The sequence below is a fragment of the Macrobrachium rosenbergii genome, chromosome 13, assembly GCF_040412425.1.
Source record: "Macrobrachium rosenbergii isolate ZJJX-2024 chromosome 13, ASM4041242v1, whole genome shotgun sequence".
NCBI classification, from domain to species: Eukaryota; Metazoa; Arthropoda; class Malacostraca; order Decapoda; family Palaemonidae; genus Macrobrachium; species Macrobrachium rosenbergii.
The window spans coordinates 46,513,283-46,581,928 of NC_089753.1; the positions used below are offsets into that span (position 1 = coordinate 46,513,283).

Below are 68,646 nucleotides of genomic sequence, written 5' to 3' on the forward strand. Positions count from 1 at the left end.
TCATAGCTCTTAAAAATCGAATCATTTGGTTTTAATATTACTGCATGGTTAAAATTTTTATGAATAATTCCTTAATACTTTTTGTAATTTATGTCCAAATGTAACATTTATGATTAAAATGAAAATTATGAAGATTCCAGCAAGTCGTCTACAATACATACTTTAAAATTTACGTTAGGTATTGAATAATGGTGCCCTAGAAAATTTTTCAAGAATATTAAGTATTGGATATTGTACCTTTAAAACATCTTAGTGGAAAAACTGCATCCTCAAAATAAAGAAGTACTGTACAGTATATGGTCTACCAGTTTACAACCCTAAAACTGATGATATACAACATACAACGGAGATAATGTAGTATCATTTATTCAATGTCAGCTTCTACATACCTACCCTTCATTTACTAACCATTGCTTTAAGTCTTTCAAAGGTCAATGAGAGAGAGAGAGAGAGAGAGAGAGAGAGAGCAAAATGTACAAAGTTTCCTAAAACTTAATAGACCAGACACAAAGTTCTCAACAAATTCTGAAGCTACAGATTCTTGCCAGTATTACTGATAAATAATTGTGTAGGGCAAAGTAACTTCAATGTTTTCATTTCTTGTATTTCCAATGTCTTAATTTCTTGTTTAGCTTGACTGCCAATGACCAGCAAAAAAAAAAAAAACCTTATGAAGCACCAACTGGTTTGAACATAAATTGTCTCAATATCAACAATTTTTTTAATGACCCTGACCTTATCACAATTCAGTATTTGCAAAAGCAACTTCAAAAATTACCATATATCAGTAGTTTCTCCTAACACTAAAACTGATGTATGGAAATTTAAAAAGGGACCAATCACACATGAAACAATAACAGAAATTTTATAACAATCTTCTTCAAGACCAAATTTAGCTCCGGTGACTGGCAACTGAAAAATCCCAGCAGATGCATCCACCTTACATAAACACCATCCATCATACAAATCTCATTTCAGTACCAAATTCATGAATAAAACTCCATTGACCAATAAAAGAATCATATTTAAAATTAAAAGTCTACACTGCTACAGTGCATGAATAAAACTGTAGAAAACAGCAAAAGCATACCTTAAGATATGAGATACATGAACATGTAAGGGGATGAAAAATAATGTCAAAAACTCAAGTGATAAGGTGTATGATCCACAAAGCATAAATAAAAAAAGGGCAGTCCATAAACTGCAGAGAACATAATGACTTCCTTATCCTAAGGAGAATAAGATACAACAAATGAGTCTTAAGGAGAACATAGTTACAACAAAAGAGGGGGGTAAATTAATGACAAACGCCTCTCTCTTCTGAGCCTCTCAAATGCCAGTATGTATGTATGTAATGTTTGCAAAACAAGCCTAAGGTCCAAAGACAGAGAACAGGAAGACATCTACATTTAGGCACTTCACTGGTCAAGTTTGTTGTTCACCTCTGTCCCAGAGTCAACAAATTGCTGTACGAAGCAGTAAGTATGAAATAACTCCAATTAAATTTAGCTCAAAATACATGACTAACAGGTTCATGCTTCTTCATACCTGTATTTTGTGCTTAATGAAAATTGGTCAAATAACACACAAATCTAAAAGAAGTGAGTAGCAACAATAGGAAATTCATTCACATCAGTATATATATGAACCAAGACCGTCTCGGTTATATATTACTAGCTTAGTTGAATATTGTTGCCAATAACGTGCACATGTGCTGTTTAAGGAATACAGGCTGAGAAAGCATTAGTTTGGCATGTCTTTGGGAATGGTATATTAAATACACAGTAAATGTTAATATTATTACACAAGCTCAGAACATTGAAATATGCCCATGAACAACTTACAATTTAAGACACAAACTGTTACAAATAAAATAAAAATAGGATAAACAGATCTTCACAGAAGCTCTTCAGGTATCATAGGCAGTTCTTTTAGTCTATTTCATTCTGTGTGGTCAAATTTTACATCAAACCACACCACTAATCATTACTACTATTGTTCTGCAGGATAGCTTAAGAGTGAAAGACAATCTCTCTCACACATCTGAGCTATGTATCAAAGAGGCACGAAAAAAATGCCTATAAATAACAGTACACACTGTCGGTGGGTATTGCAAGATCACTGGACTAGGCATCACTTGAGACAGTCATGTTTCTCTGTCAAACATATTGGCTCAGATGTGCCACTAGCGATGATGTTGTATCAGTCAATGAGGCCTACTCAGCCACTTAGCACCATGATACACTTTTTCATTATTAAAAGTCTGACTGCTGCACTAGTACGGTACAAGTTCACTAAAATCCCTTTCCTAATGAGACAACATCTTAAATGTCATCATAATCAGGAAATTCTGATAAGGATTCGTCGTCTGAAGACGAAGGCGTGGGAGATCTCTCCTCCTTCATTTGTCGCATTCTTTCTATTTCCTCTGGGGTTCTTGCTTTTGCAAACGATTGTACTTTAGGGTATATATGCTCTATGGCATACTGCACATTACTTACACTAGGAGCTGAAACAGAAATTGTAGGAATTATGTATAAGTGGTACATTCAAGTATAAAGCTCTAGGAGCTGCAATATTCATATGAATAGGAGGAACTATTAAAATACAGTCGTTATAATCAAGTACTTAATCCTAAAATGTCTGAGAACACCAAACTGTAAGAGAGGGAGAGAGAGAGATCCTACAAATGGTTCCACCACTGTCAGGTGAGGACTATCTAGTTGAGGCCATCTCATTTTGATAAAATAGTTTTGATAAAGCTATAAACAAAAACACCTAATTTTCTCTCATATTCTCTCTCTCTCTCTTCCCCACCCTAGTTGTGACCCACAACAGTCAATTAATAACTAAGTACATAATTCACTGCTATTCAAGTTAACAGACACACTGTTTAGAGAGAGAGAGAGAGAGAGAGAGAGAGAGAGAGAGAGAGAGAGAGAGAGAGAGAGAGAGAGAAACCAACACTTAATACTAACCTGTAACTGTAATACTTCCAGTTGAAAATATCTTTAGTGTAGCTTTTGGATGGTCAATTTTATAGGTAACTCCAGGATGCAATTCTGGCTCATAACTGAAAACAAAAACAAGAGGAGGAAAGTCCTTTATATCAGTGAACTGTACAGTCTGCATTACCCTGAGAACATCTACATCTCTTAGATGGACATAAACACCTTCAGTGGAAAATTTGGAAAAACATCTCTTACATGGACATAAAACACCTTCAGTGGAAAATTTAGAAAAACTTGAGTGTCCAAATTAGTTTGAGCAAAAAAAAAATTAATTTTCATCATAAAATTCATTATTTGGATACTTACTGTTAAAGATAGCTTTTATCTCCTCACCTATTGGCACGGAGCTATAAGCTATCTTTAACAGTAGGTAAGATTCATCCCAAATAAAAAGGATTCCTACCAGTGTTCAAAGATTTTCAGTAGAAAGTTTGGAAAAATCAATGAACACCTAATAAGTTTTGGTGCAAAAAAAAAAAAAAAAAAAAAAAAAAAAAAAAAATCTTACCAGTTTCAAGATTTTCAACTAATCACAGAATCCACATTTGCAACTCATATTAAAATACAGAAAGAGAATGTAAAATGGATTTCCTGTATGTAACTAAACCAAATATCTAACATACTACCAATAAGTAATTGTTTCGTTGCATCCTTCAAAACATTATCAAACACTTACCCTGGGTATAAAATTCATGGATATACATTTTTCAGAGGCCAATGATATAAAATTCCAAGACCATTCTGAGCTTTATTTGTAAATGCATATAGTTTAATGAGTAAAATTTACATTACCATATAGAATGAGCACAATTTCCTAATGTCACTCTACTATCAACCATTATTTCAAAAAATACCCATAGTAGCAGGAGTCTCGAAAAGGAGAAACAAATCCACAATTACGTATGGGTAGTAGATTTAAAAATAAATTTCTACAGAGCTTTCTGGAATCTGTTCGATTTCCCTTCTCAATCTCAAAGTGGATCAAACAGATCCCCAAAGGCTCTCTGTAGTGATTTACTTTTAAATATATGTACCTATACATAACTGTGGATTTATTTCTCCAATCATAATTTTGCCAGTACAAACCAACAGAAATAATCAATACTACAATTATTTCTAAGAGATACACACCTTGCAGCTTCACGATATGTTTGACTAAACGGCGTAATTTTTATGTTGAATGGCATCGTACACGTACCAAGAACATTTACAATTCGAAAATTTCTGAACTTAGCTGGGTACTCTAACTTTTGTATTACTCTTGCTATCCTTCTAGCTGCTCTTCTTGCTTCATCTTCTGATGTTGATCCTGAGGGAAAAGAAAAACTCAGTTTTGTCTCTGTGATGAAGTTCTGTTTCTCCATGTCTTGGTCAAGATGTGAAATTTTTGGTGTAAGTGAGAAATTCAATTTGTACTACCCCATCATTTTACGTGCATGGTAACATTTAAAAATTCATAGGAAAGGATTTTATATGTATATACAATTTTTACTGCACATCATAACAGCCTGCAAAATAGTACAAGGCAGAACAAATGTCAATCTTCAAAAATTTACTAAAACATTTTCTTATGACACTTATATCTGGCAGAGAGGATAGAGTTTCAAACCAATTGGGGGTGGCACCCTCTCACCTACCAAGTTCTACTGGTAAAAAGGTAACATCTAGAGGGGCAAAAAAAAATTATGTTGGGTAAATAATTTTCTGTTAAGGAAGCAGCTTCTGAAGCCAAATTATAAATTTTTAAAAGATCACACAATTTTCATCCATAAATATACATGGAGTTTCAAGTTACTAGGCTACTATATGGAATCATATAATATACCTCAAAAACTGAACTGACCCACGTAGCAGTTTATTTTTATGCTTGGCAAACACAAGTATCTATTTACTTTGCCATGTATTTCAACATGACAGCAATTAACTCTAATGATTATGACAATACAAATGACAATCTTCAATTTTGAATTTATTGCAAACAGTTCTACGGAAATAAAAGCATTGTTACAAGGAGAGAATTTTGTTGTCTTAGATAAGGCAGTAAATCCTACCAATTGATGCAGATTTTGAGCCATCAGTAATAACTGTAGCATGATCCTTGGCACCTTGTATGTTGTGTTGTGTGCTGTTTATTCGTAGCTAAATACTAAGCTAAAAAAATAGTGTCTGTCCATTTACATAAAAAATCTGCATCTAGATCGATACATTTTAACAGCAAAAATTAACTACTACACTATTGTCTTCGTAATCAAAAATAAAACCCACACCCCCAAATCTCAATTCTGTTTATGATAATCTAAAGTTTTCTTTCTCTTACATCCCCATGGGAGAAAAATTACAGGAAATTTGGTAATCACTCAATAATACCAAAAAATATGACACCCACTTGTACCTGGAATGGTCTATTCTGAATAGCTTTTATAAAATGTGGCCGTTTTCCTCATAAATTAGTCATATAGGTCTTGTAAAATGCAATGCCTCAAAATGGTAAAAAAGTTTCAAACATACTGAAAAACACTAATTTGGCTTTGCCCTGAGGTAAGGATTCTCATTTCAAGGGCTTCATGCAAAACATCACACACCACATTAAGAGATCACTTACCATTCTCCAATACTTGGCAACTACAGTTGAGTTTAACTATGAGCCAATAGCTGGCTACTAAAAAGTATCTTTCTGATTTAGCAAATGGCAATACCCATGCTAACTTCCTGACCAATGGAGGATGCATTCTTTGTATATTCTGGTTAATGATACCATGAATAACTATTCTGTAACTCTCAGGGACAAGTCTAATCACCGTCCTTGTGACATAAACTGGATTCTTTAGTGGTTGCCACAGATTTGACCATCATCACTCTACCCTAGTAATCTCTGGATATGTACTTCTAAAGTATTTCCATTAGTATCTGACACCACCTGAGTTCACCCACATCATTACTTTTTTCAATACAAGTAGTTTGCAACGAACATGCTTGTCAGCCTTGGGACGTTAAGTGACTACTGCAAAAACTACAATTTTTAAAGCAATTTGTATTTTTCCTAACATACAAACCTGAGGGTCTTTACATACTGATATTACCTGCAGCACGAGCTGGGAATGGCCATTTAACTTTTAAACAAGGTGGTTAACTAACGACAGTAGGGGTGGGAGTCCCACCCACCCAGTCGGTACGTATTCACTTGGCCTTTCAGCCCAGGTAGCAGAATGAGGGGTGGCATGAGGTGAGCCATTAATATAAAGACCTTCAGGTTTGTATGTTAAGAAAAATACAAATTACTTAAAAAATTTGTAGTTTGTTCCTACATGAATACAAACCTTCGGTCTTTACATATGGAAACTTACTTCTTGGTGGGAGGATTCTGAGTAAATCTCTGAACCAACTGGTAGTTCAATTCACCTGGGCCTCTCTTCCTGTTCATGTAGACCAAAGGAAGGAGTCCCATGCCTCTGAACTGTTGACCACATGTGGTGTCCAACTGTCAGATTTCTGGGCCTTTTGAATTAATTCACAGAGTTAAAGTTAAGTATACCTTAGTTTTACCAGACCACTGAGCTGATTAACAGCTCTCCTAGGGCTGACCCAAAGGATTAGACTTATTTTACGTGGCTAAGAACCAATTGGTTACTTGGCAACGGGACCTACAGCTTATTGCGGAATCCGAACCACATTATAGCGAGAAATGAATTTCTATCACCAGAAATAAATTCCTCTAACTCTTCATCAGGCCGGCCGGGGAATCGAACTCCGGCCCAGTGAGTGTCAGTCCACAGCTCTACCAACTCACCCAACGAAGAGCTCAAGGGCTTGGATGAACCCATAGTGTCAGAAACAATAAAAAGCTAATAAAACCAACATATTTGTTTTATTGTCAGCCTCTCTCTCCAGGACTTACATCTATTAATCTACAGTATACTAGATTATAGACTGGGTACTCAGTCATCTAACTCACCTGCATTGCATGCCTGTCCAGCACATGATGGCCTGCCAACCGTTCCTCTGCCCTAAGGGAGAGGAGGGGTATAAAACAAGAAAAAGGAGGAGGCCAGACACACACACACACACACACACACACACACTCTCTTTCGCAACCATACACCTTAGGCAAGATGCTACCTGTCCCTCTAAGGGAGCTGGGTGAGCTACACAATTTGTCGAGCAGCCACCACAGGACCCAAGGAAAAAGTGTCCAAGGACCTATGGGCAACGTCCCAAAGTAAAGGGAGGTGAATGTGGTCTGGCACGAATGTGGTTGCACTCTTAGTACCTGTTGAACCAACAGGTTCTTCCTGAATGCAAAGGGCAGACCAATGCCCCTAACTTTGTGAGCTCTCACCCAGTATTTACTCCCGTCCACCTCGTCAGACATAGAGTATGCTCATTTGATTGTATCACAGAGCCAAAAAGAAATGGTATTCTTGGACATCTTTCTTGGTCAAGCCAGTTCTAACAAAGAGTTGTTGACACTCAGGCCAGTGGGGTCGAGTCCTCTTAAGATAGTACTGCAGCACCCAAACTGGACACAGCAGCATCTCATCCGGATCACTACCGACAAAGTCCTCAGTGAAGGGGATTGTAAATGACTCAAATCTGGCATCAGGGACCAATGGATTCTGAGTCTTTGCTATGAATTCCATGGCAAATTTGAGCAGGACATAACCCCAATCCCCTTGAGGAAGTCCATAAAGTTCGCCAACTCTTTTTGCCGATGCCAGGGCAAGCAAGAACACAGTCTTGAGGGTCAGATCCGTCTGACAACTTGTAAAGGCTTGTACGGCATACGAGTCAGGCTCCATAGAATGAGAGCCACATCCCACTCAGGGGACCTGAGTTCTCTGGGAGGGCAAGACTGTACAAAGCTTCTTATCAGCATAGAGATCTCCTGCGAGGAAGAGAGATCGATGACTTTCGGGCGAAGGACTTGGCCCAGGGCAGACCAGTAGCCCTTAACAGCTGAGATAGAGAGAAGCTTCTCATAGAGAAGGAATACGAGAAAGTCCGCTGCTTGCTGAAGAGTAGCTCCAACCAGAGAGATACCCCCGTCTACTGCACCAACCACAAAAGACAGCCCATTTCCCCTGGTACAAAGCTGCTGAGAATTACCAAAGGTATCCAGACATCTCTGTCGCTGTGCAGCAGGAAAAGCTCCTCACTCGCAATAGATGCTGGAGAGTATCCAGCTGTGAAGTGACAGCGACTCCACGGACTGGTGGTACCTCTCTGCAGCTGGCATAGGAGGTTGTGCCAAGGGGAAATCTCTCTTGGTGCCTCAGCAAGCAGAGCTAGCAGGTCCAGATACCATGTGGCATGTGGCCACTTGGGAGCCACCAGGGTCACCCTGAATCTCAGACAGAATGGAGAGAAAGAGTAAGCCTCAAGATTGTCCCATGGGTGGTGAAAAGCTGCCTTTCCAAAACATTAATGTGGAGGTGTCTGTCATTCTGGTTCCACACAACTGAAACCAGCAACTCTTTCAGATGTGCGCCCCACCCCTTGGTTGATCCATCCAAGAACAGAAGCATAATGACAGAAGATGTGTGTAGTGACACTCCTATTGCAAGGTTCCTGTCATCCAGCCACCAGGCTAAGTCCTGTCTCACTTCCTCTTCAAGAGGAGTGGGAAGGAACGGGGAGTCCTTTGCCGGAGACCAGAACTCTTTCATCCTCCACTGATGAGAACGAAGGTGAAGCCGCACAAGGGACTAGCTTCTCCAAGGACGACAGGTGACTGAGAACAACTTTCCACTGCTGAGCTGGTTGCTCCCGCTGAGACAGGAACAACTGCTGCGCTGCCTCTCTAAACCTGCTGATACACGAGTTGGAGGGGTAGACTCTCACTGCTGCCATATCTATCAGCATGGTCAGATACTTTATACTCTACTTGGGTATGAGATCAGACTTCTCAAAATTTATCACTAACCCAAGGCCGTGACAAAATTCAAGAAGTCAATGTCTGTCGTGGAGCAACTGCAAATGGGGGCTCACCAGAACTAGCCAGTCATCATGATACCTCAGAAGACGTATCCCGTGCGAGTGGGCCCAAGTCGACACAAGGGTGAACACTTGTGTTAACACCTGGGGAGCGGCTGAGAGTCCGAAACAGAGAGTCTGAACTGGTACACTCTCCCCAAGGATAATGTGGAGGTATCTGCAGGAGGACTGATAGATGGGTATTTGAAAATACGCATCTTCAAGTCCACCGAAAGCATGAAGTCAGACTCCCTCACAGCCGCGAGCACTGAACGTGTCGTTTCCATTTTGAACCGAGTCTGGCAAACAAATCAGTCTTCATCCACCCGTCTCTTTCTCCATGGGAAAGAGACAGCTGTAAAACCCTGTAGACTGGTCCACCACGACTTCTACAGCACCTTTCTTCAACACAGCTTTCACCTAGCCCTATAGGGCGAGATCCTTCAGTGAGCTGGGAACATACGTGCAGAGATGGACCAAAATAGTTGGCAAGGGGTGGTAAGAACTTGAAGGGAAGTTGATAACCTACCCGAATGACATCCACTACCCAGGTTTCTGCTCCATATCATTGCCATGTTGACCTATAGCTCGACAGGCACCGCCTCCACCAATGGCAGCACGTGGGGAGGAATGCCGCCCTTAGCGTCCTCCTCCCTTCTTACCCCTGCCTCCTCTCCCAGGTTGGGGAGGGGGCTGAAAGGGGCACTGCTGCGCACCTTTCCTGATGGGGGCAGAAGACTGGGTGTTCCTATGAGGGTCCTTGGAAGTCTGGGACTTCCAAGGACTCTTAGAAGTGCCAGTCTGACCCGAAGGTCGGGCTGCAGTGGCACACATAGACTCGGAGGCCTTGGCCATTGCCTGCTGAACGAGACGGTCATTGTCCTATGTCCTCTCTCTCTGTCTGTCCACCACGGCATCCACTTCTCTAGGGAACAGGGAAGTGAAACCCAGTATTGTTCCGTTCCGTTAAGCCAAGGCCAACTCAGAACCGACGAACCTGATGATCTAATTCAAGACAGCATATCTCCTCTTCAACACCAGGTTAGCCCACAGAGTTAGCTGTCTGGTGGGGTAGGTAGGAGATGGCCCTACCTCCAGACAGCATCAGTCTCTTGAATGTTTCTTCCTCTTCAGGGTTCACAGCACTTGAAGTGGAGGAGGAAGCAATCTTGGCCACTGAAAGGGACCACAGATCAATCCAAGAGACTGTCTGGAATGCTGCCATGGTAGTCATTCCAGTGCCGTTGCCTCCTGCTGCGAGGGGGAGACCTCCTCTGAATGGAGCTGGTCCAGCAACAGACCCAGGTCAACCTGTTTAGTCAGCAAAGGCTTCTCTGATTGCACGTAGTCTTTTCTGGCGAGTGAGAGGAGGAGGAAGCATCTTACATGAGCAGCTGGACCGAAGTGAATTTTCCTGCCCAGACACAATAGAATTCACCTGGTCCAAGACCCCTTCAGCAAGATTAGACCAAGGCAGGCCCACCAAAGCTTTGGGTTCCTTGTGGGACCCCTAAAAGGATTAGAGGGTTGAAGGGCGATCCATGGAAGTAGCCAGGGTCTCTTCCTCTAGACCGTTGTACTGACAAGTCAATCGAACGATCTCAGTGAAGGTCCTCTGTAACTCAGGGGTGTCCGCAACCTGGGGAAAAGGACCCTCGAACCCTTCCAGGTCATGGTCTTCCCAGGATACTCTCTCTTAAGGGGAGAGGCACTTGTCAGAACCCCTTGGCAACCTCTCCGCCACTCGAGCATATGACCGGTCCGGTCCAAAGCCTGCACCCAGAGCATAAGCTTTCATGACGGTCTGGGATGGGAAGGCGAATGTAACCAGTCCAAACCCTAGTCCCATCCTTCTCCTGGTAAACCCCCATGAGGTGAAGGGGACAGGTGAGGAAGGCCATGGGAGGTCGTTAACCCGCGATGACATTGGCCGCATGGGTCAGGGAGAGCAATCCCATTCACGCAAACTTGGATGGGGCTGTCCCAAAGGCATGCTATTGTCTTCTTCGAGGCTGGGGCCTCTACAGGCGAAGAAGACTGGACAGGGGACCTCCTCTTTGCTTTTCCCAGTGAGCAGACCTGTGGGCCAGCATCACCTTTCTGGGACCCTGGCAGTGTTCCTATGCAGGAACATGCAGGGGGTGAGGCAGCGCCTGCATGTAGAGCGCTCATTCTCTCTCGTTGTGCTGGGCCCGGGTCTGTGTATGCCGTAGAACCACCTTTACCAGCCCGGTAAAGTGACTTCCCGGGACCGGTACCAGTGACACAGGAGTCTGTGGGACCCTATGCACCTGTAGCTCCCGTGATACAGGGGTTTGTGGAGCCTTATACAATAGTTGCTTCCGATGCACGGGGGTCCCTGGAACCCCATGCAGTGGTAGAAGGTTCTTTACCGGCCCGGGGAGGTGACTTTCCAGGACCGGTATCGGTGACACAGGATTCTATGGAACCTCAGGCACCTGATGCTCCAGTGGCATGAGCGTCCACAGAACCCTGTGCAACAGTTCCTGTGCCTGATGACAGAAAGGGAGAGCATATGAGAGATCCCTTAGCCTCTTCCGTGGATGAAGGCTGACCATTAAGAGGTCCTAAGGGCATTCTTAAGGCAGGGAGAAGCAACCTCCTCCTTCCTCCGCTTGGAAGCTTTGTAAGAAGGGGAGGCATCTGCACACAACAAAGACGTACAACGACTCTTTTTCTTCAACCTCTTCTTGCATTCGCGGCAGGTCTTCTTGAACGAGGCTTGGAAGATGACAAGTCCCCAAGGGGAGGATGTTGGAGGGGAAACTGCAGGGCACATAGCAGGATGCATGATTGTAGGAACCACTGCCATAGTGGTGGTCCTAAATCTGGTTGACATCGTAACCGCTGCCATAGTAATGGTCACGGAAGCAGCAGTCACAGGAGGGGTATTAGATGCCCTCAAGTGAGAAATCAAGTCCTGCACAGAAGGCTCCCCCAGGAGGCCTGGGGGGAGCCTATCTCCCAAAGCCCCTCAGGCTTCACCAAACCTAAAAGTACTGAGGGGGAGTCCTCCCTCACTGAACAAACGGAGACTGCCAGCGAGGAGTCGGCCTGGGTCATCGCCCCCCTACGCCAACTCTCTCCTGATGAAGCAGAAGGAGATGGCTAAGGGGAGCCGACTCCCTTAGGAGTGGTAACAATGAAAGGCAGCTTGGCTGGGGGGTAGGAAGGAGCCAGATGGAAATTCTGGGCATCACCAGAGGCATGTCGCCCTCCGATGATGTCAAGGAAACTTTCTCTCTCTCTTTTCCTTTTCCGGCTGAACTGCATCCACTTTCTGACGGCCAGACACGACACTCAGGACATATGTGGCTTAATCTCAATAGAGGAGAGGAAGCGATTGCAGGGTTTGTTCGTGTCTGGGTAGTGCCTCATGACACAAGGCTTCCTCTCCTTTGGCTCTGATAAGTTGTGGGTTTGCATCATGAAAACACAAGTACTGTATAAACAATATACACAAGTACTCAACAAACAAAAACAAGGTTTAGTTAAATGGTCCTGTCGAGCAGAGATGTCTAAATGTGATGGCGGCCGAAAGCAAAGTGTTTGCGTACTGACTGGGTGGGCGGGGCTCCCACCCCTAAGAACGGTAGTTAACCACCTTGTTTAAAAGTTAAACGGCCATTCCCAGCTTACAGTGCAAGTAATATCCATATGTAAAGACCAAAGGTTTGTATTCGTTTAGGAACAGCTGAATGTTTAGAACAAAAACAAACATATAGAAGCTTACCAGTGCACGTTATTTTTCCCGATGACCATATCGATGCAGTCGTAGGAGGATTTCTGATTTTCAGGGTAACCATCTAAGAATAATAAAAGGATATATCAGAACTCTGTCTGAAAACACTACATGAAAATTTGACTATCTTAAATGCCTTTGCAGAAAAAGTTACAAGAAACAGATATTATCAAAGGGATTAATGAGTCACTTAACATTAAATCTATAAAATCAAAGGGACTAGTGTGAGGTACATGAAATAAAACTATCTTCACAGGGATTAATGTGACGCACATGAAATTAAAACTATAATCACAGGGATGAATGTGAGGCCATGAAATTAAAACTATAATCAAAGGGATTAATGTGGGGCACATGAAATTAAAACTAATATAACCACAGGGATGAATGTGAGGCACATAAAATTAAAACTATAATCAAAGGGATGAATGTAAGGCACATGAAATTGAGTATATAATTAAATGGATGAATTTCAGGTACATGAAACTAAAACTATAATCAAAGGAATTAATGTGAGGCACATGAAATTAAAACTATAAAGGAATTAATGTGAGGCACGTATAATTAAAACTATAATAAAAGGAATGAATATATACAATGATGACTAAAAATCATATAATAATCTTACCCCACTCTCTCTTCGATATTCTACATTATGTGCACAGCGAGCTATTTGTCGTAATTCAAGGTGGCATCCAACGGAAAAAGAAGACACAACGTTATTTATTATGATATCGATAACAGGGGCCTCATCTATCACCTCTGCAGGATTGCTTGCTGTACCATCATTAACTTCCGGAAGCTCCGGCACATTTTGAGCTTCAGGCATCATGCCGTTTGCCAAGCCAACTACCTGGAGAAAGAAATACAGTATAATTTTACATTAAAAACTAACGTAAGACTACTGTTGGAAACAGGCTTCCTTCTGCCTGCATTTGATCTTGAAGATTTAGTGATTCTTTCCCTCCATTCATCATATACTTTACAAATAATTTCATCCTTGTTTATGTGACTAAGACTTGCACATACTACCAAGCTTTAACCTAGCAATACAAACAGTGTAATACAGTATATAAATTATACAGTAATCAAGTATGCAGACTGTTTGTCAATACTTCTGCACCGATCCTAGAAAACAACTTGGAATGTACAGTACTTTTCACCTTGTATTAAACAAAAAAGATATGTACATACACAATACATGTATTTGAAGTTACAACAATCAGAACATGATTTTAATGATAAAATAAAGTTTGTTCATACTTACCTGGCAGATATATATACAGCTGTATTTCTCGAAATCCGACAGAATTTCAAATTTCGCGACACACGCAGTGTGGTCAGGTGGTTAGTACTCATTCCGCGGCTGGGGTGGGTATCAGGAACCATTCCCATTTTCTATTCAGATTTTCTAGTGCCACTGTCTCCTGAGGGGAGGTGGGTGGGCACTATAAATATATATATCTGCCAGGTAAGTATGAACAAACTTTATTTTATCATTAAAATATCATTTTGTTCATGAAACTTACCTGTCAGATATATATATAGCTGAATCCCACCATTGGAGGGGGTAGAGACAGAATAAGATTTAGGAAAAAACAAATAAATGTAAAATTATTTTGGTTCCTTACCTGTTAGCATAGCTGACTGAGTGGTTACTGTCACTCTAGCCTGCTTCTGCTTTACTAGATTCTCCAGCAAGGTAGGGACCTATAAAGCTGGTGAGATCTAGATGATCTGTCCACGGGGCGTGACCACAATGGGACTAGATCATATGACCATACTGAGAGGAAAAAGAGCAACAACCAACCACCTAACCAGCCTATCTAAGCCAATGAACCTAATTTAGGCAAAGATTGGGAAGACTGCCCACATCGGTGGCCACCCAACAACCAGAAAAAAAACAAGATTAAAAATACCACCTAACCCTAAAGGATAGGATCAGAGTTGCCCTCTTCTCCCAACATTGTGTCTGAAGAAACGTATGGTCCCAGCGAAGAACAGTCTTCAAAGTTGACTTCACATCTTGCCAAGAGTGTGAGGCAAACACTGAATTACTTCGCCAAAAGGTGGTACCCAGAAGATGTTAAGAGACATATTTCTTCTTGAAAGCCATGGAGAGGTCGCAATGGCTCTCACCCGTGAGCTTTCACCTCAACAACCTCATGTCACCTTCTTGGCAGGAAGAATGAGCCTCTTTGATGGTACTTCTTAAAAAGAATGCCAGTGCATTCTTGGACATTGGTTTAAGTCAGGTTTCTAACAGAACACCACAAATTGTCCAATGGACCTCGAGTTTCTTTGTTCCTTTAAGGTAGAACTTGAGAGCCCTGACACTGCACAAGACTCTCTCTGATTCTTGTCCAAGAATCTCAAATCAAACCTTTGATTTCAAAAGTCTTGGGCCAAGGGGTTTGAAAGATTTTCATTTTTGGCAAGAAAAAATGGACTAAAGAGCAAACAGCATTAGGACCCCTAAAGCCAAGCCTTACATAGCCTGAACTTCACTAACCCTCTTATGTCGCCAGAAGTTAGGAAGTTAGAAAATCGCCTTTCTAGTCATGTTCTTGAGAGATGCAGAAGACATAGGTTCAAAAGGACTTGACATCAGAAATTTCAGGACCACATCCAGGTTCCAAGGAGGGTCATGGGCTGAGGAACCTTAACAGTTTCAAAGGATCTCAAGATCGTGGAGATCCTTGTTGTCAGGCAAAGTCTAGGCCTCTGTGTCGGAAGACTGCCGACAGCATACTTTTATAACACTTTAATAGTAGAGACTGCCAGTTTTCTTTCTCCCTGAGATAAAGAAGAAAGTCTGCTATTTGGCACACAGTGATAGAGGAAGAGGAATCCCCCTGCTCTTGCACCATCTCCTAAGGTTGCCCACTTCGATTGATATATCCTTTAGATGAAGGTCTTCTGGCACTAGCGATAGCCTTTGCCACTGGCTCAGAAAAACCCCTCGCTCTTGACCAATTTTTGAGATAGTCTGAAAGCAGTTAGACTCAGAGCGGGGAGGTTTTGTGGAATCTTTGAAGTGGGGCTGCCTGAGAAGACCTGCTCTCAGGAAGTGTCCTTGGGAAGTCCAACCAGAAAGAAACTCTGAGAACCAGTGCTGCTGGCCAAAAGGGGGATAAGGTCATCCTTGTTCCTTGTGATGCTGAGAATTTTCTGATCACTTCTCCCAGGATCTTGAAGGGGAAAAGGCGTAAAAGATCTAGGCCTTTCCAGTCCCAGAGGAGGGCATCTCTGCTAAGGCCCCAGGATCTAAGACAGGAGAGCAGTAAAGAGGAAGCCTCTTTGTTCTTGGAGGTCGCAAAGAGGTCTACAAGGGGGCGTCCCCATAACCTCCAAAATCCAGACACACCTCCTGTGAAGGGTCCATTCCGTCGGCAGGAGTTGATGCTGCTGCTAACTGAGAAGGTCTGCTCGGATATTCTCCACGCCTGCGACAAACCTTGTGAGAATTGAAATGATCCCCGAGCATGAGGCCAAAGCAGGATCTCTTTGCCAGGTTGAACAGGGAACAAGTATTGCTTCTTGAGGTAAGCTAAGGCTGTGGTGTTGTAGAATTCACCTGAACAACTTCGGCCTGACACTTGGATCCTCGAAGAATTGAAGGGCTAAATGGATAGCTCCTAATTCTTTGAGATTGATGTGCCAGGACACCTGTTCCTCTCCAGGTGCCTGACACTTCTTCCCCTCCTAGTGTTGCTCCCCATCCTCCCTGGACCCGTCGGAAAAACAACACTAGGTGGGGTTCTCTGAAGGCTGAGAGAAACCCTTCTGCCAGTAACAAGGGGTCGAGCCACCACCTCAGGTGAGTCTTGACAGGCGGAAGAGATCTTCAAAGTCTCTTCCAGGTCCTCCTTGTTCATCCAGTTCTCCAACAGGAAAAACTGAAGAGGCCTGAGATGAAGTCTTCCCAGGAAACAAACTTCTCCAGCGAGGAAATGGTCCCCAGCAAACTCATCCATTCCCTCACCGAGCATGTTTCCTTCCCCAGGAGAGATGAAACTTTTTCCAAGCAATGTTGTTGGCGTTCTTGGGATGGAAAAGCTCGAAAAGCCACTGAATCCATCTGAATCCCCAGATAGACGATGGACTGAGTCGGGATCAGATGGGACTTTTCTTTGTTGACTAGAAGTCCCAGGGACCGTCAACTCCAATGTAAATTTAGGTCCTCCAGACACTGAGCTTGGGAAGAAGCTCGAATGAGTTGTCGTCAGGTAAAGCAAATGTGCGAACGGATCCCCGCCAAGTGAAGCCACCTCGCCACATTTCTCATGATCACTGTGAAAATCATGGGAGCTGTGCTGAGACCAAAGCAAAGAGCTCTGGGTGGAAGACTCTTCCCCCAGTACAAACCTCAGGTACTGTCTTGACTGAGGATGTATGGGAACATGGAAATCTTAGCGTCTTGTAAGTCCAGAGAGACCATCCAATCTCCTGGTCTTAAGGGCTCCGAGAACAGACTGGGAAGTTTCCATCTTGAACTTCTCTTTGACAATGAAGCGGTTCAGTCTGCTGACGTCAGTACAGGTCTCCAACCTCCCGACTGTTTCGGGACTAAGAACAGTCAGTTGTAGAACCCGGAGAGGCTAGATCCTGAACTGGCTCCACAGCTCTTTCTGAGCATCTGCTCCAAAAGATCTAAAAAGGATCTGTTGTTTTTCCCAATGGTAGGAGGCGACAGATCCTTGGGTGGCGTACAAAAGGGGTGGAGTCGAGAAAGGGGATCTTGTAGCCTTTCTCTAGAACTAGGAGGGACCAGGTGTCCGCCCCTCTTGCTCTCCAGGCTCCCGCAAAATGAAGCCTGGCTCCCACAGGTGTCTGGAGGAGATGAAAATCACTTTCTGCCCAAAGAAGGCTTGATGGGGCTGCTCCTCTGGAAAAACCTCTCCCCTCGTGGAGTCGATTTCGAGGAAGAAGCTCCTCCACGAAAGGGCTGTTTCTTCTTGGAGAACAGAACTGACAACGAACAGAAGGGACTGAAGGGCGTCTAGGAAGAATGGGCCAGAGAAGATCTCGTGGCCTTCTCCTTAAGACTGGAAGCGAGGTCCTTGATTAAAGGCGACGGAGAAACTGGGAAGAGATGGCTCGACAAAGGGGCAAACAATAATTCAGCCCTTTGAGGCAGAAACTGACTTGGAGGTGAAATTGCAGTACAAGGCCCTCTTCTTCAAAGACCTGTACAAAAATGAGAAGCCAGTTCCTCTGAGCCATCCCTGACTGCCTTATCCATGCAATTCAAAACACTGGATAGCTCCCCCAGGCTGATCGAGTCGGGGCTTCTAAGCTTGAGGTCCAAAGCACCCAAACACCAGTCTAAGAAGTTAAAGACTTCCAAAGATCGAAAGAGTCCCTTCAGATGATGGTCGGTCTCGGACATTTGTCCACGAAACCTTAGCAGTCGACAGTTGGGACCTCCTGGAAAAGTCGACAAGGCTGGCGAAATCTCCTTGAGGCAAGGCGGAACTTGAGAACCGGCGTCCTCACCTGTCTCATACCACATACCCGCCTTACCGACAAAGCTTAGAAGGAGGAAGGGCAAAAGAAGTCTTGCCTTGGGTCTTCCGCTCCTCCATCCAGGCGTTAACCTTAAGAAAAAGGCCTTCTTCGTAGCCAGAGAAGAAGTCATCTTCAAACAAGCGTTCTCCTCGCTTTGGAAGAGGCAAGTTCGAAGGAGGAGAGAGAGGCCGAGGGTTTAAACTTATCGCCAAATAAGTCCTTAAGAAGACCGGTTAACACCTGGTAGTCGGAGGCGAGGAAGCAGAAGGTTGATCAAAACCGCAGGCTCTGAATCGCCAGAGACTTCTCCTTCATGAAAGCCAGTGCTAACATGAGATTCACGACAGCTTTGATTGGTGAAGGCCTTGAGGTCCGAGCAACGGAAGAGGATCTACTTTTCCCTGCAGGATCAGAATGCTCTGGGGCGTCCCTGGCGAGCTGAGGCGTCCTGGGAGGCGTCCAACAGGCGCCCTGAAGCAGCCGATCGGAGCCCAACCTGGCGTCATGCTGAGCGTCCTGCGAGCGTCCTGCGCGGAAGAGAAGCAGCCCTGACGAGCAGCTAAAGAAGAGTCCTGGATAGCTGCTTGCGGCGTCGTGATGATGGCGAGAATCACGAAGGAACTCGTGAGCTGAGAGGGCGACAAGAGGCGAGAAGCAGGAGATCAGTGGGAAGAAAAGGAAGCAGGAGGCGGGGACTTCCTGGACTTGATTAATTCCAGCCTCAAGTCCTTGCGACATTCCAGCAGAGGAGTTCTGATTCCTTCTCGGCAAGAAGAGGCCAACTGTTCGCTGCATATCCAACAAAATAGTCTTGGAAGGAGAGGTCTCATATCCAGGAGGAGGAGAACCTTGGGAAGAAAGAGGGCGAGGGGGCGCCTTCTTCCTTCTAACAGGAGCAAGAACAGCTCTCTCCTTAGGCGACTGGGGCAATAAAGCGTCCTCCTCTGGCGACGTCCGGGTCCTCTTCTGTGCAGAGGAAAGCTTCAAAATCCCGCACAGGCGGAAGAAAACTGGCGTGAAGCGTCATCTCTAAAGCTCCTCTTCAGCGGGTGAGAGTCCTTACGAGAATTCCACCCCTACGGGGGAGGGCGCCTCGGAGGGCGAGAAGCAGTCCCAGGATACGAGCGGCACGATCTGGCAGCCTGGGAAGTGACAACAGGACCTGCGAAGGGGCGTCAGATCGGTGGGAAGCCCCGTAACCCTCTTACGACTTTCGAAACCTTCTCCCTGAGTCCTGGGAGTCTGACAGAGGTCAGGCCTAGAAGCATTATGGGGCGATCTGGCGCCCCCTCCCACGACACTAGAACACTACACTGCACAGCACTTTAATAAGCGAAGACACTTTGTTTTCTGTAGCACGGATGGTGTTCATGATCTCGTCAGGGCCAAACCCCCCCAGACACAACCTCAGGGCCCGAAGGCAAAACCACAGGGACAGGTACAACAACGTCTACATTGGGGTTATCAGGTGAAGAAAAAGAACCTGACTTGCACACACTCCTGGAGGAAGACCTCCTGATAGCCATCTGTCACGCTCTAACTTACGAACATAGGAATCATACAATTTCCAGCTCGCATCAGACAAAGGCTCACACTCATTGCAGCGATCATTGATCAAACATACATGCCCCTACACTTCATGCAAACAGAGTGAGGGTCTGCGAAGCTTTGGTAGCTTCACCTTGCACTCACTCACAACATACTCTGAAAGCTAGCAGAACTAGTACCAGACATCATTCAAAGAGCAGTCAAAAGCAAAATCATAAACAGTCCAAAAAAAAGCGTATGCCAATCCACAATCCAAAGTCAAAAAACCAAAAGTCAATAGAATACTCAGGTGGAAAAATGAAGTTTTATGATAAAACAAAGTTTTATGAATACTTAAAACAGCAGTTATATATATATAGCTTAATCCCTGTCGAACCGGCAGATTTTTCAAAACTCGCCGGCAACCGCCGAATGGTAGGTGTCCGATAGGTGGTTAACAACCCTTATCGGGTGGTAGCTGGAATCATTCCGTTTTCAGTTCCTCAGATCATCTCTTGCCCGACCTGTCTCCTGAGGGGAGGAGGGTGGGATTTAAAATATATATATAACTGCCAGGTAAGTATTCATAAAACTTTGTTTTATCATAAAAACTTCATTTTTACGAATAGAACTTACCTGGCAGTTATATATATATAGCTGATTCACACATTTGGAGGAGGGTGAAAGACAGCCAACATTGTTGGGAAACAACTAAAAGTTGTAGGTAAACACCTTGATTCCTTACCTGCTAAGGTAGCTGACTTCAAAGGTTCCTGCCTCTTGAGCCGCTTTCCCTTAGGAGCGCCAGTCAGGTGAAGACCTGTTATACTGAAACAACTCAATCGAGTCTGTCAAACGGGGTGAGACCAACAACGTGACTAGACTTCTGTACTTCCTATTCCCCTTCTATTACCTGTAACCTTACTCAATCTAACCACCTAACCTTGCAGACTAGATATACACCTATCTAGTTAGACTGAAGGTTGCTTTTCCCACAAGGAAGCTTCCTCAGACAACCATAAAAACACCAACCCAATTACAGGTATCCCAAACAAAAGTTAAGGTTGAGGGAGGCAGTCACTCCTTTACCCAATACCGAAGCTGTAGCTACATATGGGCCCAAGGCATAACATTTCTCATAATCCACTCTTACCTCTCTGAGGTAATGAGAAGCGAAAACAAGTCACTTCTCCAAAAAGTGGCCTCCATAATTTGTTTAACTGACATATTCTTTCTATAAGCCAGAGAAGTTGCAATGGCTCTTATTTCGTGAGCCTTCACCTTCAACAAACCAAAGTTCTCCTCTTCACATAAAAGGTGAGCTTCTCTTATTGTCTCCCTCAAAAAGAATGATAGCATTCTTCGAGAGGGCTTTTGAGATCCTTCACTGAACACCACAAGGAACTGGAAGAACCTCTTACGTCCTTTGTCCTGGAAATATAAGCCTTGAGGGCTCTAACTGGACAGAGTAGTCTCTCCTCCTCTTGGCCCACTAAATCAGTGAGGTTAGGAACCTCAAACGTCCCCGGCCAGGGTTTGGAAGGGTTCTCATTCTTAGCAAGGAAGTCAAGCCTTAATGCGCATATTGCTCCATTACGATTGAAGCCTACTTGTTTCTGAATAGCATGAATCTCGCTAACCCTTTTCGCTGTAGCAAGAGCGAGAAGGAAAAGAGTTTTCTTTGTTCGTCTCTCAGGGTTGCTTGAGAGATGGGTTGAACTTCCTGCTGCACAAGAACTTCAAAACCACATCCAAATTCCAGGACGGGGTCTCAAAGTCTGCTTCGTTGTTTGAAAGACTTTAAAAAGGTCTCTCAAGTCTCTATCTTGAGACAAATCAATGCCTCTGTGCCTAAAGACGGTGAGACAACAAGCTTCTGTATCCTTTTATGGTGGATACGGCCAGCTTAGAATCTTGCCTGAGGGACAAGAGAAAATCAGCTATTTGGCTCACAGAGGTAGTGGTTGAGAAACCTTATGCTGCTTACACCAAGATCTAAAGGTTTCCCACTTTGATTGGTAAACTCTCTGTGAAGAGACCCTCCTCGCTCTGGCGATAGCTCTTGCAGCTTGAGCTGAAAATCCTCTCGCTCTGACAAGCTCTCGATAGTCTGAATGCAGTCAGTTGAAGAGCGAGGGGTTTTGATGATACCTCTCGAAGTGGGGCTGTCTGAGAAGCCTTGGACTTGGGGAAGACTTCTCGGAAAGTCCACTAACATCTCCACTACCTCTGTGAACCACTCTCTTGCTGGCCAAAGGGGCTACCAGGGTCATTCTTCCTGAATCTAGGAGGCGAATTTCTTGACTACTAGATTGATTATTTTGAACGGAGGGAACGCATAAGTGTCCATCCCCGTCCAGTCCATCAAGAAGGCGTCTACTGCTATTGCTTCTCTGTCCGGGACTAGAGAGCAGTAGTTCGGGATCCTCTTGTTCTGGCTGGAGGCGAAAGAGGTCTATTGAAGGCCTCCCCATAAACTCCACAGTTTCTGGCAAACTTGAAGATTGAGAGTCCATTCCGTGGCAGAACTTGCCCTCTTCTGCTGAGCATGTCTGCTCTTACATTCTTCTGCCCCTGCACGAATCTCGTCAAAAGCTCCACCCTGTGGTCTTTTGTCCACAGAAGGAGCTCTCTTGCAGTTTCGTAAAGAGGTAAAGAACGAGTCCCTCCTTGTTTGCTGATATACGCAAGAGCCGTGGTGTTGTCGGAATTCACTTCTACTACTTTCCCCGTGACAGATTCTTTGAAGGCTTTTAAACCTAACCAGATGGCCATCAACTCTTTCCTGTTGATGTGCCATCCGATTTGTCCCTCTTCCCAAGAGCCTGAAACTTCCTTGTTCCCCAGTGTTGCTCCCCATCCCGACTCGAAGCATCTGAGAACAACACTAGGTCTGGGTTCTTTCTGCGTAGGGGAGATTCCTTCCCCTAAGATCGACGGGTTCAGCCACCAACTCAGATGTTTCTTGATCTCTGCTGGAATGTCGAAGGAAAATGAGTCCTCCTGATTCTTCCTGTCCCAGATTCTTGAAAGGAAGTGTTGAAGAGGCCTGAGGTGCAACCTTCCCAGAGAGACAAATTTCTCGAGGAGGAGAGGGTGCCCAACAAACTCATCCACTCCCTCGAGCACTTCTGCCTCCCCAGGAAATACTGAACCTTCTCGAGGCACTTGATTTGTCTTTCTTGTGAGGGAGAAGCCCGAAAACGAGCTGAGTCCAGAACTATCCCCAAATAAAGAATCGTCTGACTCGGTTCGATCTGAGACTTCTCTTTGTTGATAATGAGACCCAGATCCTGAGCAATCATAAACGTCTTGTGTAAGTCCTCCAGACACCTGTTCTTCGACTGGGACCTTATCAGCCAGTCGTCTAGGTACAGGGATACTCTTATCCCTTCTTGATGAAGCCATCCTGCCACATTTGACATTACTCTGGTGAACACTTGAGGAGCTGTGCTGAGGCCGAAACAAAGAGCTTTGAACTGGAAGCATTTGTCCTGGATCACAAACCTCAAAAACTTCCTTGAAGTCGGGTGGATGGGAATATGAAAGTAAGCGTCCTGCAGGTCCAGGGATACCATCCAGTCCCTGGACGGACTGCTGCCAGCACAGACTGAGTCGTCTCCATGGTAAACTTGGTCTTCTCCACAAAACCGTTCAATGCGCTGACATCCAGGACCGGTCTCCATCCCCCCGAACTCTTGGGCACTAAAAACAGACGATTGTAGAACCCTGGGGATCCTAGTTCCAAAACTGGTTCTATCGCTCCTTTCTCCAACATCTGGTCTACTAGATTCAGGAGTGCCCTTCGTTTCAATGCGTTCGAGTATTGAGCCACTAGGGCTAGTGGCTTTGTTGAAAGTGGCGGTTTCCTCGAGAAGGGGATCTTGTATCCTTCCTTGATGACTGAGAGAGACCAGTTGTCCGCCCCTCTTGCTTCCCAAGCCTGCCAAAAAAGAGACAGCCTTGCTCCTACTGTTGTCTGGAGGACTTGTGTTTCAATTTCTACAGCGTGTTCTAAACGTCCTTCTGCTAGTTCTACCCCTGTTTCTTGTCTTTTCCTCTGAAATCAGATCTAGAAGGAACTCTGCCCCGAAAGGGCTGTTGAACTCTCTTTTCCTCCTTTTTGGCAGCTGGAGGAATTTGAAGGAAACCTCCTAGCCGAGCGAGAAAGTAAATCTTGCGTAGCTTTATGTGCCAGAGTCAGAGAAATATCCTGACCAAGGACTCGGAAACAAATGCTCCGAGAGGGGGCGTAAAGAGCTCTCGCCTTCTGTGCGACTGTAGTAGATTTTGACGTGAAGGAACATAACAAAGCCCTCTTCTTCAAAATCCCTGCAGTGAAAAGAGAAGTCATCTCATTTGCTCCATCCCTCAGAGCCTTATCCATACAGGCCATAATACTGGAAAGGTCTTCAATTCCTGTAGCCTGCATGGTTTCCATCTTCTTGGATAGGATTCCAACAGACCAGTCTAAAAAACTGAACACTTCAAAAGACCTAAAAATTCCTTTAATGAGATGGTCTAGTTCCGTCATAGACCACATCACCTTAGCTGAGTTAAGGGCATGTCTTCTGGAAGAGTCTACTAAACCAGAGAAGTCCCCCTGGGAGGAGGCAGGTACTCCCAGGCCCAGAGCTTCTCCAGTGTCATACCACATGCCCGCCTTCGAAGCAAGCCTAGTTGGAGGAAAAGAGAAGGAGGACTTAACTGCTTGCCTACGCTCCTTAAGCCAGTTATCAATCCTGGTCAGAGCCTTCTTAGCAGAAATGGAAAGCTTCATTTTAATAAAGGCTGACTGCTTCCTCGATTTCTTCCTGTTAAACTGGGACTGAGGAGAACGAGGAGCAGCAGGCTTAAACTCCCCTCACCATACAGCTCCAAAAGAGAGCGAAAGAACCTTATAGTCATCAGCCGCATTAGAAGGTTTATCTTCGTCCTCTGAAACGTCTTCCAAATCATGCATTCCTTCCAACTCTGTCTCCTTCTCTTCCCGCTGTAGTGTACCCGGGAGGACGTCACGATCGCCCGGCGTCCTGGCGGCGAGAGTTGGTTACGTCCTGGCGGCGAGAGCTGGTTGCGTCCTGACAAACAGCCCTAGAAGAATCCCGATGTCGAGAGCTGGATGCGTCCTGGTATCGCGAGCTGGAAGCGTCCTGGCGTCGAGCATTGGATACGTCCTGGCGCCGAGAGTTGGATGCGTCCTGGCGTCGAGAGGCGAATGCGTCCTGGCGTCGAGGAAGTCCGCTGCGTTCTTTCCTCCCTGGAGAACCGAGGTCGTAATCTTGCTGAACAAAGGAAGAGTGTTCCCGGCGAGAGGAAGAAAATTCCTGTCGTTTAAGGCGTGGAGAGGAGAAGAGTCGAGCCTCAGGAGAAGAACCCTGAGGTTTTTGCTTGGGAGAAACGAAAAGATTCTTATGTTCCAGGCCAGAAGAGCGCCCCTTGTTGACTCGAACGGGAGAGGGATCCAGTTCTCTCTTATCCCTAGGAGAAACTTCAGCAGGGGACTCCCTTCTAGATCTCTTCACTGGTAACTTGGTCCTTACGTCTGACCGACTGCGGGGAGGACGACTAAAGGCCTGAACGAGCGAAGCCAATTGGCCTTGCATGACGGTCATAAATGATTTAGCCGCAGCAGCTGCATCTTGAGGATCCGAGGAGAAGGTTGTCGAGACAAGCTGGGAGCAGGAGAAGGATTCTCGAGAATTCTCCGGAAGCAGAAAGAAGAGAACTCTCCCTCCTCCGAACAGCGAGGAGAGCATTCGAAAAGGTCTTGACCTTTTTGCTGGAGAGGCGTTTCGGTCGTCGTCGGAAGCAAAAGATTCAGGGAGCTCCACGCACCGAAAAGGGAGAGTGAGTCCGGGGTTGATCCTCTTGCTGCAACCATCTTCTTTTGGTCGGTCTCGAATCCTCAAACTGCCATCTCGTCTAGGAGAGGGGCTAGGAGAAGACGCAAAGCTCTTCCGACACGCCTTTCCTGTGGCGGTCATAAGCAGCCTGGGAAAAAGCAACAGGACTGCTTGAGGCGACGGCTGACCGAGGATACGTCCCTCTCACCCCCTTACGATCGTCGACATACCTTCTCCCTTGGTCCTGGGAGCTTGGTAGAGGTCTAGATCTAGGGGCATGACAGGGTCGATCAGTCGCCACCTCCACTGCACTAGCACAAACATTATCACAAACTTCACTTGCACTCTTACCTTTCTTCAAGGCTTCAAGTTGATCCTTTAATTCTTTCATCTCAGCCGCCATCCTGGTGAACTGAGGGTCCATAACAGCAGATACAGTTCCTGTAGAAGGAGCGGGGTTACCACCTCGGGAGAAGGATCTACTTCTAAGGGTGATTTAGGAATAGAAGGGTTAAAAGAAATGTCTAGGCTAACATCACTCACAGACCTAGATTTAGATTTAGAAGCCCTCCTTAACTTATCCATCTCTAATTTACGCACATAGCGTTTCATTTCCATCCATTTCTTTTCATCCAAATCCTCGCATTCTTTACATCTTTTATCCAAGGCACACTCAAAACCCTGCACCTAAACAAACAGTGTGAGGGTCCACGAAGCTTTCGGTAACCTAACCTTACATTCTTCATTCACACATACTCGAAAAAACTTAGGATCAGACATCTTATCCAAGAACAGTCAAAAGAATAAATCCAAACAAGCCACAAAAGCGATTGCCAATCCAAAAGGTCAAAATCGTCACCAATAAAAGGTCCAACACAGCGACCTAGGGAAGCGGCGAAAAACCCGACGGAGAACCAACAACAATGTTGTCGGTCCAACCGGCAGAGATGATCTGAGGAACTGAAAACGGGAATGATTCCAGCTACCACCCGATAAGGGTTGTTAACCACCTGTCGGACACCTACCATTCGGCGGTTGCCGCGAGTTTTGAAAAATCTGCGGTTCGACAGGGATTAAGCTATATATATATAACTGCCAGGTAAGTTCTATTCGTAAAACTAGCAAAGTTAACCGAAATCCAGGGCGGAGGTACTGTAAACAGATGTTAACAGCTAGGGCAGCAGAAAAATCTGAATAGGTCCTCACCGATTCCCAAGAGCCACCCAACCTAAATGAGTACTAATCCTTTCCACCTGGCCATTAAATCTTTGCCTGAAACTTTGGAAATTCTGTGATTTAAACCCAAGAGGAAAAGGAATACAGCTGTATATATATCTGACAGGTAAGTTTCAGATTAAAAGATTATGTACATACACAATACATGCATTTGAAGTTACAACAATTAGAACACTTGTTTTATTACTAAAGTAATATTTCAAATTTTATGATTTTTGGACTATACTTTCTTTACTTCAAATCTTCAGCTGAAATCTCTTATAAACCTAAAAGACCTCCAAAGGGAAATCAGCCTGCAGAGAGAGGCAAGTTATACGAAAATGAATGTAATGGAATCGAAAATAGAACAGGAACCTGAAATTCAGAGACATCAGCAGAGAGAAAGATTAAATTTGCCAGTTCCATAAAGTTTAAAAACAAAATTTGCTGCTATTCCCTAAAAATAGACTTACCTCGCCAATGCCATTCATTAACTGCAGAGATTGAAAGTCCAACTTCCTCAAAGTACAATCAAAGTAAGGTCCCCTTTACCAGAGATCACTCTGAAACAAATAGAAAGGTTCATGTTAGTATTATTCTTTTATTGTTACCATTCAAGAAAATAAACAAAATGTTCTAAACAAGACTAAAAAATATTTCTTGACAAAAGATCCAATAATTAACTTCATTTTATTTTTCTAGGTTCCTGTATGGTCACAAAAATAATATTTCATTATTGTTCAAGGAGCCTTACAACCTCTGGATGACCTTCACACTGACACCATCATCTAACTATGTATGCGGGTTAGTTCAAGTAAGACAGCTTTGACAGTTTTTGCTGACCAACAAAATCTAAGCCTTTATTTTCACTAGAAACCACTACTTCCTTGCAGACGAAAAATCTGCATGACCAACTTCCAACTAACCACCCCCAAAACACCAAGTTGCAAAGCTGTCTCAATCTTTCATTTATTCCTTTCAGTCTTACTTCACACAATTCCTATTTACCTTACTTCACTTTTCACCTCTCATATAAAAATGGGAAAAAGAGCTTAAGAAAAAATCCTTTAAGGAATCGCAAAAAGGGACAGCACACGTGTAACAGTGATCACAGCTGGACACACAATGGCTGAAGTAGGCCGTCAGTACACGACCGGTGTGTGATGCGCTGGATTACTCCACTTATGAAAAGCAATGGTTTGTTTCCCCACAAGAACAAACAATTCAGGCTAGCCTTATATATACAGATGGATATTGGTAACCCACTTCCATCCAAGGAGTCAAGATCTAGAATTTACCTTGCTACAAGGCCATAATATCTTACCAAGATTCCTACAAGACTAGAATTTACCCAACCTGTTTTAAATTTCATTGATAAGTTCAATATGTTAGATAAAGTAAATTTAAGAAAATTTGCTCTTCATAAACATGGGCTATGAAAATCCATCAATGTTTAAATTTTGTAATTACGAGTACATAAGGCGACACCAAACTTCTCCAAGTGCGTAACGTGCCTACTATCATGATTGTACTCTCCTTTCCTTTGCTTCCTTTTCAGTCACCATTAATTTTGCTCTGCTTACATTCATTTGCAATTCTGTCCTCTCCATTCCACTCTAACATCTTTTGAACATTTCTACAGCCTCATCCTATGATTTTGCTGTTAACAATATGACAGGTCATCATCATATAGCAGCAATCCTGGAAGCTCTATTCTATGTACCAGTACAGTATTATGATACAGTAACATCACTGGATTAATAAGTAGTCTGGAACCCTTTGATTCCATAATGCCAATAACCAAAATTAAAAAGGGGGGCAAAGGGGGAACTGGAATCTATTCAACAATTATTCAAATGCACATACTGTCATAAAATAGCACAAACTGTCATACAGTAAACCTTATTGATTCTTAAGATGCTTACAATATTTCTAGACAATATATAATTGCAAACAGCCATATACAGGGTATTGTGTTAAATGCTCTGGCAAGATTTTAAAATATTTTCATCATCATATAGCAGCAATCCTGGAAGCTCTATTCTATGTACCAGTACAGTATTATGATACAGTAACATCACTGGATTAATAAGTAGTCTGGAACCCTTTGATTCCATAATGCCAATAACCAAAATTAAAAAGGGGGCAAAGGGGGAACTGGAATCTATTCAACAATTATTCAACTGCACATACTGTCATAAAATAGCACAAACTGTCATACAGTAAACCTTATTGATTCTTAAGATGCTTACAATATTTCTAGACAATATATAATTGCAAACAGCCATATACAGGGTATTGTGTTAAATGCTCTGGCAAGATTTTAAAATATTTTCATAATAAAATTAAGTTTCATATGTACTTAACAAGTAATTACATAGCTATAGTTTCTAACTTGCATAGCAGCCTTTATTTAAAAAATCATGGTAGCACTTCGATAGTTTACTGTAGGTGACAAGCCCCCGCCCACTAACGGGAGTACGGAAATGACTTCGCAGAAAACCTCATTCTGTTTGTGCCCTTGTGTCCATGAGAGGGGACGAGGGCAGGCTCCAATTCTGTTATTACTTGGTAAGTATATATGAAAATTTTATTATGAAAATATAATTTTTATATAAGTAAGTTACCAAGTAATTACATGGCTGAATCCCACACTGAATGGGGGTGGGATACATGGACATATTCTATTCCAAAACATTAAGGCATAGTAATGACTTCGAAATATAAAAATTGTTAGCACTGAAACAATGCTTCTCATTTCCTTACATGGTAAGAGAGCTACTGCAGGTGAATACTGCCTCTGGCTGGTGCTCATCATAAACTGTAGTGGCATGGTGGTAAAGCCATGGGATGCCTCTACTTAAGTGGGAGCTTTGCAGCAAAGTATAGGACCGATGGCTAGCAAAGCATATGTAAGTGCCCTGGGCACAGTACCAATATAAAAAACAACCAGACAATGATGTCACCTACACTGAAAAACTCCATAACCCATCCACTGAGGCTGGTGTATACTCCAGGTACACTGCACCCCCTGGCTCCCGAAACTTTGACACCCTACTTTAAGGCGAAGAGATAGGGAAAAAAAAAAAAAGATTCCTATGCTTCCTTCCCCAGTACCATGCCAGCCACTGGAAATGGCCCCAAAAGTACTGCAATTTTCAAACACTGTTACAACTTCTTTCAAACAGTGAGAAGCGAAGATCGGTTCGCACTTCCAGTAGGCTGACTGCACAATGGAAGTGAGGGACATATTGTGCCTGAGAGCTAATAAGGCAGAGACTACCCTGACGTAATGAGCTTTTACTTTAAAAGCAGGCAAAATGTCCTCCTGAACCTGAGAGTGAGCCTCAGAAATTAAGTCTTTGACGAAGAAGGACAATGCGTTCTTAGTCAGAGGGCAAGACAGATTCTTGACAGAGCACCAGAGGTTACTGGATGGTCCTCTGATCATCTCGGTCCCGCTCAGGTAATGCCTTAAAGCCCTAGCAGGACAAAGAGCTCTCTCTTCTTTCTCAGAGCCAAGGTATCTGTTAAGGTCTTAATGGAGAAAGAACAGGGCCAGGGCTTGGAAGGGTCCTCATTCTTGGCTAAAAATCGAAGGGGCCTCATTCTTGGCTAAAAATTGAAGGGTCCTCATTCTTAGCTAAAAATCCAAGGGTAAAGTACCAAACTGCACCTCTTTGTGAAAAAACCTACCCTATATTGATGGCTTGGATCTTGCTAATATGTTAGCTGCAGCCAAGCCATGAAGCCCAGGTGTCTCGAGAAGAGGAATGAAGAGTTCAAAGAGTCTTCAGCCACTTCAAGGTGTCAGGTTCCAAGAGACCGGACCTTCCTTTCTTTGCTAGACACATCAAAAGGACTTGACGAGGTTGTTAAGATCTGGGAATGATGCAAGATTCAGGACCCGTGTTAAACACTGAGCTAAACACAGCTCGACACTCTTTAATGGTGGAGAACAAGAGGTTCCTAGATCTCCTCGGATAAAGAAGGAAATCCGCAATTTGGGTCACAGATGTCTTGGAAGAAGAGACGTTGAGTCTGAGACACCAGCTTCGGAAAATTGCCCACTTGGCCTGGAAGACGTGGTTACGAAAACAAAGCCAGCTTCTTTCAATAGCCTCTACAGCATGTCTTGAAAACCCTTATGCACTGACAAGCTTCTGGACAGTCTGAAGCCTGTCAAGGTAAGAGTGGACAACCCTTTGGCTTCTCTTAAAGTGAGGTTGTCTGAGCAGACACAGTTTTTTTGGGAAGGAGTCTCGGAAAGTCAACCCGCAACCGTAGCAGGTCATGGAACCATTCTTTCATGGGCCAGGACATGGTTAGATCTGGGGTCCAAGAACGAAAGAGAAGGCGGCGATGGTTGCTGGAGGTGGCAAACAGGTCAAATGTCGGCCTGCCTCATAGTATTGCAAATTCCAACAGACCAGGGGATCCAAGGTGGGAAGGTCCTACTTTTCTATGGCTCAGTTCGTCCACCAGAATATTTAGTTTGCCCTGAATAAATCGAGTGACTAGAATCACTTGATTTGATCTGTCCACAGTAGAAAATCTCTTGCTGCCTGGCAGAGAGAAATTGAGCTCATGCTGCCTGGCTTTCGTATGTACATTAGGGCTGTGGTATTGTCTGATTGGACTACCAGTGTCTTGTTGTGAACTAGGGTCAAGAAGCACTGAAGCATTAAGTGAACTGCTTTCTGCTCTCTGACACTGATGTGAAGGTTCTGCTCTTCCGGCAACCACGTCCCAGAAACTTCCCGATTCCCCAACCTAGAACTGAAGAGCTGAATAGAAGTCTAGTTCTGGGCTCAGAGGATGAAGGGCTTTCCTTCCAAAAGTCTACATTTGGACCACCACCACTGCTGGTCCGACTTGATCTCCTGGTTTATGGAAAAAGAGCAGGTGTCCAGTTGTGTTTCCCTGTCCCAGTTGGCCTTGAGGAAGAATGCAAAACTCTCCCAAGAAGTTTGCCTAACTTGACGAACGTCTTGATGGACAACCGAGTCCCCAGTAGGCTTATCCACTGATGGGCCGAGCAAGACGAAGGGGCTAGAAACCTATGGACTGTCTGAAGGCGGCTGGCGATTTTCTTGGCAGACGGAAAAGCCCGAAAAGTCTGAGAGTTGACACTCATCCCCAAAACTAGAGGAACTCCTGCAGCAGGGCCAACTGGGGCCTCAGAAAGTAGATGATAATTCCCAGTGTCTGAGAGAGGAGATGTTAAAGTCCTTCCTGCCTATTAAATGAAGTCATTTTGCTAGAGGAGTGAGGACTCAAGTGAACACTTGAGGTGCTGTAAAGAGGCCAAAGCAAAGAGCCCAAAACTGGAAGATTTAGCTGGCGCTGGGCGTTTGGGAGCTGGTTTTGGGGCTCCGAGAGGAGACAGGCGTTTAGATGCTGACGTGGGGAGCCTGAGTGTCCTGGAAGACAAAACCTTAGATACTTCCTGGAGTCCGGATAGATAGGAAGTGGAAGCATGCATCCTCCATATCCAAGGATATCATCCAATCACCCTGGTGAATGGATGAAAGGACTGACTGGTTAGTCTCCATCTGAACTTTTTCTGATAGACAGAGAGATTGAGGGCACTTACATTGAGGACTGGTCTCTAAAGCAAGATGATTTGAGGACCACAACCAGACAGTAGTAGAATTCCTCTGAGTTGATGTCCTCGACTTCTCCTAAGACTCTCGTTCGAAGGAGAGAGACCTCCTCCAAAAGGGCTGAATGTTTTCCCAAACCTCTGAGTAGGCTGTCAAAACGATGGATGATACTTCACTTCTCCCAAAACTCAAGAAGACCGGCTATAACCACTTGTGCACCGAGGACTTCTCCCTCATTTCTTGGGCAAGGACTTGAGCTCCTCTTGATAGTTCTGGCTGAGAAGTGGACATTGGAGTGGGCCCTAGATTGGAATTGGGTTTACAGTAAACCCCCCATATTCACGGTCTCACGATTCATGGACTCACCTATCCTCGGATTTCTCTATGGAACATATATACGCATTATTCGCTGAAAATCTGTCCATTCACGGTATTTTTCACCAAGAAATATTCACTAATTACTGTATTTTCATCTCATTTTTATGACTAAATGCACTTTTTGTGATAAAACTATTAAAATACTCAGGTAGTGTTCCAGTTACAATATTTCACCTTATGACAATTCGATTTTGCAATGGGGTAAGCAATTAATACCGATACGACAATATTTATAAAATATTATTAAATTTCCCACGGGCGCAGGCAGCAGCGTACAACAGGCAGCGAGAAAGACCAAATTACAATAGACCAACTTCTTTTCCTCCAACTCTTTACCCCATCTTCTAGTTAAAAAAGTAACAGAGAATGATAAAAGTATGGCTAGTAATGTTATACTCTTGCGTAAATGCGTACAGCCATAAACAACCAACCGAGAAACTGTTGTTTTGTTTATCACCGAATCGGTTAACAACAGCACTTTTGCTTGTATTTCAACCATCGTACGGTAATACACAATTACCGTAAGTTATAGCACAAATGACATAAGAATAGGACTGATATATTTTTACATTATACCCTTATTTGGTATGGATAAAAGATCGGCAAGGAAATATACTGCTAAATTTATGCTGCAAGTTGTAGCTGAAGCTGAGAAAACAATGTTCAAGCTGCTAATAACTTTAAATTATCATGCATCAGCAACATGGATGAAACTCAACCATAATTAAAATTGGTGAGAAAGTACTTTAATCAAACTACTGGGCATGAAAGAACACATATTACTGCTGTTTTTAAGCTGGTAAACGATAAATACGTAAAGCTTGTATTATAATGAAATAAAGTGAAAATAGCAAACGGATTCTCGATTTTTTTACAAAAACATACGTCCCCAAACAGCAAACTTCATCTATTAAAAAAAAAAAAAAAAAAAGCTAAATTAATTTCACAACTAGACGTATTTAAGTTATATTTCGACTTAAAAACACTTCGTACAGTACAGTAAACCCCCTGTATTTGCGTTCTCATGATTTGCAGTCTCACGTACTCGCGGATTTCTCTGTAGAACATATCTACCCATTATTTACAGAAAATTCGCCCATTCGCAGTATTTTTCACTGAGAAATATTCACTAATTACTGTATTTTCATATAATTTTCAAGCCTAAATGCACTTTTTGTGATAAAACTATAAAAATACTCAGGTTAAGCATTCATGGGTTCTAGCTATTCGTGGGGGGGGTTACCCATTCCCCGTGAATACGGGGGGTTTACTGTACTCCTACAAAAGGGATGTTGCTGGAGAGGAGAGATTGTCTTAGGAACAAAAGCGGATGAATCCTTGGAACGTTTGGAAGAATGCACCAGAAGTTTACTGTACTCCTACAAAAGGGATGTTGCTGGAGAGGAGAGATCATCTTAGGAACAAAAGCGGATGAATCCTTGGAACGTTTGGAAGAATGCACCAGAAGATCCTAAGTTGACTTCTGGGCCTGAGTGACTCCTCTAGTGGAATGGAAGCACCAAAAAACTCTCTTCTTCAAAACCCTCAAAAGAGAAAAGAGCTGCAAGTTCAAGAGAGCCATCCCTGGTGGTCTTAGCTGCACAAGAAAGGACTTCTAGCCAGTCCGAGGCAAAGTCTCCAACTACAGTATACAATTGCAATCTTCAATCTTCTTGGCTAGTGCTCTCACCATCCAGTCCAAGAAACTGAAACCTTCAAACAACTCAAAGAGGTCTTTGATAAGGAGGTCAAGTTCTGCCGGCAAAAACACAATTTTCCCCAATGAAAACGCCAAGCATCTGGAAGGAGCTTTCCTGGTGGCGTAGGAAAGAAACCTCCTACGGATTAAGCGCGAGGGAGGAAAGATGAAAGGAGCCTTACCTTGCTCCCCCCTTAGCAGAAAACCAAACTTCAATCTCCTGAATGCCTTCCCAGAAGACAAGGAAAGCACCATTGTAGGGAGCCTAGGTCTGTCATCTGGATGGTTCCTCATCAGGAAAGTTGAGGTAGGTGAGACTGGGGTTAGCTGAAGCCAAAAAAGGGTAGGAAAACTCGCTTGCAAATATTGAAGGAGAGCTGCATGGGCTATGAGATCCGTGGTCGGAAACTGGCACTTGGCACTCCGAGCAGGAGATTGATACTGAAGAGCTGGCGCCAGGCACTTGGGAGCTGGCACTGGGCACTCGGAAGCAGGTGCTGGGCGCTTGGGAGCTGGCGACAGATGCTTACTCAGAGCAAGAGCAGGCTCGTCAGGGTCCACAGGCGAAGGAGACAAAGTTGAAGGTCTGACTGGAGGAGGCAAAGGAGACTGCAGTCTCTGGGAAGACGAAGCCAATGCTGGGTGCCTAGGCGCTGGGCTGGGCGCTCATGAGTGGACGCTGGACTCTCGTGAGCAGGAGCTGGGTGCTTGGAGGCAGGCGCTGGGTGTTCGGTAGCTGCCGCTGGGTGCTCAGAAAGCAGCATGAAATATCTGGAAGTCAGGCGCCTGGGAGCCAGGTGTGGGTGCTCATTGACAAAAGTCGAGCGGACAGGCAAGACATTCTCCAGACTGTCCAAAGCAGACAGGTGTGGGTGGGAAGAGTCCAGGTAACGTCTTGACACTTTCTGTCCACGCTGCAATCGTGGTCAGGAGCTTGAGGACAAGCCATGCACATCCATGGACAAGCCTTTCCAATGGCTGTCTACCGACACCTGGGACTGCACAACAAATGCTGTTGAGGGGGCGACTACCTGTGGGCAAACCCCCTTGACCTCCCTTGGATTTTTGCTAAGTCTTCTCCCCGGGTTGGGGGAGCAGGACAGTGACCTCGGTCTACGAGAGCAGACAGGACAAGTAGCCACCTCCTCCACTTGCACAACACTATCACTTGTGACTCTGCAGGAAGTGACACCGTCTGAATACATTTTCCCATAAATGCCTTCGGTTATGCACCTAACCCCACCACAGTACTCACTAGTAGAATAATTTTCTTGTCAAACCTAGACTCTAGACTGGCAATGGCATCAGGTTCGCAAGCCAAGGAGCCAGGCACAGGGGTAGGTGGATCAAAAGTAGGAGGGCTATAGGTGAACCAACAAAGTCAGTCAAAAAGGGGGCCCCCATTCACCTTACACTTTGACATGTTTCTGTTTCTCGAAGGTAACTGGCGGATTGTGGATACCCTTTCTTTCAATTTAGACCTGTTATAATCCTCTGTGGTATTTCCTGGTTTTCTTTTACATATAAACTGCAGAGTTTAGAGTTAAGCCTTCTTTTCTAAGCCATAAGTTATTATCATATATGAAGGTGAGTTAAGCTTCTTTTCTAAGCCATAAGTTATCACCATTTATGAAGGTATGTGACCAGAAATTAAATCAGTTTAAATATTAATTAATTCAAGTTAGCATGCTCTTTCATATATCATGTCATTCATAATTTTGGAACGTTTCTTTCACATAATCTACATTTTCATTACAGTAATTGTATTGCTCACTGGTCTCTTAAAACTTGAGGTTTTGGGTTTTTTTTTTTTATATTTTACATATCACCAAAGTTTGTCACTATTGTAAAGCACAAGGGTCCATCCTTTAATGAAAATGATTGACCCAGAGATACTGACCCAAAACCAAAATTATTTTCTCATCACCATCCCCTTAGGGTAAACTCAGATCTGGCAGTACATGAGGAAAGCAGTATCACATTTTCTTGATTAATGTTTTAATATGCTATTTCTAGCAATAAATTAATTAAATACTGCCCTCAATTATAATTACATGTGTTTCTCAAATAAATTCTTTTAAAGAATCATAAGAAGCCTCTATTTGCTGTTTACCTACATGAGGAAAACACATTTGGCATAGCTGCTTGACCCTCTCTACACCCTCTTTTGACCAAGTACACTTGACCGACTGGTAGCAGAAAAAAAAAAAAGGAAGAAGGGAAGAAAGAATAGCAGAGCTATCTTCTAACCTAGGCTAGGGTAGAATACTAGGCTAAGGGAAGCTCGTTTCTTGGCTCTAGAGACCGCTTTCCTTACTCTATCCTTCTCTAACTTGTCTAGTTGAGATTTAAGTACCTTCTACTCTTGCTAATCACACATTTAGCACAATTTTCTCCCTGCTATATTTCTGCACATTACATTTACTGTACTGAAAATGGTATGAGAATCATATGAAGATTTGATTAATCTGGTTTTGCAACTTTCACTACAATAGAGAAACTAGGTGAACTTGAATCATCAGACATAATAATAACCAAAGAACTAGTAAAAATTATCCTGAAAGCAATTACAGCTTGAAGGCTACTCCAATAAGCGATACAACCGAAAATCAGTAAACAAAAGCTTTGAGCACACATAAGCCACCTAATGAAATGCAGCTCAAATGAAGGTTCTACTTCCATCCATCAAATCCTTACAGAAAGCACTGGTTGTATGTCAAGACATCTGATGCATCAATCAACAGAAGCATAAGCAATTGCCCTCCTGCCACAAAAAAGGCAGGATAAGTCTTAGCTACCAGAAATACGCCAGAGAGACCAGGGCAAAGACTACCAAGCTAGATGGCAGAAGAGCAGCAGTTGATTGCACTGAACTACCTCCTGATAAACTTCCACCAAGGGTTAAAAACTTTCTCTTTAATTATTGCCGAGAAAAGGAAGACTGATTCAGTTGGAAACCTGTCGGCTCAACCAAATGTTCTAAATTCTGGTACGGAAATTCTCACAATAATGAGTTTGTTCATAAACCATGGGAACCAACTGTTTACTGATAAAAACTCCAACAACTGGAAATAGAATCGAAATCCCAGAAACAGTGTTGAGACTATTAACGGCAACCACCTGCCTACTTGGAAGCCGGAACGATAAGAGGAAAAATCTTTTTAGGCAAGCAATAGTCAAGCAGGAGACACGTGCACAGGTGAGCACACACGATAAGAGCACAATCAGTAGACACACAAGCTAAAATCACACAAGTGATAGGAGTACAGTCAATAGGCGCACAGGCGTATAAGCACAAACTAAAGGCGCACGTGCGATACGAGCGCAAGCCATAGGAGCGCACGCAATAGGCAAAAGCCACAGGCACGCAAGAGACAGGCACACAAGCCATAAGGGCACATGTGAGAGGCACACAAGCCATAGATGCACGTGATAGGAGTACAAGCCAAGGGCATCCACGCAAGAGGCAAACAAGCCATACACACACATATGATAGGCACACAAGCCATGAATGTGCACACGATAGGCGAGCAAGTGACAGGTGCACGGGTAAGCGATAGACACGCATGCACAAGAATGCAGCATTGCAGCAAAATGCACAAATTTGTGCTAGACGGCTACTGGTGCATCAAAACTGAAAGGCGCATTATCGCCCTGGCCGAAAAATCCACAATATGCACACAGAAAACCTGAAGACAGTCTAGGCTTCTCATTAGAACCTAACTGATACTTATAATAGCCTTAAAACAAAAACAATCCTTAGCTAAAGGGGACTGAAGCAAAACTGACAAAATCAAAAGGAAACTTTCCTCAACAAAGCAGCTTAAACTCTCTTAAATACTACCATAAAAAGACGAACCATCGCTACTACCAAGCCGATCCAATACGGTAAAATTAAAGAGGGAAAAAAGTCGGGAGACTCCTCTTATTCTTACCCGAGCGATCCTAAGAGAATGAATTCTGGTGCTAGAACTGGCACCACTATTGCCGGACCTGGTGCCCTACCAGACCAAACAAAGGATGGGGACAACGGGCAGAGATCTGCACCGCTTTCTGACATGTCCCAGTTCCCTGTCACTCCAAGACATGAGGGAGTAAGACAGGACAGGACAAGGCAAGAAAATGCAGGGGCGTTGACCCTTCCTCCAACACAGAAAACAACCTGAACTTGCAGACTCTCAGGAGGGTACCACAGAAAAAAACACTTATAATAACAATATAATCCTGTGAAGCTTACACCAAGTGAACATAAAAAATTACTCCATCCTATCAAATCTAATACCCTGAATTGATGGGAAGCTCATTTGGAGTAACAGATCGGGGAGAAGCAACAGAGGACGTAACCAGTTGCTAAATGGGGAGGCAGACAAGGCAAGCATCCCTTTAACTCAAGTCTTACTAGTATGATCCTCTATAATTGTTTCTACAACCTAACAAGCTCTCTCCATTTGCAATCAATTACCACATCTCATTCACCTACGGTTCATATAGTTATCAAATCAAAACATTTCCCTCAGCAAAAACATATCATAGGTCAATAAAACAGGAATAATGCCTACTACGGGAACTCTTTACCTTACAAGTTCTTACCGAACAAATGTTCAAAAAATAAAAGAACATACCAACAGAAAACTGAGTGCATCTGTCGAACTACTACCAAAACCAGCAACAGAAGTAGACTGATCAGCTATTAATGTTTGTACCTACTGGTTCCCTGGTAGGGGGTGGGGGAAGTAGATGGATAGAAGACGGATGTTCATAGAAAACCAAGAGTTCTCTTTTTTTTTTAATCTGTCGAACTACCACTGGCATGCAAGTAAAAGCTATATAATGGAGAGGTAAGGGTCATTTAAAAAAATAAAACATGCCTTTTCTGGGCACATCTGTGCAAAACTGTACAAATAGTGTGCCTTGTTTTGTCAATAGTCATATGGGAAGCTTTTAAGTTTCCATTCACTTAATTTACTATGCATGCTCTGAGTTCACTTGATCACGGACATCATTATTGGCTCTAGCTGGTGTTATACTGTTGCAACTAAATTCAAAAGAGAGAGAAACTTGAGATAATAAGAACAAAGAAAGTTTCTAAGGCCTGGGAGTCATTTCCAAGCTGTGCCTATCCATTCACTTGGCCACATGTTAGGTGCTACACTAAAGTTGAAATTAAAACCACCCAACAAAATAATTTCGCAGTAAGTTTGATGCAATTAAAGCTTCTTGAAGACAAACATCAAAAAGCCTTGGCAACTGAAACCGAAAATAGGTCTGTAGTTTAGAAACTATATCTGAGGAGGAACAGACAATGAATGAAGACTGGTTCAACTTTAAGAGTGTAGATCAGTCTGATGGAATAGTAGTTAGTACTGAGATATGAAAACAAGAGTGAAGCTTCAGATATCATGTGTGAGACCTGATACAATAAAAAAATAGACAAAAGCAAAAGGTACATGAAGACAAATTACAGAATGTGATTAAACCAGAGTAGAACAAGCTAAATACTCAAGCCTGGAAAGTGAAGTTAAATGAAGATCAGCTGATGATGTTGACAAAACCTTGTGTACGAGGAGAGGAATATTGGTGACAGGATGGCCCACAGTATTACAAAAAAAATCCATATTTAACAAGAATGAGGGGGGGAAATCCTGATAAAAAGGAGGGATGGGTCAATAATAACATCAGAAGACCACTGCAGTGCATACCACTTCTGATTTTATGAATAAGAGATATGAGGGACCTAACTGAACAGATGGACCCAAAGCTGACAAAGCCCTGAACAGCCTGTTATAATGAAACCACTGCAGGGATGATTTTAACAGACATCCATTAAGATTGTTGGAAACTGTTTAGATCACCCAGCGAGAAGCTTTATTTTTCTTTTACCTTTGAAGCGATATTTCTCTCTCTCTCTCCAGTGTCATGGGTGGAATCTCTCTCTCTCTCTCTCTCTCTCTCTCTCTCTCTCTCTCTCTCTCTTTCAATCGGCATTGGCAGACACAAGTGTCCAGATGGAGTTCCACTAATTATGGCATCAATTGTTGTCAATCTAGCATTGCAAATAATTACAGCATCAACTGTTGTCAATCTAGCATTGCACAATGTTGTTTTGCATCTCCCAATAAGCTTTTGATTGTCATATTCTGTCGATAATATATGCGTATCCTTTAAATATAAACTTTGTCTTGACAAACTCCATGATACTAAAAGGCTTAGAAAAATACTCATTTAAGAATAGCTGGATGAGGCCTTGAACTTAGAATGAATAACATTCGGTAGTTTAGTATAATGATTTTAAATACTCTGCCAATTGTCCTGTCACCCAATTACATTGTCGGCGAATTGTCTGTCAGCTAATTATCTGGCTACCAGATTATGGGATTAGGAAACAAAGCCCGATGACTGAGAATTGTGAGTCATTGGACATAGCTAAGATTTTTCTGCAGCCTGTTGAGAATATTCTCAACAGGCTGCAGAAAAACTCATTAAAACTTAAGAGGTGCACATGCTGTAAAAATCCCTTTCTGATCGCATCTCATGATTATATGAGATATCTGACAGCAACCACAGGCCAGTATTATATTGACGTCTTGCCTCACTATGGCATTCCTGTTAAATGTGTAATGCTTGTTGAGAGGTTTTGCAATAAATGGTGGGGTGCAACAAGACATTGTCATTTCACCTTTGCTGTTTAGAAAACAGGTGGTCGAAGAAGAAAGAAGGATTAGATTTGAGTAAAGACCCACCTGATAGTCCTCAATGTGCAGATGCAGCTATTTTATGTAAAAAGCTCGTTTAATGAAATGCATCAAATATCTTAAGACTGTGCTCATAATAAATCTCATAAAACACAAGTAATATGGACAGATAATGCACTAAGGGAAGAAAAAACAACTGGCACATCCAATAAGATATGGGAATCAAATTGACTGAACCTGCACATGAAAGATTTTGCTGATTTGAGAATAAAGCCTTAAGAAGAATTTTGCAGAGCCATAAGGGAAATTACTCAAAAGGTCCTACAGTGTATGTTGATGAGATAATGATGGCTTGGACATAACCTTCACATAACCTCTGGGAGAAGAGTAAGTAACAGTGTTAGCTAGGCTTTCATGGGGAGCAGAAGATTTGGAAGAGACAAACCTATTTGGGTCAGAGCTATAAGGAAGGCTGGAGATGACAGAGATTTGTTGAACATAAAGCCAAAGAAAAATGTAAGCCTTTTAATTTCCTACAGGCCTGTTGCATCACACAGGAGGAGGTGATGATTACTTCCCAAATTCATGGTAAAAAAAAATATCTTTGCAATGCTAAAAGGGAGACAGTCAGGGACGTGTTAGTTGAAATTGATTCCTTTACTTCTCTTTTAAGAAATATACTTCTCCAGATGTGATCAGGATAAAAAAAAGTGGAATTAAGACACCCTACGTTAGGATAGGTCAGGTTTACTGCAGTCCTCTATTTTACTCTATGATTTGAACCACCCAAGGTCAGGTTAGGTGAAGGGGAGTCAAAGGTGGGGCAACAAAGCACCCAACACCCTACGTTAGGGAAGGTTAGGTTTAGAAGCAACCCCATATTTTTCTCTATAGCTTGAGGCACCCTAGGTTAGGTCAGGGGAGTCCAGGGAGGCCAAAGCACCCATTGTCCTATGTCAGGGAAGGTTAGAATGAATCCCTATAAATGTCATATGTTCATTTTTGTCCTTTATAAATTTTTTGGTAATTCCTTCTGTTAATAGACATGAACACTGTAATTTTTAGACTTAATACACTTTGAACTATATATTTCCTAAACTTCTTGCTAGTGAAATGCACCTGCTTCTGGTTTTCCACCATCCAATCTTCTACCTTTTTACTAGGGTACCCCATATTTGTTGGATATAAGGGGAGGGAAAACAAAAACTAATGGTTGGCACTGAGAATAACAGTTAAAAATGCATAAAACATGAAATAACCATTCAGAAAAATACATGGTTTACATATTTGGCTACAAAATAAAGTATCTTGATATTACCCTTATATCTCTTGCCTATTCACTATTGGAAATGGGTGTTCTGCAAATCAGCACCAATACAAAAATTCCATCCTTTACCGCAACCAACTTAGAACTTCACGTCATCACTGGAATAGGGTAGACTAGCCTAGACAACTATATTAGTAATCAATTCACTTTCTAAGGGCTCTCTCTTACATGATAGCAAATGTACAGTGATGGGTCAGGGCTCCAGTAAGCCTGTTAGGCACTTTTATAGTAGAACATGACCTAACCAGACCAACCTCAACCTGGGCCAGTTGAGATCGACGGATAAAGGTTCCACCGACAAAAACAAACCTAACCTATCCTAGAATACTGTGACCTAACCAAACATTACCTTCGTATCCTGACTTAGGGGCCAAGCCCTGACCACCCAAAGTAACACTAAACACCAGAAAAATGGACTAAGCCTCTGCTCGGAGGTAGTGCTACAGCCTGCACCCATCATTCTCCAAACTAGCCTCTTAACCTAACCTAGCCTTGGACAGCATGCCCTAACAGGCCCCAAAACCTAAAAGCACTAAACTACAATTAAGTTAGTCTACTGTTCTTCATCTTACCTTTGCAATAGTGATGCACACACAGAGTATGAACTAGGATAAGCCAAGTCAGTATTTATGACAGGCTAGGCCACTTCAAGCTACGAATGACAGTAGGTTAGGATACTCCAGCTTCCTGGAAACAATGAAGCCGAGACCACACGCTTGCTTTCAAAGTTAGGCTCGACCCTGACACACTTAAGAAAACATCTCACTCAACCCTTTTATTTTAAGCCTACGAGACAGGGGCTAAACAATGGAGTAGGCCTCTATTGGCCACTGTCCTGAATGATAGCAATACACAATACCCTATTAAGCCTAAGCCTATGGATCGCCTTCCCCCGAGTTCCTGTGCATTTCACGAGGTCCTGCAACCCTCCGATCCTAACGTGGTCCACGGGAGGGACGAATTCGACGATCCTGATAATTAATAGATGATTATGAGGTCGAATATCATAACGATCGACTTTTATGACTCGATTTGTTGTTGATGGCATTTCCTATTTACCCTAGTCAACGTCGAATCCTAGGCTTCATCTATCCCGTTCCCTAGGCACTCCCGGGCGAATTCGACGATCCTAATGATCATTGGACGTGTATGAGGTCGAATATGGTCATAATCGACTTTATTATGAGTCGATTTGTTGTTGATGGCATTCGGTTTACCCTTAACGTCGTGGACGTCGAACCTTGGGCCCCGTCTATCCCGCTTCCCAGGCCCTCCCGAGCGTCGGTATTCGACGGAGGGCGTCGAGTACGACCCACCCCCTGTCCCCTTAACCCCGAAAGGGCAGAAACGACGTAATAATAAAATAATAATGAAAGCAATGGACAATGGAAAATTGCATACACGCTCCTGCTGGCTCCTGGGGGTTCACCTTGACCTTTGGGGCTCTGGATGGGGGGGTCAGAGGTCCCTCCGGCGGGAGTTTCTCCTCCTGGCGACTCCGCCACTCATCTAAGAACACTCCGGAACGCGATCCTTACTTGTAAAGTGTCCAGGAGACGGGAATAATGGCCGAAAATTGGGCAGTTCCAATCCTCCGGATCGCTCTCCTCGCCATAGAACACTGCTGCCTCAATACAACATCGTTTGCAAGGCGGGCGCTGATTGGCTGGATTCTGCAGCCTCGACCAATCACGGGTCTTCTTATGAAGCAGGATGGGCGTTGAGTATCCTTGTAAAACCACTCGTTATTGGCTGTCACCAAACATTCGAACCAATCACCGCCCCTTACACACAATCAGCTGGGTGTATGCAAAGGCTATCAAAAGGTTGAACCGGAAGAGTATAATATCTATTCTTTACACTCCTCTTCTTGCTTAATTAAAAGATGATGGAGACATCTCATAGGAATGGGAATACGGAATGGGAATAAGTACACAAAAAGAAAGCACTGGAATCGTGTATCTCTGGAAAAGAGGCGGGTTCCGGCGTGTGTCATCCTTACGGAGCATTTAACCAAATACCTTATAGTTTTTTATTGATTGCAAAACATTCTGGATAGACGGACATTTATGGACATTTATTGACCTGACTGGTATTCCACATTTCGTTTATTATGCCGAGCTGTCCCGTTATGATAATGACAAGTGTTATTCCTCTTTCAACGTCTCGTCAGAGGACAAAAACACAATTGAAGCGATGCACATTTGAAACAAATGATCTGGAATGCACTCGTCTGAGTGTGTTAGATTCTTGCTTTTATTATAATTATAATTATTCTTTGTTTTATGTTAGAATCAAGACTTAAAAAGCATCATCATTATCTCTCAATTTCAGCATACGCTGGTTATGTCAGCCATAATGGTAAATAATGCATTACGGTGCCGACCTGTCAAAAATGAGTTTGTTGCTCCTCTCTCTCTCTCTCTCTCTCTCTCTCTCTCTCTCTCTCTCTCTCTCTCTCTCTCTCTCTCTCTCTCTCTCTGGTTTGTGATTTAATGCATTCTTGAAGACGACGATAATCAATATGGTCTACTGAGAGAGAATGACCTCTTTAGCACAAAGAGAGGATTCGCTGACAAAAGATCATGGAAGATTTAACGTATAATTCCCTATTACTCATGTGGCATTACTCATCAACCTCTCTCTCTCTCTCTCTCTCTCTCTCTCTCTCTCTCTCTCTCTCTCTCTCTCTCTCTGATTATACGAGAATGCTTCATATGGCAAATGTAATGCAAGGTATTCCATCGATCGTATTACAACATTGCCGGGCAGCATCACCGCGATACAGGAAAAGGTGCAGAGTACAACTGCCATTGCATCACGATTAATGAGAACCAAAATTGCTCCGTCGATCTCTCTCTCTCTCTCTCTCTCTCTCTCTCTCTCTCTCTCTCTCTCTCTCTCTCTCTCTCTCTCTCAATAACTGTTACAAATAATATTTGAATCCACATAAGGGATGGCCTTGAATAGATAACTCCCGCCCCCGGAAGGGTGGAATTAGTCTACAAATAAATCTAAAGACTATTTCTCTCACTTTCTCACTCGCTCCCCCCACCCTCTCTCTCCTCCCTCCCTCTCCTCCTCTCTCTCTCTCTCTCTCTCTCTCTCTCTCTCCCTTGCAAGAAGATTAATGAATTTTTCGACCTTAAACTAAAACCGGATTTAACTGAGTTCGTTTGCTCTCGCTTTCTTCCGCTGTATAGGCTACATACGACTTTTGATTTATTTAAAAGAAAACGGAGAAACTTTAGTTTAAGCCTTATGGGAGACATATGACACCATGCTTCCTTTCTACATAGGTTTGGGTGTTCAAGGCTAACTGTGACTAAGACCTCTCTGATCATATGTGTGATAAGCACACTCCGTATTTCTAACAACACGCTCGCTTTGTTATATTGTGGATTTCAACACTGTGACATCGTTGTTTATCTTGACAGACAGGTAGATTAACATCTTAGGAAGAACTTTTCCCGTTGGTCTCTCTCTCTCTCTCTCTCTCTCTCTCTCTCTCTCTCTCTCTCTCTCTCTCTCTCTCTCTCTCTCTCGTTTATGACATAACATAAAGTAAACTGAGTGGTCTAGAGAGAGAGAGGTTAAAGATAATCTAAATTAGTATAAAAAATTAATTGGAAATAAACCCACATCATATACAGGGGCGTTATTTGGGGGGGCTGGGGGGCAACTGTCCCCCAAGACTCAAGTTGCCGCCCCTCACACCCCCAAGCCCCAAGGAGTAACAGCAGCGGGTTTTCCATTATTCCTATTTTCCATTATTCCCACCGAAATTCAAATGTGTCACCACATTAAGTTATATCTATCTATCTAGCTATCTATATTTCTCAATCACACACAATGTTTGCCTGTCTTCCTATTTTGCTGAAATACCTTGCTCATGTGGCTTCAAAAAGCACATAAAATAGCTCAAAATAAAAAAAAAACCCAGTTAGTTAGGCTCACTTCGCTCGCCAAACCATCTTTGCCCCCCAACAAAAATATGAAATGACGCCCCTGAATTCATATACTGTATATATATATATATATATATATATATATATATATATATATATATATAATGTGTGTATGTAGAAAAAATATTCAAAGTTAAAATAAAGATGTTTTATAAAAATGTATTTCATAAAAAAAAGTGAGCATCTGTAGAGTATTCTTTATAAATGATAAATTCTGTCATAATTTAGTAAGTAATTTCCAGCACCGGACTTTTGATGGTTCATGCTGTCATGATAAAAATTCAATTTCATCAACATTCGTAAATTATTACTAATACCGTATATCATTACCGGTTTTTAATCACGGAACATGTTTGCATCAATTACAACTTAATGGTTTCTTACTTACCTCTTACTTCTACTCCCAGGTAGGCTTTTGTCTTCAAATATTTCATCTCTTCTGAGCTCTCCGAATGTTGGCATGTTTTCCTTTGTAAGGACCTCCTCCTCCACTCTATCCTTCCAGCGCTTACGAGGGTCTACCTCTGACTCTCGGTCTCCCTCCTTCAGGTATTCAGTTTTCCATCTTTTCTTTGCAATTCTATTTTCATCCATTCTCACTAGATGACCGAGCCCTTCTCAGTCTTGTTCCTCACAGGTGCCACTCCTACTACTCTCCTAACATTCTCATTTCTCATTCTGTTTCTCCTTGTTTTGTTTGTTATTGTTCTCAAGCGTTTCATCTCTGAGGCTTGGACCCTATTTCTGGTTTCTGTTTAGCAGTATTTAAAAGGGGTGGGATGGATGATGGATAAACAGACCCCCCCCTCACCCCCTTGGTAACGCCTACGTGGTCCGCCTTAGAAAACTGAAATACTGCTCTCTCTCTCTCTTTATATATATATATATATATATATATATATATATATATATATATATATATATATATATATATATATATATATTATTGTGTGTACATACACCCACACTATACACACACACTCACATACACACACATATATATATATATACACATACATATATACATGTGTGTATATGTATGTACACCACACACACACTATATATATATATTTTTTTTTTCAATTAAACCACAGGCGAAGTAATAACATAGTGGGATAATCATATTTGTAAACAGTGCCCGACCAAAGTCCAAATGAAGTTTGTTGCTCCTCCCCGACACCTGTCAGGTGTGGTTCTTTAATTTCCATCGGTTTTGGATTTTTGTATGGTTTTGTACCGTCTCCCTGAGCATATACAGTATATTTTCAATTTCTTTAAGTTTATTCCACTGTCTATCAGTCCTTCGACAAGGACTTAGAAATAAAGTCGAAACCCCTCTAGGCCTGTATCTAGAATGTTATTTCTTCACCAGTGGTTTAATTGATTTAATAGAAATCACCTTTCATTATGATTATTATTATACACACACACGCACACACACATATATATACATGTATGTATGTATGTATGTATGTATGTATGTATTTGTTTAGGTTGTAAAGCCAAGTGCTAAGGCCTATCTCTGTTACTCAGCCCTTTTTTTATTTAAATTTCCTAAAGGCTTCAAAGAGATTTAAGGTTTTTCTCTGCCAGAGCATAAATACACTAACAAAAATAGATAAATGAGGTAACGTGCATCTATATTGTCTCTTGAAGTTGCTGATATAATCTATCGTATTTCCTCCAACGGTCACAATTACATGGAACAGTACACCAGAATGTGCTCCACAATCATTGGAGTGTCACAGTAAGCACACTCTGAGGTTCTGGCTTCTTCAAAAATAAAACTATGTATTAACCGATATGTCCAGTCCTATGGTGGATCTGACTGATCTCAACCCATCCGATTAGGTTATGGCCATAGTCCCAAAAAGTTGTCTCATGAATTCTTCTTCTTCTTCTTCTTCTTCTTCGTCTTCTTTTCGTCTGGTAGATGTGATAATCAACGCTGCTGCCATTTTTTCATAATATCAGTTTTAATGACACTTCTCATTACACTGTGGAACCTTAGTAATTAAAAATTTGCATCTTGTGGAACCTTTAGTCTCCCTGTCAGTGTATTCATTTCCTTATGTTCTTGTATGAGCAGAAACCCAACAACCAAGTGATGCAAAAGACACTGACCTCTTTGAATCACAGGGTGACAGTTAAGACTTATTCGATGCTTCCAATACATTTCTCGAGATACGTAAAGAAACAGAAGATTCAAGTCTTTTCTTAGGTACAACTTTCAAACCAATGACTATGATTATTCGTTCAGCAGTAAAACAGAATCTGGTAGTTTAGCAACATACGACTGCCCATCACATAGGCCTACTATTTATTGCACATAGTACGCCATCTTGTGACTTTGATGCATGTTGTAAAAATTTACTTTCTTTATTCTCATGATTCACAAACAACGGATTCCCGAGACGTTTGAATTCATCTGGTGGTCTGGTTGGAGACTGATCTTCCCAAAGTGAGGTGGCAGGACAAGACCAACAGTCACTTTTATGAAAAAAAAAATTGATCTCTGGTTACACAGAGCTTTCTCAGTCTTTCTGGAGTTTGATTCCCTATCCATTTCGCGAATCTTTGAGTTTTCTTTAGAATTTTTTCCCTTTACTTGACCATTTTCCTTGCTTTTGATTTTAGTACTAGTCGGCTTTTGATCAGCCAACGAACAGTTTTTCTGAATGAAGAGGGGTCACTTGTTTTCAAGTGGCCCGCAACAACAACATAAACACATTAAACACGAAAGATAGAATTTGTATACATACATATAAATCAGATAAATACTAGTAGTCAGATTAAGAAAGAGAGAGCAGCCAAATAAGCGTATAAGAATTTTTCTGACGACACAGAATTAAACTTAGTTCTGCTGGAAAAATTTTCAGCTCAAATTAAATGAAAAACTAAATAACAGATTATATGTCATCATCACTCCAGTGGAAGACGATAGCTATTCCTAGCTCACAATACAACACAGACGTGAATAATACCTGTTCGAAGGGTGAGGACAACTCACATTGGGTACAGAGAGACAGGACGGTCGACCCGACAATGTAAACAGTGTTCAGTGAGGTAACACTGAAAAGAACAGTAGAAAGACCCCTTACCGGGTTCTAGACAACTATGGGTAATCTTGGGTTTTAGGTTATAGTAATATGGGCCATACCAGGGATCTCCGAGTTCAGGAAATGACACACTTATGAAAAAGATAACCGATGTCACGTGGGACTATTTTCTTTATTTATTTTATTCTGGGAGCTTTTACTTTTCACGATGGCGTCTTCAAGAAGCTCTCTTTTGATAGAAAAGACCGTCACTTATACTTGTTAGCTGATAGATTAATAATTAATAATAATAATAATAATAATAATAATAATAATAATAATAATAATAATAATAATAACAGAGGCTCTCTTGACGACGAAAAAAGAGCCACAGCAACTCCTTGACACATCTATACCCAGGTAACACAAAATTGTTAGTCCGGAGAATGAGTCGCACGAACTCCGTCTTAATGATGAATAAAACGAATTTAGTTTTATGCGCGGATGAACTAGATGTGTCAAGGGACAATGAGAAAAATGTGGATCTGATGTCAAAACTTAAGTTGAAAAGTAGGCTATCTTCAAAACTGCGGGAAAAATTCTTTATAAGCATGTAGGCTATAGACATTCGCCGTACACACACACTGATGTGTGTACAGTAAACATCATATATCTCACACACACACACACATAGACACTCTATGCACACACGCACAAAATTTTTGGTCTAAGACAGAGGCTGGCTCTTTGATATGAGTTCGAATCCCACTAAAAGTAACGTGCATTATGAACAGATGTCTCCCTATACGGAGAAAAACGATTTACTTGCATGCAATATCGCCATACATGCAAGAATCCCGGAATCGATTCCAAATGTGGAAAAGTCAGTTTCCTTAGAAAATGTATTATAGCACTGTTGGTCAAACTACTGAAATGGTTACCACATAATTAGTCAACTGTGGTGAAGGACATAGGACTAACAAACTCATCACAAAATAATGGCTGAAAGGCAGAAAGATAATGGTTTCTGGAGCCCAGAACATAGGCCTATGGTTTCCCATTTATCAGTGAATGAAGCTTAGATGAACTACTGAGACTGGATCCAGCCATTTACCAATTGATAATTCAACCACTAGTGCTATAAAGGTACCTGAAATTATGCTGCATTTACATTTTCTAAATATATTCTTTCATAAAACAACTGCTGGTTTTATAGATAACAGTTTACGAATGACTTATTCCTTACATGATCTTCATAAACAGTGCTGGGAAGCACAAACTTTTTTTTTTTAATATCCAAGGATGATTATAAGAAATGGCTTCTGCTTATATGTATCGAGAATGAAATATGAGAAAATGTAGAGAGACGACAATTACAATTCATAAAAGTCCGGCGCCTTAAGACTGCAGTTTTGACACGACCGAATCTGGTAGTTTTTGTCGGGAGTACGGTAAAGTTTTAATACAAAGAAGAAAAGATGGGTAATAATAAGTGTTGATGAATAAAAAAAGACAAGGTGTTTCTTCTAGAATTAAAACTGAAAGAGTCTGGAGACAGGGAAACATCCCAACCTCATATCGCATCCAGCTTACTGAAAAAGTTAATTATTCACAGCCAGGAATAATAGGGAAGTTTGACTAGCACCAATGAGCTGTATATCATACTGACTGGTTATTCTAATATAGTTGTAGGCAGGTAATGCTTAGTGTACCTCATGCGGCTAACTATATTTGGTTGTAAAGGTTCTACATAGTGCCCCTTTGACCCTACTTGAATTAGTCTCTGCCTCACTTATTCTCAGCTCCCTTTGGTGTCTTACACTTGGCTGTTCAACTTCTTGAACTTTGGCTTGCTCTGTCTTTGCAAAGACCCCAAGAGAGCTCTGTGATGTGCCAAGCTGTGTGATAAGACGATCTGTGAACGGAATGTGCAATAATTATTGCTCACAGAAAATACTGGGCTGATTAGGAATAACAGAGAGGAACTGCAGAAACTACAGTTAGCAAGAGGAGAAAGTTGATAAACATAAACAAGTTTAAGGTTATGATGGTATATGGAAACCAGGAGGATGGAGCAATAAATATTGATATGGATGGTGGAAGAATGGAAGCAATTGATATTTATATGTAATTATTATATAATGGACGATAGGACAAGAGAGGAGGCAAGTCACAGAATAGGTGAAGCAAGAAAGGCAACAAAGTGTTTGCAGAAGGCTGGGAACAGACTTGAGTTGACTTACAGCTAAGACAGAATGTATGAAGGGATCATCAGCCAATTTCCCCTTATGGAAGTGTAGTTGAATTTAAATAAGGCAGGTTTTAAGGGTCATAAACCAAATGATACCACTTCCCCAAAGCAACATAATCGTTTACCCTTAAGCAACATATTCTTACACAAGAAATATATCATTAAATTCATTTCGCCTTAATTTTTCAATTCCAAAACTTCTTTCATGTGTCACTTTCTTCCTTCATTGCTAAGTTGTTAAAAGAGAAGCATATTAGGACCAATCTCATCTTGACCATGTTTGATGATATTATTTCCAAGTAATATACTTTTTCTGACACATATTTCAGCTACTGAGATTTTTCTGGCTTAATCACCATATTTGTTCTACAAGTTTGGGAACCAATCATGTTAGGCATGTGCCCAGGATAAAGTTCACAAACTTAAAAGTCCTCAGTGAATGGAGGCTTCAACCAAGTTTTATTTTCCTCTTAACAAGAAATATAGAGGTACCTGGTGGAGTGACACCAGAGTTTCATTAAATGTTTTTATGAAAACCGATATGCTTACCTTGGTATCCAGTTTCCCTTCTCTCCGTATTTTAGAGGATCAATATGAGGGATTTAGTTCCCTAAATTAAAAGAAAAGTAAGGATATTAAGGAGTACTGCCAAGAAGTTCCTCCTTCGTCCAACAACTTTCAAATTTGTGTACCTTTTCTTGTACCATGTTGCCTTCCATTCTTTCCGTGTGACAAAACTATCTCAAAACTTACTGATCTAAAAAATAATCCTTTTTCCAACCACAAGCCAATGCAAATGCCTGGAGAGAAATGGTAAACATTACTCCATTCATCTTCTGTGTACTTCATCGAGGATAAATCTTGTACAGAAAACTCCTAGCTTCATACCAGTGTTATTTTACAAATATGTTGAAAAGTTCCAGCAACAGCACATAAACTTTCTTACTAATTTGCTTTATTCACTTATGTTATGAACAAAAACTCTTCTAGGATAAGAGTTATCTAATTCTTCATGTTATCAAGTTGATGAAATGGGATATGGTATATAAAATTTAGGCCAAAGGTTAGCGCTGGGATCTAGATCATTCACTACTAACTTATGAAATAGGTCTTAATTTTATCACTTACACAGAGGCTGACACCTGTGAAATGAAATATTTGCCTCCTCTTCCTAACACTGAAGCCAGACAAAAAATATTGTTCAATTCAAGTTAGTTGTGTCACAAACTGTATGCATCTCTCCCTTACCATCAACTAGTAATTGCACTGGCTGGTCCCAACAAGATTTTGAATATAGTTTCAGTATTAACTTAGGTTTTCCATTAGTACTTTCCACAATCTACCTTCTAGTTGCCCTAAAATATCTAGTCTATCTCATTGCTGCTTTGCCATAGAACCCTAAATGCATAGACACCCCAGACAGTCAGTAACCATCATTTTCAAACACCTTACTTATGCTCTGACTGGCTTGGTGAGAGAAATTTACTTAGGTTCCCAGTGATTCCTGCACTTCTGTAAACTGCAAAGACCTTACTGTCTCCTGCATTGTTATGCATTATCTTTCATGGACTGACAAATCTGAAACCACCTATGATGAGTGACAGCTGTCATGATGTGAAGAGTAAAGCTGATGCCTTTAAATTTTAGATGACATTTTACCTTTAAACAATTTCCCGAAGTAAATACTGGAGTCTTTGTTAAGAGGATTCCAAGATACCTGATAAATGAGAAAAGACTATAGGGTCTGATAAGTTGAGGGTTTACAACTCTTTCCTGTCTTGTTCAAATTTCCAACCGGTTCAGGTCTGCATCTTTGTCTTTTCTCTCTGACCTTTGAGCCTTCCTCCTAGTCTTTGCCTTGCTACCTCCATATCTTGATAAGGTTTAACAAGACCACCCAAGGTATATGAATAAAAAACTTCTCCTGTATTTTAACAAAATAGGGGAGTTCGTGAAAGGATTCATTAAAGACAATTCTACTGAAATACATTTATTTGCCATTCCATCATATCCTTCATAATAAGGTGCTTTAAATTTTGAAGGTTTCTTATATGTAATTGAACAATGAAGCAATACTTGTCTGTATGAAACACCAATTACTTGAAAAATGATCATGCCAAATTAAATAAAACTTTCACACTTCTAATACAAAAACAAATTACTGTACTAAATAAGCATTTCCTAATTCACATAAATCACATACTATACTGCTGAGCTGTATATTTCTCTTTTATGGAAACCCAGATGCATTTATCCAAAACAATGTGAAGGGATAAATTTCCATAATGATATACAGAAAGAAAAAATTTTAGAGTAATTTCTGCAATTACAAATAATTGTAACAATACAAAAATATTTAAAATGAGATTCCACTATAAAATGTATTACATCATCTTTGGGCTTTCAGGATATAAGGAAAAGGAACTTAAAACTGCCAGTCCACAAAAAGCTTCTGAACCACTTCAAGTTTCACAAACTTAAATCAACAGATTACATAAAAGTAATCAGATAATGTTGCCTACATAAAATTTAAATCATTTTCCGTTACTGTCAACAGGCAGGTTATTAAAACATAACCCATTCTTGCAACAACCTTCCTCTCTTGAAAATGTCTAGCAATGCCTTTTATTAATTAAAATTCTTATAATGTAATGTACTTCTCTCATTTTATTTCTTGTACTTGGCCAAGAAAAGTATATGGTATAAAATGTATAGTCACTGAACTAAATTTTTAATTCTAGTACCTCCAAGTAGTACAAAATAACATGATTACATGTAAATATACCATGTACAACTACATGCAAACTTTAATTCACTTCAAAAGCACAATTGGTTTGAAGGTAAATGTGGATTTTCCCTTCATAATAATGAGGTTACTATAATACCCACTATTCTATACCATTCTAGGATATATTGCTAGCTTCACAGTCATCTCAATACAATCACTATGAGAAAACCACCACTTATCCAGTTGTTTGCTGCTGCAAGAAGTGTTCCTGAGATGGTTGCAAACAGCAAATCCACCTTAGTAAACATCCCATTTTCATATTCATACGGGGGAAATATCCCAAAGGCTGAGGACAATACAGTTCTCAATGCTTTTAGGCTCAATTAATCAGTATCCTTAAAATACTGTAATTTACAGTAAAATGTAAGTACTAAGGATTCTGGGAGCCTTACATTGCTGAGAATAGCAATGACATAGATGCTCAATGAAAACTGTAGTGAAATTGAATACAGGTCCCTTAATCACACTAATGATTTAAAATCTTAATGTAGGCAAACTTCACATGCAAACTGCATGCTAACTTCACAGAAGTCAATGTATTAGCACAAAAATGCAGACTATCACTGAGCATATTGTATGTACATACTTAATATAAATATTTACAAAACTGTAATAGGTTCTATACAGAATGCTTTTTTCATAATGCAGTGCATGCACACACAATTCCTGTAAATAAACACCCAACCCTTAGCTAATGCAGCACATTTCAGTTTCAGTTACTGTCTACTCAGAAATACTGTGGATGAATTTCCTGTCAGAAACATGAAGACTACTAACACCTCTCTACATATAGAATATAACTTATAAACTTGAACCACATTTCAAAACAAATCTAGACATGCACTGCTTATGGGCTTGGGAATATATTTACATGTATACATTCTTAGGAGTATACAGTACTTACATGTAAAAATTCTAGGCTGTAGCTCAATACTATAATAAACTCTACCACAGCAATGCCTGCATTTTAGTGTTCATTATATCTTTTCATTACGTAAGGTATCCAAATAGATATCACACACTGTAGATCAAAAAATTACAATTGCCAAGAAAATTCTCTGAAAAAATCAAAATGTGCTAATGTAGAAGTTGTTGGCCAAAAAGCCACAATGGCTAAATATGAAACAGTATTTTTCCTTAATTTGAAATTCATAACTGTAGTCACTTTTGAAAAGTAACCTTAAGGTTATTGAGTAAATACTGCACATACAGTCAGTACACTTACAGATATCTTCAGAAGTACAGTACAGTACCATCTTTTGAAAACATCTATATCTTACATAGAATCTCTCATTCCTCACCAGAAAATATCAGAAGATATCAAAACAGGGGCACACATATGTCAAATATGTCACCAATCCGTTGTTTAATTCATTTACTGAAACAATAGAGCAAAACCCAAGAAATATTTTTGTTACAGAAGGTATACTTGGTCCGCGCTTTCTCTGGTCTCGTATGGATACTTCACACTTGTCATTCCCTAGTCTTGTAAACAAGCTTCACTTCATCTGTGTCAAAAATGAAAAGGCTTTGTAATGCTCTAGATTTAGCTGAAGGCATCCAAGAAGGAATATAAAGAATGTGTTACATGAAATAGGAAGTGACAAATGTGGGGTACTCATCCACTGAGATATCTTGGGAAGACTTGATCTACCATTTATTACCCTAAGAACATTTGGCTTGTAGCTCATGGGTTGACACCAAATGAGGGCTGCAGTTTGACTTCTGTATCTGAGGGCTGTTGGATCTATCTGCATGGGAGTCGATGTTATTCTGTCCTGGAAAAAGGAAATGGATAAGTAATAAGGGCTTATATAAAACTTACTACATACTTGTTACTTACTTTGTTTTTAATTCAGAGGTATATGTTTATATGCTGCTTTTTAAAATTTACATTACCCCTATTATTATTCACTGCTTCTATTCTATGGTATGGGATATAGTATCTATTCTTTATACAGATCAGCATCAGACACAGCATCATAAAAGCTTGAATCCAACTCATAATGAAGGGCTTATTTATCTGCAGTGGCATATTCAAATCCCCTAAAACTAAATCCATAGAAGTTGAAAGAGGTGAAACACCTCTCTCTCTGAGCAATAAGATGCAACCAAGCAAGTGACAAAAAAAAAAAATTTTTTTGGTCAGTGATACATATTTATAAACAATCATATCTCATAGTCTCTGATAATAATCAAATTTTGAATCAGTAATGTATACCTGACATTTACTCCGGTATTAAAATCCCCCCATCCTCTTGATTATGCATAAAGTATAAATCTGAAGCTGCACAGTCTGACTCTTCAATAATTGTGTACATAACCCTAGGGATCATCAAGAACACAGTAAAACACACAATATACAGTCTCTTTCTGTTTTCCCAACAGAACTGTCTGTAATAGAACAGCAAGTATGATTATTAAGAGCATGCAACCAGATAAACATTGTCATTTCCTACTATCACTGTCATTCGTTAAGTTTCGGAAGCCATTCAAAACTGTCCTGGACATTTTTCTATATAAAACTCAAAGTTTTCATTCCATAAACTATATTAAGCTGGTACAAATACCAAAATATGTTCAATCCCTTTCCACATAGTGATTAAAGGAAATTAAGATGCTGATAAAGCAGTCAAAGGTGCAACAACTATGATCAGGTTGCATATAACTACTCCTGCCAGCAATTTTTTAATAACCCTAAAACACATAATTTTTAATACTCTTTTTGCACTTTTGAAAACGTGCCTTTTTCTATTAATTCAACTTTTTTTTAAATAACTTCAGCAGCTGGCTGCTCATCAGTAAATCAGGTGTGTTGTGTTCGTTTCTTAACCCTGTGCTCACAGGTGATACAAATCTATGACCCACAAGTGAGTAGTACTGCATCTGACATTAATTTAATTAATTTTCTCCATTTTAACTCACTGATAGGTCACCATGTAGATACAGAGTTGCATGACCCACTGAACCCTTCAATTTCCCTAATGTTACCTTGTTCCATCACAGAGGTGTGTTAATACTGTGAATTTTAAATTTACATTATCCTTATTATTACCGGTATTCATTGCTTCGATTTTATGGCATAGGTTGAAGTATCCTTTCTTTCCTTAGCAGGTAAAATCTCTTAATGTAGTGCTTCTAATCTTACAATTTGCTAGCTGAACTTATACCATGAAAAGCCTGCCTTTGTGGTACAGTGAGATCAAATACAAAATCACAGATAATCTTTTGGTGGCCAGCCTTTAAAAATGTGAAATCAGGACTTTGGAGACTAGGTGTCAAGGTGCAGTACAGGTATTCAGTTGGAAAGACAAGACAAAGGTTTTGAAAACTTTTACCAGTATTCACTTAGAAAGACAAGATGAAGGTTTTGAAAACTTCTACCAGTTCTGGCAAGTGAAAAAAATTTAAAGGGTGTTGTCCTTTCTCTTACATGTGGAACTCAGTTGCTAAATGCAAAAGGGCCCAAATGATAGACAAAACAGGTGCAGAGGATGCCATAAAATTATTGAATAGAATGAAGGATGAAATGAAGCCTATTAAGATACCAAAAAAATTTAAATCTTTTAATACAATATTAAACCTTATCTTTTAAATTTCTTGTTTCATTATGAACACAAGCTGAATATACACTACATATAAATATTTGCATTTACATATCTGATCCTGCAAACCGGGAATAAAAGTTATCTATGATGTAACCATAATGATGAAAACCAAATTAGTCATATTCTGACAATACAGAATTTTTCTACCTATAAGATCTACATTTTGATATAAAAAATAAAAATCCTTTAGCTTTTCACCATGGCAAATTATGTATGGTTTTCAAGATTCTTTGCAATGTTTGACCTAAGCTGTATAGATTTATGACACTTACTTTTCATTTAATTCTCTAAGGATTTTCTTTCATAACTGCACAACTCTGTTGACTTTGCGTTGCTCCAGTTTTCACCTCTCCATTTTAAGAAGAAATCCCTTGGCAAGTCTTATGATATGTCTTCTGGAAATGTTACTCTGTGGTTTCATTAAACCTTTTTATAATGCTAATAATATACCAACTGAAGGACTGTAATATGTTCTTCCATCATATTAACAAAAACGTTTTATTAAAAATGTTATGTGCTGCTTCTTCTATTAGAAGCAAGATATCCTTCTTTTAAAACTTGGCAATTACAATGATCAACAAGCACAGTGTGTGTTATTTCTCCCTCTCAATATTGTAGTATGCATTAAAAACTAAAGAATCATAGTTAGCAAAAAAAAAATTCTCAATGTGAACAGGTGTCTTTATCAAAACTGTTTCCATTACAGTACTGAATAAGTAAAGATACTGAAATGCACATACTCTTACATTTAAAAGAATGCACATGCTGACCTAACTGAAACACATTTTGTAATAATGTAAAGCCCCTTTTACTATGTATATTATAAACTAGATCACAGTTTCACAAAATTGGACATGAAATTCATACATACACAACAATACTGTTGTTACTATATGAATATTGTTGTTATTATATTTCAGACACTGCATTCAACAATTGATGCAATGTGCCAGCACCTTAATTTGTGGCTATCACTGGCAAAAGATAAAGATTTCAAACATTTCAATGATGGCCTCCTACAAAGAAATGGTGAAATTATTTAAGAATTTCACATGCTTTTGTGTTCTATCTAATGGGCATTAATCTACTGATTCTGTTATGCAGTGCCAAATGAATGTCACCAGGTTCACTATTGGCTGAACATATTATTAGCATAGCTTCAATGTTCTTAATCACTGTAGTGTGGAATACCTCAAATAAAACAACTTGCAAACCACGAGTTCCATTCATGTTATGCATAGCATCATATTCAGCAACTATCATAATCAGCAACTGTCACACTTCATGACACCATTGTGTACTATGAAGAGGTATGATGAGTGATACAGAACTAAAGCTGTCATTATCTGCATGGAATAGCATACAAAGCAAATACTGCATAATGCCTCACTAAAGCAGAAGCAGCCAAAGGAAGAAGGATGAAATTGCTTTACAATACAGTATCACATCATAGGATGCAAACATGCCTCCCTGGAAGCACTGATGAGCTACAGTCCAGAGACTTGGATTAGCTGATTTTACATAAACACTATCCAACATATAAATTCTACTGAAAAGAAATTTTCTTGAGATCTCATTTATTTTTATGAGGTCCTACAATTCTTTCAGAATCAAGTAATTTACTAAGGCATAAATGAAGCCTGAACTAGCATGGTACTGGATATGCATACATGCCAGACAAGCAATACAGAGAATTAGATTTACAGAATTTTTGAAGGTCATATACAAAATTCTAAAAGACACCATTGCATCATATACTGAAAATAATGCAATATAACAAATAGCTGCTGGTATACATATTGCTTGCACCATTACACATGAAGGCATCTCTGTCTTCCCTTTACAGATGGCTGGCACTACAGTATTCAGTAAAACATTAATTCTCTCCAGTATATATTCACATAGGAAGCTTCTGATAGCCTGGTGAAAACTGCATCATATGCTGCAAATAATGCAATATAACAAATAGCTGCTGGTATACATATCGCTTGCACCATTACACAAGAAGGCATTTCTGACTTCTCCTCTTTACAGATGGCTGGAACTACAGTATTCCAGAAAACATTCATTCTCTTCAGTATATATTTACATAAGAAGCTTCTAATAGCAATGCACTTACAGATGGTAATTTGAGGGGAAAGAGTTATTCCCAGAAATAAGCATACAATTAATTGGCAACTGAAACACTTACTTTTAGTGGCTGGCAGGCTGCCCACAATAGTTTTGGAATAGGTTATCCCACATTGTACCAATGAAATTTCAACTACATGAAACTTAATTCATGTCTTATGACTGTATTACTCATCGGCAGTAACATGTGTGATTACTTCTTAAGGCAACAATGTTGATACTATAAGTCAGTCACTGGAATGTCCAGGAACCAGGCTATCTTGAAGTAACAACATGATTAATTAAGGCAACAAGGCTGGTACACCCAAAGAAGCAGTAATTATTACTGGTAACTGCTACTGTTCTATAATAATCAATGCTATGCCCGTACAGTATTACCATATGATTAACTGCTCAACATGACGGATATACTGTAATTCTGACCTGGTGTTTGAAAATCATAATATGGCCTGCTTTGCTGTTCAGCCAGTGAACTGTCACTACCAGAATATTCTAATCATCAAAGTATTGGGAAGGTTACCATTATCTGCTAACATAACATACAAGGAACTTGAAGAGTCTAAGAATGATGATCAGTGCCACTGGCATTAAATACAAATGCCACATCACACAAGGCATTAAATATAAATGCCGCATCACACAAAATCACAATCATAAGTTATCAAACGAAGTGATATGAAGATCGAAATTTTTAACAGAAGAGGGACTGAAAAAAAAACACCATTTTCATAACAACATTGATGGTATTTATAATATTGTTGTTTGGTTGTATACAGATGACAACTGCTGATTACTACCCACATAACAAAATGATGATAGGAGTATCATGGATAAGTAAATGATCAGAAGAAAGCCAATCAGGTCAAGTCACCAATAACAAGACAATAGCCCTCTTCAAAAGTACAACTGTCATTCACAATTACCATTCATATAATTGGTTCATACATACTGTACATGTATACATTTATACATTAAAAGATTTAAGGTGCAACTGTACTAGATAAGAGATCACGTGCAGGTTTACTGGAGTAAGAAAAACAAAGCAAGAAAGTACTAAAAAGAGAGACAACACTGAATAACACACAAATCAAAAGGGTTAGTTTAAGACCGAAAAATCTTGTAGGAGTGACAGCTGATCATGTAAGAGAAAAAAGCATGAGACTGAAGAATGATTAGACACCAGAAACTGACAGGATTACAAGTGAAATGCTGTGGTAAGATAGTTGGTGTGAAGGGATGGGTGACTAGTTGTCAAGTATGTCTGAATGAGGGAAAGATTCTGAAGGAATGGGTAAAAAGGAATAATTGTTACGCTATATGAAGGTAAAGGTGATAGAAAGGACTAAGAATATGGGGACAGCTTTATTTAGTATACCAGAAATAATAATACAGTATAAGAAAAACCATGTGGGATTAGAGTGTGTGAAAGATTTACTGGAAAGGAGGGCCCTTAATATCCATGAAGTGTGAGAGGTGAAAGTCAGAAGTGAATAACACAGCATGTGCAGGGGGTTTCTGATGCAGTGCTGATGAGCCTTCTGTGTAAGGGTTTGAATGCAGCTAAAGTTGCACAAGTTTTATGCACAAAGGTTCAGCCACAACTCAAGCAATGAGTGAAGCCACCCCTGTTACAAGAAACTGCTTAAAGTAAAAAATAACCACCATAGAGTACTGTATATATATATATATATATATATATATATATATATATATATATATATATATATATATATATATATATATATATATATATATATATATATATATATATATATATATATATATATTATATTATATATATATATATATTTTTCACCAATATCCATTTTTTTCCTTGACAGTACTAATTTTCCAGTTCTCAGCAAGAATTTTGGGATGAGATTGCAAAGCTCATCCACAACATCTAACAAAATACCAAGGGCCCAATTCACTTACATAAACAGATAAGCAATACGTTTATGAGGAAATGAGCATTGATTCCTTTTTCTTGCCAATAAACATGTATTCAATATGCATTTTTCCTCATTTGGGATAAAACATTTTAAAAAGAAAATAAAAAATGACATTCATGAGGTAACACCATGCCTATCAGTGTCTAATACAAACATACATGTATTCACAAAAATGTTTTAGATATAACACTAGGAAATGGTTATCAGAGCCACAATATCAGCAGCAAGAATAAAGATATCAGCATTATAACTGTCTTATAATCTTGAAGCACAGTAATGACTACTAATGAAGAACTGTATAACTCACCTGTTTTGGATGCTTTTTCTTTCTCCAAAGGATGACTGGGAGATACAACTTTGTCAGGAGAACGACCTTCTCTGGGGATCACTGTCAGGAATTTTCTTTTGGGAAAAATTGCCTTGGCTGACTGGTCTAAAGAGGTGATGCCATTCCCTGAGAATCCTTTAAAGGTGTGAGTTTCTGGTGACGTCACAGGAATGGTTTCCTCACTATGCTTGGCTGCTGATGATCGAAGAGCACTACTGACCACCCCATGCTGAAGGAAAAGAAACATTCATTTTGCTTACCACCATTCAGGATTTCTGCTACATCTAAGCTAAAGCTAAAGCAGTACCACTACAACCTCATTAATATTCTAGACTAACTGAAAATTAAATTACTGTACCATAACTTCCTCCCAAGTGAAAGAGTCTACATAACAAGATACAATTATAGTGACAGTATGAAATAAGTATAATCTGTGATTAAAAGGCACATGCAATGATTTTTTTCCCTTGGTAAATAGCAAACATTATTTAAAAATGACTGTGAATGCATATAGTTGAATGAGTACCTACTGAGGTCTTCCTATATATGCATTTTTCATGAAAAACTTCAATAAAATATTAGCATATCATAACAGGCACTGATATAAAAAAATATTGGATAACCACAATTAACAACCTAGAAAAACTATAAATTTATGAGTATTTTATAATCATGCTGCCTGTACATAACCCTTCACTAGGCTTAAAGGTGTTTCTTCTTACACTTGCTAGGAACATTTTCAATGAGATCAATTCATTTCTCAATCTATGATTACTAAATCTAATACCAAAAACAATATCAACTTGACAGAACTGAAGTTATCCACTATTCATGTTAAGTTCAGTTTAATGAACATTCACTGACAAGATCTAAGGAATTTGTAAACTTTTTCATGTATCTGCTCTGCATCTGAATAAGATAAGCTTGCTTTTCATTCATACTGAACCATCTAACTCCCTTAGAACTTCAGCAAACTTTCTGTTCAAGCATTTTATATGCTTGGAAAGCCTTTTAAAAATCTAATGAATACAAATGATGTCTAGTCTAATGTACTGCACAGGAATAACTCCCACTCCATCACAACCCTGAAATAAGAATCAATAAATGACACATGAGGCCAAAAAACACTCCAATTACGTAGTAGTTTACTAAGAATAGAAATTTTAAAAATTTTCCACTTTTCTACACATAGGATTACAGCATATAAGCACTCTAAGCAATCGACAGCTTCCAAATATTTAAGGACACACTTTTGCACCCTACATAAAAAAAAAAACTTCAGCGAATAATCAAAACCTGATGTTTGTTACTTTACATATCTAGTACACTGTACTGTATTATATTAATAGTTACAAAATACATGTCCCAAATTGATTAACTACCACTGTAAATTGTCCTGCAACTTAAAGTACCAAAATTTATTACCACTGCTCTTAAAAACGAAAGTGCCTATCAATACTGTATACAAAAATTTTTAAAAAATCACATCATGGGCCTTTTAAATGAAATAAATTGCTGCAATGCAAACAACTCTGTACTGACATTTCTATACTTCAGTCATTTGCATTACAAACTGATCATAGCAACAAAATCACATTACGTACAAAATAGAAAGCATGCAAAAATGCCTTAAGAAGTGGTCTAATGTGATAGACTAGAGATTATAAAGAAAAACCAACCTGGGGAAGGAGAGAATGCAAAGGAGAAAGCAAGTTCAAGCCAAGGGGACTAAAGGTAGAGAATACAGTTCCAAAACTAATAAGCACTACCACCTCATTAGTGTTGAGGTTGACCATCTTCATCTTCTACATCGAGAGAGAGAGAGATAAGAGAGAATGTTCCTGGTCCTGAGGCCTTGGATCCACAACCGCTACAGCTCATCATCATCATCTAGGTGTGTTTATTCTCCATGCTGGATTGTGCTGGCTAGAGAGCTTGACTGGCAGGGGTAGTCAAGCCTGGCATCTCGACTGCCTACCAATATTCCGGGGAGGGGGTGGGGAAATGAAAAGTTTGGGGTATGGCCACCTCCTCTACTTTTAATTATTTTTAAATCTTACTTTATGTGACTAATTGTCTTCAGTTTCCATGGTATAATCTATTTAAATGGATCTTAGTCTCTTTTAATCAAAGAAAATTAATGCTAAACAGTAATGAGTGAATAAATAGATTATATACATAACATTCATGCATATCAATGCAACTGGCTACTGATTATAAGCCTGCCAGCATATCATTTATTGCTGCTTATAAAATGATACTTTCACTATGAAAGAAAATTTTCATATACTGTATTATACTTTCTTAGGCAATTTAAAAATACACTATGGACAAAATGAAAACCAAGCAACAATAAATGAACGATCACTAAATTGTGAACAGCACTGCTTAAAAAAAAAAAAAAAAAAAAGATTCACAAGACACACTAAGGAAACACAGTAGTGTAGGATAAATCAAATCATGCAGGATAATTAAGTATTCCCACATGATGCACCACTGATAAGCGTTAAAATAAAAAAAACCAAGGTAATATTAAGGCAAGTTCTTAGCTAAAGCTGTGAATTGAAATGAAAGGTGATGTGCAGCTGTTCACAAAATCATCAGATGTCAAGGTGAATACCACAAGAGAGATGCTGTTTTACTGATGTTTCACTGTAAATAATCAATAGCAGGCAGAAAAGTTAAACTAGTCTCCCTCCCATTAAAACCAGAAATGCAGCTTTTGTTATAGCTGAAGGAAAGCAATAGCAAAACATCAGTAAGGCAGCATAGTTTGTGGAGCTGATCCACAGCTGGCAGGTTTTTGTCAGGGCCTTAGTCTTTAGAGTAGGTGGCCGCCCACACAAACTAAAACACGTACCGCACTTGATGGTTTGGACACAGGGCCTTGTGAGGCTCTAGGGCTGGCAGGTGCCCTGCCAGTCACTGAAGACTGAGACAAAGACTCAGGTGACATCCCAGGAAGCAAGCCGGGGCTAGAAGCCCCAGCTCCTGCCACCACTACAGGAAGAGTAGTTCCCTGGGTCAGTCCCTGGGAGATGGGCTTGGAGCCTGAGGCAGGCAACTCTTGTTGAAATTCTGGCGGCGGGGGGCGCTGAATCCAGTTGTACTGCCTTCTCTCGACTGGAACTCCCCATCTCTCCAACTCTAAGTACTGTATTCGTGAGACAAGTTACACCAGTATTCGTCAATATAAAATTGAGTTTACAATTGTAGAACCTGTAACATTAAAGTCTTAAATGTTATCAGGAAGATGACATTACCTGAACTCAGGAAACCAACCCCGCAGCGTACGACAACTTGATGAGGAGACTGAAAATATTGCCAAAATAATATGTCACGTATGTCAGTAATCTGAAAAATGAGTGAGGGCTGGGAAATTATCGGAGAGGATGAGGTAACAGAATTTGGAAGACAAGTGGGATAACACACCCAGGCACAAAGACTTGAAATAAAACAAAGCTTACCTGACTCTTCAGTGAAGAGTAGCAATCCTTACAAACCACAACTGAATGTCCATTGTCCACTACCATGCCGCCTGAAGGTCGGTTGTGCTCCTTCAAGAATGGGTAATCCTGAAATTTAAGATATACCTGTAAGTTGATTGAAATACATTTAGGGAATTATAAATAACAAAACATAATAGCTAGAGGAGGTATGTGATCATAATCCTACAATGCAGTATATAATACCTAAATTTTATCAGGACTACTATATAAATAGCTTACACTTTATTAAACATAAAAAGACTTGAAAGGATTTGTTTGGGAAAACATCTATCTTTGAGATCCTTTTCTTTCAATGGAGTGTCACCTAATACTGACCTGTTACCATACTTCAATGTATTGTAGGCAAAAATAGCAACATAAACCATCTATAATAGAACACAATCTTCAAAGTTTTGCACATTTACTGTATTAAATTGCTGCCAATGAAACCACAACAACATGTAAAATAACTGCTAAACTGGGCTATGGCAAATTGTGAAGACCTTAAACAAAAATGTAGCACAAGAAATGGCCTTCCCAACCAGAAAGAATTACATCATCTCATTTTGATATGAAGTGCACTATCTGACCCAGTTACTTACCCAGCACATATTATCAAGAAGGCTATCAATAAAGCAAATAAAATATGCTATACATTAAATGTTCCACTAATAACAAAGAAATAGACTATAACAACAAAACAAATCTGCCTTACACTGAGAACATCAAAAAAGTAACTGACCACCACAAGTCGACAAACCATTTATTTTTCACTATCCTAAATCCACTGGTAGTTTACTCATTAATATATATATTTAAGTAAAAGGCAAGCACATGCCAGTGTCTATAAAATCTAAAATCCAATGTAACAACTGTTATGAAATTTATGCCGAGGAGACCATTAAATCCACGTCACTAAGATTAATTGTTTATAAACAGTCAGTAAGATGTAGCTTGCAGAGTTCAAAGATTTTTGTACATATGAAGGATATGGTATACCATAAACTGGAGTGAGGCCAAGCTGTTTTTTCAAAAGAAAGTCTGTAGAAAAGAAAGATTCTGAAATCCACCATCACCAGTAAATTCGTCACAGATAGCCTATATTTCCACCCATCACACAAAGTTGGAATTCTGAACAATGCAAGTTGATAAACTTTCACTCTGAAACTTGTTTCTATCCCAAAAAAATCTGAGGGGGAGGGTGTTTTTGGCTCCAACTAAGTATTTTTGGCAGATAGGCAAAGTGGAATGCTGTATAATATCAAACTCTGAATTTCACAAAGAGCAGATTCCTTTCAAATACAGCCAGTCTGTTACCCTGATATTAATGGACATAGGCTACACATTATGGTATTTGGTTTACTTAGTTCCTAAAAAGTCTTCCCAGTCTTGCAGTTTTGATAATGACAATCATTATGCATGTACTGTATAGATGAGGTTTGTATTAGTGTTGAAAATATGAATGTGTTTTTCCTGATATCAATGGTGTAAAGAGTATAACATTTGTGGTTACAAGATGACTTGTTGATTTCAACAGTTACAGGAGAATACTGATCCAGATATGATATAACACCTTCCAAAAAAAGGGACAGCTTTTCTTATGTCTCCATAAATGCCTCTTCCTTCATCTGGGTCGAACAAGCTAACAGATTGTGCCATGTGTCTTCATACCCTTATGTGTGTGTGAGAAGGGACGTAAATTGAAAGAAATTACAGGCTGGGAATCCACCCGGCCCAGGGATGCTCTCGCGTTTCACAAAAGGGCTCACAAACCTAATCAAGTTCAAGACCAAGAATCTCTCTTGGAACTTGAATTTTTTATGTTATAACATCAGCCTTATTTATTAATTTGTTAATTTATCTGTTTTTCTAATAACTGATCTGCTCTTTCCATATTACGCATTACCTTCCGTTACTTCTTTTGAATGAACACCATATTCTTTGGAAGCTTGAATTTCAAGTCAGTGGCCCCTGTGGACTTGTTCCACATGAATAAGATTCACCTCCTGAATAATAATAATAATAATAATAATAATAATAATAATAATTTACAAACAAACACACCAGTTTACTCAGTGTTTAAAGGGAGCACCCCCCAAAAAGAATAAGTTTCAAAACCAACAGGAAAAACCTGACACAACATTCATCAGAATTCAGAGAGAGAGAGAGAGAGAGAGAGAGAGAGAGAGAGAGAGAGAGAGAGAGAGTCAAGTTCTGATCTTAATTCTTCGCCTCACATGAAAACATGCATCAAAATTAAGAGAGAGAGAGAGAGAGAGAGAGAGAGAGAGAGAGAGAGAGAGAGAGAGAGAGAGAGAGAGAGAGTCCAAGTTCTGATCTTAATTCTTTGCCTCACATGAAAACATATGCATCAAAATTAAGAGAGAGAGAGAGAGAGTGTGTCCAGGTTCTGACTTTAATTCTTTGCCTCACATTAAAACATTTATCAAAACCAAGAGAGAGAGAGACCTTACAGACCTTACAGACCTTACAATTGCCCCAGGTCCCTCAGAGGCACCTTTGATGTCTACCAGAGAGTTGCTAACGCAT

The 68,646-nt window shown here is 40.7% G+C and overlaps 2 protein-coding genes across 5 annotated transcripts in view; both read right to left on the reverse strand.

Annotated features, from left to right (window-relative positions):
* Nucleotides 1-350: 350 nt before the first annotated feature.
* On the reverse strand, nt 351-49,576 carry LOC136845270 (TATA box-binding protein-like 1). 4 transcript variants are annotated; one of them, XM_067115418.1, is made up of 7 exons: nt 49,498-49,576; nt 27,317-27,406; nt 13,373-13,597; nt 12,736-12,808; nt 4,143-4,320; nt 2,979-3,073; nt 351-2,509 (listed from the first exon to the last, which is right to left on the reverse strand). In XM_067115418.1, exons 2-7 carry the CDS (start codon nt 27,332-27,334, stop codon nt 2,325-2,327), a joined length of 774 nt encoding a protein of 257 aa, XP_066971519.1. In that variant the 5' UTR covers nt 27,335-27,406; nt 49,498-49,576; the 3' UTR covers nt 351-2,324. The 4 variants fall into 4 exon arrangements, with proteins under 4 accessions (XP_066971519.1, XP_066971516.1, XP_066971517.1 ...); XM_067115415.1 differs by lacking the exon at nt 49,498-49,576 and adding an exon at nt 44,084-44,213; XM_067115416.1 differs by lacking the exon at nt 49,498-49,576 and adding an exon at nt 43,947-44,176.
* A 4,200-nt stretch (nt 49,577-53,776) lies between these two features.
* LOC136845271 (uncharacterized) overlaps nt 53,777-68,646 on the reverse strand; it is an 89,530-nt gene continuing 74,660 nt past the window's right edge. The window contains 4 exon segments of the mRNA XM_067115419.1: nt 53,777-56,368; nt 62,588-62,837; nt 65,469-65,762; nt 66,076-66,183. Coding sequence (XP_066971520.1) covers nt 56,256-56,368; nt 62,588-62,837; nt 65,469-65,762; nt 66,076-66,183 — 765 coding nt within the window. The 3' untranslated portion in view covers nt 53,777-56,255.

Excerpts from the sequence above, each read along its gene's own strand:
- LOC136845270 (XM_067115418.1), bottom strand. Across the intron at positions 12,809-13,372 it reads AATATCGAAGAGAGAGTGGG|ATGGTTACCCTGAAAATCAG; the intron begins GTAAGATTATTA and ends TATTATTCTTAG. Across the intron at positions 2,510-2,978 it reads TGGAAGTATTACAGTTACAG|CTCCTAGTGTAAGTAATGTG; the intron begins GTTAGTATTAAG and ends TTTCTGTTTCAG.